Consider the following 72089-nt stretch of genomic DNA (forward strand, 5'->3'; position numbering starts at 1 on the left):
TTTTGGTCCAAGGTTCATTCAATTTTGTCAATGTGTTCAAGAGACATTAGGTTTTGAACATGAAATTGCAAAAATAACACACTGTGTGGCGCGGTACTGATATCAGTACAGCACCAATACTGCGCCAGTAGTCAATTTTTGATTAGGTAACAATTCTATAACTATAAATTCAGAAAATTAATTTATTTTAAACATAGTGAACATTATTCAAGGCCTTCACTATGTTTATTTAAAAAGAAATTTAATAACAAACAAAATTTTTGAAAATAGAAAACAAAGTTGTTAAACGAAAAACGTGATAAATATAAATTAAATAGAGGTTAGAATACTAGATTAAATACACAGAAAATTAAAAGGCATTAAAATAAGCTGCAACGCTTATTATTTTAATCCAATTTTGCTTATTTTAATACCAAAATGGATTAAAATAAGCAAAATTGGATTAAAATAATAAGCGTTGCAGCTTATTTTAATGCCTTTTAATTTTCTGTGTATTTAATCTAGTATTCTAACCTCTATTTAATTTATATTTATCACGTTTTTCGTTTAACAACTTAGTTAAATAACGGATTTATCACATTTAGACTGTAACAACTTCGAGGTTCGAGTCCTCACAGATGCACAGTGTACTCGAGCACGCAGCTTATTTTTTCAGATCAAAATTAATTCAAAATTGATAATTATTTGTCGACAAATCATATCGATATAATTATCACATGAAACACCTAACTCTGAACCAAGGAGTTTTAATGACATCTAATAGATGTCACTTTGCTGATAAAGTCGAATTCTTCAATTTCGTAATTTTCAAAATTCTTAATCAGCGATAAATATAGTATTTCTATATAAAATATATCTAACTGTAACAACTTATTGTTAAATAACGTCTTCATATATATATACATATATATATCTTCCTATATTACAAAAAGATATCGCCGCCACCTCCGCCGCCGCTGTTTCAAGAATTCTTGACCTAGGATGGGGGAGTTATGTTATGTTATGTTCGTTTCAAGGCTCTGAATTTAGCCGCAAGTCCCCCTCCCTCCTCTCATTTCCCCTCCTCCGTCAAAAATGACCTAAATTTTGAGGTTATGTTCGTTTCAAGACTCTGAATATAGCCGCAAGTCCCCTCCCCTCCCCCGCCAGAAATGACCTAAATTTTGAGGTTATGTTCGTTTCAAGGCTCTGAATATAGCCGCAAGTCTCCTACCCTCCCCCGACAGAAATGACCTAAATTTTGAGGTTATGTTCATTTCAAGGCTCCGAATATAGCCGCAAGTCCCCCCTCTTCCCCCTTCCCTCATCTCTCTCTGTATTTCCCGCCAAAAATAGGGGGGTTGGCGCGCGAAGAGCGCAGGGGGGCGTAGCCCTTCTAGTATATATATATATATATATATATATATTGTAAGAAAGAGTAAATTCATATAGACAGAATGAGTGGATTCTTAGGAATGAATCAATCGTTAATGATAACACAAGATTATAACGTAACATTGTAGTTATATAAGAAAATAAGGAAATTAATGAAATAATACCTACGGTTATGTACCTACTTATGTAAATGAAAAAATAGAAGAACATTTTTTTCACATTAATATGGATTTGTAAGGAAAAAATATTTACATCTGATTGTGTTATTATTAAAAAAATTTAAACTATTTAGTGCAAAAAATGACTACCAAAAGAAATATGCAAAAACTCAGAAAATGAAAAGTTTACACTGAGAAAAATTTTTAGTCACAGCAACCAAAATATGGTTGAGCCAACAAAAAAAATTTTGTTGGCATTTAAGCAATCAAACTATTTAGTAGAATCAAAATAAAAAATTTGGTTGAGTTTTTTTTTTTTGTTGGCATAACAAAAATGTTTGGTTAGCACAACCAAATTTTTTTATTAGGCCAACAAAAATGTTTAGTTTTGATCAAACCAACAGTTTTTTTTGTAAAATTAAAAATTTTATTCTACACGGAGAGAAATAGATGGTACGGGGTACTATCTAGATAGTACCAGGTACCATATATTTGATCTTACATATACGGACAGCTATCTAGATTCTATCTGTTACTATCCAGATCGTAGTGGGTAACCAAATAATTTTTTTGGCCTAACTAAATGTTTGGTTGAGATAACTCTACAACTTTGTTTCAGCCAATCAAAATTTTGGTTTCAAGAACCAATACTTCCTAACCAAACGATTTTGTTGCAAATAAAAAATCTTTTTTTTCAGTGTACATACTAATTTAGATTTAGTTGAGAATTAAAAAAAAATTACCTCTCACATGAGTTAAACACTTATTTTACTCAAGACACATGAACGAGAGTATACATGCAAGGTCATGCTTCCAATTTAACATCCCGACTCTTTTCCTGTAAGAGAAATAATAAGTATTCCGCGCCGCAATTGCCCCGAAGATATTTTGTGACTTCTTTGGCTTGCCGTGAGTATATATATATATATATACTTTGTGACCCTTATTACCCCTCTCACTCCCTATAGTAATTGGAAATGACTTTTTTTCCCCGGCATAGAATAATACACCGGCCAATCGCAATACAAAGAGTGTGTGGTATCGAGTGCGGCTACTCGCGGTTTTTAAAGTGCCAGACACACACACAGGGAGCTCTGAAAAATTGAGAAAGGTATATAAAGGGGGATGATTATAACGCTACCAAGAAACTGTCCCAAAGAAATGACGCTGCCGCCTTTGCTTTGAAAATCACATCTGGAATTCTCAGTGTTCGAGATGTATTATATATATATAGATACTCATGGGGCACATCTCACAGTGATGAGAAGTGGTTGCTAAAGAATATAACGCTTGCGAGAAGTAATATTGGGTCCTTGCTCCGTATTTCTGCGTGAAGTCCCCCTTTGGGTGGAGGCTAAGGGGCCCATTACGGGACCATAAAACTTGTGAGCTAGGTCTCATGCACTGTTATATACGCATCCATCCGGCCATACAGCCAGTACAAAAAACTCTCTCTTTCTCTCTCTTCTAGCAATTTAAACTTGCAACCCACGACATTTTCGCAAAATATCTGTATATATATATATATATATATATATATATATTTATATACTTTTCTTGTACCTTGAACTTATATTGTTGAGCTCTTGGAAACTTTTATACCTTACGAAGTATAATACAAATATGCCTTATAGCTTGAACCTTATATTATATATATATATATATATATTCCCCTCGAGCCTTATGCTCACCTTATGGCTTATTTCTCTCTTTCTCTCTTTAGGAAGAACCAAAAAGGATAACGAGCTTCTAGATTCTCTTGTTTAGAAACCCATTACTTTCGCTAGTTCGTACTTTGTAAGTCTGTAAAATCTCCAATAAAATCGTATCTATTACACATTATTTTCTCTTCTTATTTTTTACGGATAATAAATGCTATAGTTTTCATTTGGCATTTTTTATATAAAAAAAAATTTTTAAAAAAAACACTGTTTGGTTTGTCCGGTAAAAAAAGAATTTATATGTTCATAATCAAAAATTTAGATTATACCGTGTTGAAATTTCCCTAGATTTATTCTAGTTCAATTTTTTTTCTGTTATTGTAGGGAAATACGGGAAAAAAAATGAGTTTTTATGCTAAGTTATGTGAAAAAAATTTGACGGAATTTCTAACAGGAATTTCCTCAAGAATTTCCATTGGTCAATTCCAGGAAACTTTTTCATCTAACCTAACCTAACCTAACCTAACCTAACCTAACCTAACCTAACCTAACCTAACCTAACCTAACCTAACCTAACCTAACCTAACCTAACCTAACCTAACCTAACCTAACCTAACCTAACCTAACCTAACCTAACCTAACCTAACCTAACCTAACCTAACCTAACCTAACCTAACCTAACCTAACCTAACCTAACCTAACCTAACCTAACCTAACCTAACCTAACCTAACCTAACCTAACCTAACCTAACCTAATTTAACCTAACCTAATTTAACCCAACCTAACCTAACCTAATTTAACCTAACCTAATTTAACCCAACCCAACCTAACCTAATTGAACCTAACCTAACCTAATTTAACCCAACCTAACCTAATCTAAAAGTTCTGTTTACTTTCATAAATAGTAAAAATAAAACGACTTTAACTAATAGTTTTCTGAAATGCAATGTGTTTTTATGTTGGGTAAAATGGGGTAAAACCGGGTACCTTTTTGGAATTTACGGTTTGGGTAAGTATTATTTTAACAAATAAAATTTTTCTCAACAATTGTTATATATTATACAATCAGCTATATAAACTGATATGTTTTTTAAAATAATTAAAATTTAAAATATCATTTTGTACAAATGAAAATAACAAATTAATTTATTCTTAAAATTTAAAAATTTATAACAAAATATAAAATAACATTTTGTATTTTAATATTTATACAAAAACTAACATTATCACCGGTTGTACAATATAAAATACGAAAAAAAAAATTTAATGTTACACAATATTTATATCTAGATTTATATATATGGACAAAAAAAATATATATTTAAATTCTCAATTTGTAAATGAAATAAAAATTGAATTTCATACAGAAATGAAAGATTCAATCATCGGGCTTATAATATTTTCATTAGATTATTGAATCGTCGAGTGCATTAAAATTTTATTTAAACACATCTCCACAATCTTCAAGATTTAATAATTTACCAATGAAAATAAAATTGTCGATTCTTTCATATAACGTTCTTAAAAAATTCAATGTTCGTCTTTTTAGACATTCAAGATTTTATGTAATTTTATCCATTTTGCGCCATTCAGAAATATAAACTAAAAATATCTCAGCATTATATTATACATAAAAAAAAAATAATTATATTAGCCCATGCAAAAATTGCCTTAATTTTTCATAATATATTTAAAATAGGGCTATGGACAGTATAATTTAAATATGCATATCTAAATATATAATATATATATATATATATATATATATATTTAAATATAATTTAAATCGTAAAATATTTATATTTCACAAATGTTTCTTTGCAATTGACTAAATATTTATAAAATTATTTAATTAATTTATTAACAATTTAAAAAAAAAATTATTTTATAATTTTTTAAATAAATTTAAAGGGATTATAAACTATTATTAGATGTGAAAAATTTTTAAAAAAGGAAATTATTTTATCCTCTAATAGAAGGTAGTTAATATTAAGGAAGAAGTGTTATAGATAAAAAATCTGTAAGTCATTGTGGTTGTGTGATCAGAGTACACGGCTCGCGACGCAAGGGTCCTGGGTTCGATCCCCCATGCGTCCATGCCTAGTAGAAATTTGTCCCAGTAATTATCGTGGCACTGAACAGTTGCGCTAGAAGCTGTCAAGTAACTTAACACTGCAACTGGCTAATTACTCGAATGGAATGTCACGGTTTTTTCGTCTAGTTATTGTCTAGCCCAACTTGATAAATTCTGGTCAACCGTCCGTTAGAAAAACTAGACAAATTATTTCTTTTAAATATTCTCAAAATTTGTTTAATATTAAGATTTAATGTAAGAAACTAATTATACAATAATAAATTATATAATTACATTAATGTTTTTAAATTATAATCTAAATTATTTCAAGAAAATATAATGTATAGTAAATTGTTAAAAGCATAATATTTGTCAATACTGTTTAATTTTTAATTTTAAAAAAAAATTTTACTTGTGTAAAAGGATCACAAATATTTTCTGGTACACTGAAACATCCACTTTTTGATTGCACTGTAATGACGACTGAAACAATTATTTTTGTATTAGTAATTTATTATACAATTATTATTATCAACTTTTAAACACGAAGAGAACGCAATTTCAACGAAAAATCTCGGGGGTAACGGGGAGCGAACACGGGTCCGCTGGGCGCGAGGTACGCACGCTACGCAATCTGCTATACTAACGATATCCATCAAACGAAAAATATAGCAGATATATTTGCATGCTTTATATAAATATTTTTACTATTATCTGCCAAAATACATATTTTAGAATTTTAATTTTTTATAATTTACTGAAAAATAAATTTCATTAAACCATTATTGTATTAAACAATAGATATTTTAAATTTTCTAAAAATTTAATTTTTAATTTTTTACAACTTAATTTTAATATTTTATAATTTAAAAATTTTTTAAATTTAGCTATTAATCTACCTATTATTAAAATTATATATTTTATTTCAAAAGATTTTAAAAATTTAAGGCATAAAAACATTTTAATTTAAAAAAATAAAAAGAGAAATAAAATATAACCTATCTATGTAACAAGGCATATTTTTATTATTGCATTTTGACATTTTTTAAAAATAATTACTATTAAAATTATTATTTATTGTTTTCTAAGTGAAAAACTCAACGAAAACAGTAATTTTTATTGTTTTTTAATATCAAAGGATAGAATTTATAGGTTAGGTTTTCTAAATTACACATTTTTTTCAATATCAATTGAGAATAAACTTTCTTAATAAAAAAATATACGATATATAAATGGAACAATAAATAAAATGCCAATAATAGATAATAGAATAATTTAATTTATAAAAAAGAAAAACATACTAATATATTCAGAAAACATGTGAATATAGATTTTATTTATTTATTATATTAAAATAATAAATTATGTTAATTTATATTTACCTGAATTAATTAGAATTTTATTATTTAAGAAAATAATGAAATAATATAATAGTTACATGAACACAGATTTCTAGCACTTTTTTGTCTAGCTAGAGACACTAGACAGTGCCATTCAAGCAACTGGACAAAAGTTGAATCTAGCCAATTTCAAGTTCAACTTGAATGTTTTCTAAGACTGTTGGTCAAGTAACTTTACAGTAATTGTTGTTTGTCTAGAATCAGCGTCCACGAGAAAAACTGGCCAGTTACTAGAGTATTTCTAGTGCTTCCATGACAAATTTCTACTAGGGTATAAAACTGTTTCAAAATGACTTTAAAACTTATTCCAAATGATATTTGATATTATATCCACTAATGATGCATATTTCGACTATTATCAAATTATTTATTCAAGTTACAATTGAACATATCACAGTAATTAGAGCATGCGTATATTTTTCTCATGCTGCTATTACTGTGGTCTATCCAGTCAACCTAACCTCTAAATCAACACTTTTAGCATTGCAGTAATTGGTGCACACCATTCGCAGTAATTCAAGCAAACTTGCAGTAATACCAGCATATGCCATTTTTAAAAAAGTTAATATTTCTAATAATATATTTGTTATTTCTTCAATTTTAAAGTATCGTTTCTATTTTAATAGACACTAATAGTGATTTAATAAAAAGAATTAAATCATTATTTCATTTACACTTTTATTATTTTATCATTAAAGTCGGTCTTGGGTTGTACATCACAGTAATTGGGACACTTACTCTAGGTTAATTTAAAGGAAAACTGACAAGAGCCTGAGAAGTTTTTTCCCTACACAGTTTTCCTAAAAGTATCAAATAGAAACCAAAAATTGCTTCAAATCTTTGGAACGTTTTGATGCACATAAGTTATATAAAAAGAGATCGTTTTGTGTATCATTTTTAGAAATGATACACGAAACGGTCTCATTTTTTGATGCAAAAAATTTAATCAATTTATATCAATCATGGCCGAATTGAATCGACTCAAAATTAAACGAATTTTTTCAGATATTTTGGTAATAGTACAATTGCGGAGACCATTTCACTATTTAATTTGAAAATGAAAATAACAGAAAATCAAAGACAATGTGCAATTCGATAATTAAAAAGTGACAGCTTATAAACATAACCTAAAATGCATGAGAAAAAATTTGTCGATAAAATCAATATAGCCGAGCTTTTTAGAAGGTAGATGGCAGCACTCATCTATTTTCTTTCTTTAAATTTTTTCTGAATCGTTTTTATAAAAAGCAAAACTGCCATCTACCTTCTAAAAAGCTCGGCTATATTGATTTTATCGACAAATTTTTTCTCATGCATTTTAGGTTATGTTTATAAGCTGTCACTTTTTAATTATCGAATTGCACATTGTCTTTGATTTTCTGTTATTTTCATTTTCAAATTAAATAGTGAAATGGTCTCCGCAATTGTACTATTACCAAAATATCTGAAAAAATTCGTTTAATTTTGAGTCGATTCAATTCGGCCATGATTGATATAAATTGATTAAATTTTTTGCATCAAAAAATGAGACCGTTTCGTGTATCATTTCTAAATAATGATACACAAAACGATCTCTTTTTGATATACCTTATGTGCATCAAAACGTTGCAATAGAAAAAGATACAACCAAGTTTACTGTGTAAGTAGGATATTGGTCGAAAACAGTCTTGTAGGGCACTAGTCAGTTTACCTGAAAAGGATCATATCAGAAATAAGTAAACCTAGTCAATGCCTCATCAGACCCACATTTCAATTTCTCCACGATTCTAAGCAATTTAATATTGTTAGAACAAAAAAAAATAAGACGAAAAAATTTTTACCTCGATTTTTACCAAAACGATTTATCTGCACTGGTAAATTATATATATATGTATATTTAACATCAACATAGAAAAGAAGGTTCAATTTGATTTTATTTCTTTTGCAAAGTTCTCACATAAGTTATATTATTTGGAATCTTGATTAAAATGCTAACGTTAGAGCGGTTATATAGCTCAGGTAATGAGTTCCAAGAACAGAGAAGAGAAGATAAAAACCCTCACTCTAGATATCATAGTAAACGAGCTTGATGATTGTAACAAGTTTTATATCACCCTTTTGAATTACCAAAATGATTTCAAACGGCAGGTTTTACACGTTTTCACCGAAATAGCACTTACCTTCTCGGTTGCTACATTAGCAAGACATACACAAAAGGATCTACCTTAACATATAATTTCAGATTCCTGAAATATAACCCATCTTTATCATGTTTCACCAGCAAATATTCAAACTTCTCTTTTCACATTTTCGTTCTACATGAGGGAATATATTTTTTAATATCATTTCTTCGGTAGGAAAAAAAAAACAACTAAACTTTTAAAACATATGAAAAAAAAACTTATTTCTCAAGAATATATAATTTTCACAAATACCACGGGAAAAAATAATATATTTTCTTCAAAATATTCTCAAATTGAGATGAAATAATTGGCATTTAGTTTTGATTATACTATATTTTAATTCAATTTACACCCACATTATAGAGAAATCTTTTATTTATGTTTATTTAAGACAAATAAAATTTCTTTGCATTAAATAAAAATATATTATTTCTCTCAGAGCCTAAAATAACTTTTTATTTAATTTAAATAAAAAAAATTTATTTAAAATAAAATTATGTCTAACGGAAAAAAATTTTCTATTTAAAGCAAAAAAAAAATATATATATATTTAGCGAAAACAAAATTTTTATTTAAACCAAATAAAAATTTAAAAAAAATAACTCTGAGATAAAAAATATATCGTTTCTTATAATGTGTATTTAATTAAATTCAAAATAAAAATAAATTCCAAATATTTAAAAATATTTTTAAATTATATTCTTAAATTGAGAATATTTTATTTTTTTGCATTATCTCTCTTTTAAATCGAATACTATCTAAAAATTAATAACTAAAGTCATTCTATTTTATTCTAAAATTTGTATATTTAAAATATTATATAAATTTATATTTATATGGAAAAAATAAACTCGTATATGTATATATAGAGGAAAAAGTTAACATAATTTTGCAATTCACAGTTGTCCATGAAATTATTACATTGTTAACTATTAAACAAATATAGATTATGCACATGCATGGGATTTTTTTTTTCGTTAAAGATCTCGAAGGTTATATCCTACTATCGTTATATAGTTTTCAAGAAATAGTTTAATGAGCATATAATTATGTGTAGCGACCCATTTACGACATCTAACCGCAAATTTATGATCATATACAAAAAAAAAAACTTCATTTTTGATTAAAACTTCCATGCAAAGAATAAAAATTAACTCTTTGATTTTAACAAAATTTAATATTTATCAAAAACAATAAATTTTAGTTATAAACAAGTAACAATAAAACTATGATATTAATTAATTATTAATAATTATTAATTATAATAATAAAATACTATTTTTATTTATAATATTATAATTATTTAATATTACAATTATTAATAATAATTAATATTATAATTAATAATAATTATTGAATTCTAATTGAATTTGCTGTGAATAATCTTAAAATAAGAATATATTCTAATTTTAAGTGTAATTTTCTTAGAGCATTTAAAATAAGAGTAAAGTATATTGAGCCGGAGAATTAATTGCATTCAAATATTTTTAAATTGGTAACAGGAATTTATTTTTAATTTCAAAATATTTTTAACCCCTTGACAGTCGATGGTCCATATATATATGTCCAAAAAAAGTCGTGCCACCTTTGTGATTTTGGATATATATGTCCACATTAGAAAGAAAATAATAAACATAATTCGATGAGAGTGTCAATGGATATGCTAAGGTTTCGCGGTAGCTAAATCCAAATTTGAGGTCAGATTTAAAAAATTCATAATGGCGGACCCAATATGGCGTCTAAAAAATTTAAAAATTGACTAGATTTGCATAAAACTAGTTCCTTTACGGTTTTTTGGGTCGCTAAATCCAAATTTGAGGTCAGATTTAATTAATTTAAAATAGCGGACCCAATATGGTGGAAAAATTTAAAATTGATTTGATTCGTTCAAAATTTGGTACTCGGGGGTTTTTGGGGTCTCTGAATCCAAATTTGATCTCAAATTTAAATTCAGCGACCCAAAAAACCCCCGAGTACCAAATTTTGAACAAATCGAATCAACTTTAAATTTTCCGCCATATTGGGTCCGCCATTGTGAATTTTTAAAATCTGATATCAAATTTGGATTCAGCTACCCCAAAAATTCCCGAGTACCAAATTTTGAACGAATCGAATCAACTTTAAATTTTTCTGCCATCTTGGGTCCGCCATTTTAAATTTTTTAAATCTGACCTTAAATTTGGATTCAGCCACCCCAAAAACTTGTAATACGATGATATGATATTTTTTTGGAAACCTTTTTTTGGACCGTTTTGGGCCCACAAACGATTTTTCTTCTCTAGACTGCGAAGGGGTTAAATATAAAAAGATTTTTTTGTAAATACCTAATTATACACTGACATGCAATATTCTAAAATTTAGTATAAATACTTGGCACAATGTAAGAATGTAAGAATACACAAAAAACGATATTTTGAGTTTAGAAATATAATCTTTTTACTTCATTTTAAAAATTTAAATTCATATTTTATTTCCGCAAAGAAAGAATATAATATTTTTCAAATAAAATAAAATAATTCTTTAATTAAGAAATACTCTTATTTTAAGAATATTCTTGTTCTTTTAATCCATATACTCTATTCTTACAGTTAGAATATAATATATGTTTTGCAAATAAGAAAAAATTCTCGAAATTGAGAAATATTTTTATTTTAAAAAATACTCTTATTTTAAGAATATTCTAGTTCTTGTAATATATGTACTCTATTCTCATAGTTAGAATATAATATACCTTTCGAAAATAAAAAAAACAATTCTTGAAATTAATAAATATTTTGAATTTAAGAAATACTCTTATTTTAAGAATATTCTACTTCGTGTAATCTATGCACTTTATTCTCATAGTTATAATGAAATATATGTTGCGTAAATAAGAAACAATTCTCGAAATTAAGAAATAATTTCAATTTAAGAAATCCTCTTATTTTAAGAATATATCCTTCTTTCAAGAATAATTCTTGTCTAAAGAAACTTATTTTATATCATTTTTTTTCTCTGTATTTTCAATTTTACAATTATGATTCAAAATAAAAAAATAAAAAAATTCGTATCAAATTATTACGTGGAAAAAAAATTTAACTCTACAATATATTAAATATATCGTAAAAATGTATTTGGTACACCTTAGTTACGTATACGTATATATAAATTTTTTATATGTGTGTGAATATATATGTGTATATAGAAGGTATGAGTGCAAGAAGTATTGCAGTAAAAAGCCACATACTTCGGTACAAAGTGTTACATAATTGTGACCATAAAAACGTACTAACATGTCACTAACCGTGGAGTTTATTACACGTGCCGCATTTCACGGCGTTTCGTTTATCGTCATTATTTCAGCGAGTATCAATTGTTTCACCTTAAGGCAAAATTATCTTCCTATCTTATTTTTTTTTTCACCCAGCTCATTTCCCACGAAGACTGCGCGCTAGTCAAAACCATGTCTCGCGAAATATGATTTGCCATTTTTCAGAAAAACACACTTTTCATAATTCACACTTGCATTGTTTCTCTTCTAAATACATATACTTATTTATATTTACATTTTTGTTCCCCATGTGTGTTAGTCAGTTTCGCCACTTATCAATTATTACATAAAATAATATGCGTATCTACATTGAAAAAAAAGATTTTGTGTTTGCAACAAAATCGTTTGGTTAGGCAATTTTGGTTCTTGTAACGAAATTTTAGTTGGCTGAAACAAAGTCGTAGAGTTATCTCAACCAAAAATTTGGTTCAACATTTTTAAATTCTTTGACCTAATCTTTTGACCTAACAAAAAAATTTTGTTGAGCTAACCAAACATTTTTGTTGAGCTAACAAAAAACACTAAACAAAATTTTTTGGTTGACTCACACAGAAAAAAGCTGGTGTTATTTTTGTTGTGGGTAATTTTCTCCATTGCTAAAACCCATAAGATTTAACCCAGATTTAGAGTAAAATTTGTTGCGTGTTATTTTAACACCAATTCTGGTGTTAAAATAACACTTTGTTTTTCCTGTGCAAACAAGTAGTTTAGTTGGTTAAATACAAACCAAATTTCCTTGTTGGCCCAATCAAATTTTGGTTGCTCTGACTAAACATTTTTCTCAGTGTATCACAGAAATAATTTGAACTAAAAATAATGTCTAGGGGGTCGATTATGTAATTTTATTTCACAGCTACACAAAAAACAATTGTCTTGATCTGGGGTCGAGACTTATATATTCCTATGTATTTTGATGCACTGAATCCGAATCCGCCATCAAAATTTGGTCAATGGGTCTTGGTTTTGCCCTCACCTGTAAAAATACCTTAAAATACATTTAAGCTTCTAAATAAACAAATTATACCATACATAGCGCAAAAAATTAGGTAAGCTCATAAAAGTTATTACTTAGGCTGATTACGGATTGGATGTCAAGTTTCAAAAATTCAAAATGGCGCATCCAAAATGGCGGTTAAAATCCTACAATTGGACCCAAGATGGTAAAATTTGTTACTCGGGGGTTTTTTGGGGTCGCTAATTACGAATCTGACATTAAATTTTTAATTGGATACCCTTAAAAATTTCTAGTAATTAATTTTAAGCCGATTGTATTTATTGTGGTTCCAATACTTAACAACACTCAATCTTTAAATATAAGCTATTGCTAACTCGTGGTTGTTGTTTTAACCAAATTATTTTGTTGTCGTAACCAGATTTTGGTTGGAATTTAAAAATGTTCAACCAAATAATTTGGTTGGCCTATCCAAATTTTTGGTTGAGATAACTCTACGACTTTGTTTCAGCCAACCAAAATTTGGTTACAAGAACCAAAATTGCCTAACCAAACAATTTTGTTGCAAACACTAAATTTTTTTCCTCAGTGTATATCTACCATTTTTAATTTTAGCGATTTTAAGGTATTTTTTGAGGTTAGGGCAAAACCAGGACTTTCACTTTCACTTCCTCTGATTCTAATTTTCACTATCGTTTTCACTTTCATTTTCATTTCCACTCTTAATTTTTTATCACTTTTATTTTCACTAATTTTACGTGGAATTGTAAGTAAAAAAAATAAGTGTGAAAAATAGTTTAAATGGAAGTGGAAGTGAAATTATGAGTAAAAACTTGAATCAATGGAAGTGAAAATAAAAATAAATATGAAAATTAGAATCAGTGGAAGTCAAAGTGAAAATAAGTTAAAATCAATAAAAGTGACAGTAAAATTCTGAGTGAAAATTAGAAACAGAATAAGTGGAAGTAAAAATATAAGTAAAAATTAGAACTGTAAAAAATAAACTTATATTAAGAGAAACAATTTTCTTTTAATAATCAATCAATTTGTCCTCTAAAAGTAAGAATATGTCATCTAAAAAATAGAAGATTTTATTCTTTGTTCTATACTTTTCAGAAAAGAATGATAAAAAGAGTACTCCTTTTTAATTTTAAGAGATTTCGTTTACATTTGAGAGAATTGGAAAAGAGAAAAAAGGAAAAATACTCTAAAATTAAAAATTTTATAACTAATTTACAATATTTTAATGCAACTTATTCTCAAAGTTTTAAATATTATTTTGAAATAAGAAAATATGTTTTTAATTTAAAAACACACATTTCAGAACTACTAACAATATATTCTCAAATTAAAAATACATTCTCAAAATTAAAAATATATATTCTTATTTCAACAGAATAGTAGATATTATACTGAATTCAAAAATAAATTTTATTAATATATTCCAAAATACGTGCAAAAAATATAATATTCTCAATTTAAGAATAAAAAAATTTTTTTTTTTTATTCATTTTTCATTGTGAAAACAATCTTATTTATTATTGATACAAACTTTATAGATGTATAGAATAGAATTATAAACAAAAATGGGTGCGGAAACGATTTCTACGATTCTACACAACCGTATCGTTATTTCTTGCAGGGTATAATAACCTCTGCACGACAACGCTTTGTTCCGGTTCACCGTACGCATCCCAATAATAACGGGACTACGTCGACTTTATTGCCAAATCGTAAAAGAACGTTAGTCTTCTCAGGCGTTAATTGAGATCCCGTAGAGAAGATGTTATGGTCCATTCAATGAAAAAGCTATGGGGGAAGGGGGAGGTGGTGAAACGGAAAGGGGATTCAGTATTTTGTCCCGCGATTGAAATTCAAGCAACAAAGTCAAACAAAAGAAATCTCTTGATATTTATAATCAGCGAATAATACATTAAACAAAAAAATAATTCAATTTTGAATTTTTTTTAAAAAGAGCTACAGTCGGTAAGGTGAAATCCTACATTACCAACGGTCGGTAAAGTAGGGAACTATCAGAAGTTTCAACTCAGTTGATAAGGTAGGTAAAACAGTTTCCTACATTATCGAGTTGAAATTTCTTCCAGCTCCCTACTTTATCTACTGCTGATAACGTAGGACTCTATCATATCGACTGTAGATAACTTATCTGAGATAATATTTTTTTGACAAAAAATCACTTTTAAGTGATACCAACTCTTTTCTGTAATTAGATCTAATGATATTAAAATAAAAAAATCTTTCTTTCTCAATATAAGAATAATTTATTTTTGGAAAATAGAAAAAAGATTCTTCTCTTATTTGGCTTTTTTTTGTCTTTTCTAGGGCAACTTTTTTTAAAAGTAAAATTCAAGGCAAGTATTACGTGTGAAGAGGTTTAATATAATAATAATTTCTATCGTTTTGAAGGAATGTAAAAAGAAAATGTAATTTTTTAATGTACAAATATACACTTGAAACTTTTTACACTTATTCTTGGTGACATTTTGCGACCCGTTAAACAAACAAAAGTAAATAATATACCTGTGCCAGGGCGCATGCCGGAAGTCCCAGGGATCGACAACTCTCTTTTCTCTTGGCGCGCGAACAATTACCGGTATACTCTAAAAAAAACCATCTAGCAATAACAGTACCCCACGAACCGCGTCTCTCTTCTTATCCGAGTCGCGCACATGCGACCGCTTCGTAGAACAATAGTTATACCCATCGACATTGAGGCTCTCTGGGTTTGTATAGGAAACTATTACCGCTTCCTAAGTGACCTTTTACGAGCTCGCATGTCCCGGTTGCATCTCCGGTCCACCGGAGAAGAAAAAGAAATATCAAAAATAAAAGAAAAAGAAGGAATCAAAAAAAAAAAAAAAAAACAGAAAAGGAAAGAAACAGTTTTTCATTGATTCACACAGCCGCGTTCAAAGAGCCAACTAACTCTTTTAGACAATGCGATAAAATCTCGAGAAATTGAGAGGAAAAACGTTAACGCGTTAGACATAATGTTTTTATATATTTATTTTATTTCCCGTTTGTTACACTTATTTATTTCGAAAGTAAATTTTCTCAAACTTGACAACCAGACAATACAACTACCAAAAATACTATATATCAGATATTCCATATATGCCAAATTATAGACACCATTTTACATTTACATTGCCGATTTTTATTTAAAATTTTATTTTAGTACTAATTGAGACTAGCTTTTATAATTTTAAAATTTTTTTGAAAAATCCGAAAATATAAAAAAAATAGTTTGATCATATATATATATATTATACTTAACAGTTTTAAATAAAATTATTAACATATTATTCACTCATATTGTATAATAATAAATTAATATTTAATATATACTCAAAAAGCTGTTAGGTTAATAATTTTATATATAAACAAAAAAAATTACATAATTTTTATTAAACAGAAAGAGCGTTTTATTTCTTATTAATTTTACCTGGAACAAAATTTGCCACATCTGAATTAATAATATCTAAATATAATTGTCGGTTTAAGAATTGCGGGAAAAACCGCAAAATCTAATCTTACAAATGCTATGACAAATTTTCTTTCCTATTTCAAATATACTTCAAGCAAAACAATAATTTTCAACAAGATATATAATCATTCTCATAAGAATACATATTATTAATAATAATAATAATAATAAGAAGAAGAAGAAAAAGAAGAAGAAGAAGAAGACGTACAAGAAAAAGAAGAAAAAGGTGAAAAGAAACACAAGCAAATAAAGAGAAGAAACTAAATTATGAATAAATAACAATGGAAAAAGAACCTACATGAATATTTTGTCTGGGCGAAATGTATTTAGGTATCTACTGAAAAAAACTTTCGACTGATCAAAACGACTTCATCTACTAAATTGTAGGTATTGTCTGAACAAATTGAGTTTACCTACTAAAACTCAGTCGGAGAAGCATATGCACATTTAGACCTTCAAGACAGGGTTTCTTGCCCAAGTAAAAATTTACAACCGGCGCAGTCTTGCGCCAATACTGGCAAAGTACTGACCGACAATATTGAACCAATACTGGCATATGTTTGGGATGATAACGTTTATTAGTACTGGTCATTAGTAATGGCTTAGTACTGGCGTTCAGTACTGGTTCAATACTGGAATTTAGCAGTAATTCTGTATTTTGCCAGTACGGGTAAAATTATAGTAACCAGTACTAAGCCAGCACTGGTAGATATTGAAAATTCAGGGTTCTTTTTGCTTTTTACATTAATTGAGCAGCTGGATCGAAGAACCGACTCTTCGCTCGAACCGCACGCGCTCATACCATTAACTATTAATAATAATAAATTATTATAATAACTTTTAATTTGTTATTTTTTTATATTAACATTTTACTCTTTATTTTATTATTCAAATAATTTCTTTAATTATTATAAAATATATATTTATTTGTATTTGTTTATCCCCTTCGCTGTGTAGCAGAAATAAAGTTTCCGTGCCCCGTATGTGGTAAAAAAAATTTTTTAAAAAACAACTTGATGTTACCATACCTAAGAATACCCATTGACAAGTTTATCGTATTGTGTCTACTTATTTTTTTCTAGATGCTACTATAGCGGTCATACACATTGGTGGCACGATATTTTTATGCCTCTATAGAGGTCAATAACAGTGAAGGGGTTAAATTACCGAAATTTAATGAAACTATTGGTTAAAATAGAGTTTATTTGATTCAAATATATTTTTTCAGTGTAAGAAAAATAATTTGAGAAATTCATTAATTATGTATTTTTTTATTAAAAAGTTTTAATATTAAATTTAAATTTCATAATTCCGTTAACGAACACATTGCAGTAATCAAAAAGAAGTATTAAAATAATTTTAAAAAAATATGTATGTAAATTTAATTTCTAACCAACAAAAATACACAATTTTCACGTCTATGAAGTTGGCGTCGACGTTCAACGTCGAAAATTATTTTTCATGGGACCAAAAATAACAAATCATTTTTAAAAAAGTTTTGGGTTCACATAATACCTTAAAAAGTATTTCTTTAGGCATTGCATATTTAGACCGAAAATCTATAAAAAAAAATAATTTGACATTTTTTAGTCCTGTGAAAAATCACTGTAAACTTGATGGTATCATTTTGGAATGCAACGTTTTGATTCAATATAAGGTATCAAATAATTATCAATAATTTATTTATTATAAATGAACAAAATTTAAGCAAAGCACGCTTGATAAATATTTCTAATGCGTTGTCAATTAATGCAATCAATAATTTCCTATTACACAATATCATAATCGACATATATGACATTTGTAAAAAAACAGGGTTGGGAAACAAGAGCCCAAAATATGTTCGTCCAAAGCAGAGTTGGGTAGGATTGAAATTATGTCCAACAATAATTTTCAGAAAGTGTATGCATTTTCCAAATTCTCGCTGTGAAAGCTCAGTTATCACAAAAAGGTTCTCAACCTGTTTATAAAAGTATAGTTTAGTTTCATTCATTGAAACAGTAAATTTAAATTATCATTAAACATTTAATTTTAACATTAAATTGCAACATTTGAATTTTTTTCATTATTTTTACAGTTCATATTATTTTTAACAAAACTTCTAAAAAATAATTATTCAGTTTTCCCCTATTTCAAAATTACATGTGCGTTAACCTTAAACGTGAAACAGAATCCTACCCAACTCTGCTTTGGACGAACATATTTTGGGCTCTTGTTTCCCAACCCTGTTTGTTTACAAATGTCATATATGTCGATTATGATATTGTGTAATAGGAAATTATTAATTTCATTAATTGACAACGCATTAGAAATATTTATCAAGCGTGCTTTGCTTAAATTTTGTTCATTTATAATAAATAAATTATTGATAATTATTTGAACCATAAAAATAATTAAAAATTTTCAAGTGTTGTGATTGTGAACTTAACTTAAATCTTATGTGATAAACATAAATAAAGGTTAGTGTATTTCATTTTATTTCGAAATAAATTTTTTCTTATTTAATTGCTCGCAATTTATAGTTTTCGCTTCTCTCTTTCTTAAAATTCATAATAAAAGTATTTCTAATTTCTTAATATTCAGTGCAGTGAATAAATTAATTAAAAAACTTGTCAATAAGAGCATGCCAGCCATGACAGTTATACTTTGATACCAATTCTGGATCATTTCTTGAAAATGATCCAAATATTTGGATCAATTTGATACCTTATATTGATTCAAATCGTTGCATGAGTTGATCTTAATTTTTGTATCAATTTTATACACACAAGAAAACTGTGATATAATTTTCGGCGCTGAGCGTCAACGCCAACTTCATGGAGGTCAATTTTGATAATTTTTCTGGATACTGGCATTCGGTATTGAATTAATACTGACCGAGTACTGGTTTGCCAATACTGTCTCAATAATACTGGCACAGTATTGAAAAATACTGGCATGCCGACAGTTGATTTGCAGTATTGGCACAGTACAGAATTTAATCCATATCTGTACTGAACCAATACTGGTAAGCCAACTGTCGGTCAGCCAGTATTGGTGCATGATTGCGCCTGTTGTCAATATCGGCGTTTGACAGAAATTTTTGCTTGGGTGTGGTTGCAATTTTAATTGGGAATACACAACCTATTTTGACCTAAATGGACTCTATTTTGATCCTTCATTGAAATTACATTGAACGAACATTGAACTGATTCTAAATTGAACCTACATTTGACCTACTTTGAATATATACTTTACACCTACCTTGAACCTTATTTAAACACCGGAGAAAAATAAAAAAACGAATAAAGTAACTTTTACTACTTTAAAAGCGTAAAACCTCAACTTTCCGCAGTTTCTGACAATTTTTACTCCAGAAATAGTAAAATTTACTTCTGAAATAGTAAAAATTATTCCGGAATAAGTAAATTTTACTATTTTTGAAGTAAATATAATAATGGAACCGAAATTTTGAATTTTTTTAAATATGAAATCAAAATAACATTTAGCTACCTCAAAAAACCACCGAATAATAATAGTCATACAAATTTGATTAAATTTAAAAAATTTTTGGTCGCCATATTAGATCTACCATTTAAAATTTTTTTAAATCTGACATGAAATTCAGAATCAGTGATTGCGAAAGGGTTAAGAGAATGTTGTTTTTTGTCAATTCTAAACCAGAAAGTCTTCTATATATGCATCCTTAAAAATGAGATGCATGATTTTTCCCCAGATTCTAAAAAGTTGACACTTTAAATGATCGAAATTTATTAAGTCGGCGTACTAACACAGAAAAAACCTGAATTCAAATTGAGTATAGATTCTATACTCAATTTGATTCGCAACAAAAATGAAACTGGTTGTTTCATTTCGAGTTCTAAGGTAAAAGTATCAAAATGAAACAGGCAAGTTTCATTTTGAGAAAAAGAAAAATGGAAAAATATTGTGAAATAACGAATAATTTTGCACAAAAACATGAAATATAATAATTACAAAGAAGTAAATAACACGCTAGACTTAATATATTTGATTAAAAATTGCTTGTAATCGCGTAATAAAATAATAAAGGAAATATGTTTTTAGGTTAGAAAAATGAAAACATGTGTTTTGACAACAGGAACGGTACTGCCAACTTAAATAATAGCGGTAAATTTAAAAACTTATGAAATTAATTATTATCTACGTAAATAATAATAAATAATTTTTATTTAAAAACTTCTAAATATTCGTACTGGTCAAAATAATCTTTCTGGTGTTGTTGAAATATTAGAAACAATAATTGAAATACAAAATTACTCTGCTTATGATGCCAACTTAGAAATCTCAAATTCCAGCCAATATCATTTTGAATAACATGAAGTTTGTCCCATACTCATTTCGATACCCAAAAGAAAATGAGTTGCAACAAAAATGAGTCCAAGTTTTTTCTGTGAAATTATTGACATTTAAAATGCTCGAAACTGCAGATGGTCAATATAATCTAAATGTTTGAAATTTTAATCGGTAGAAACTCCAAATGATCGACATTTTATTGAAACGACAATCCAAAAAGTCGACATTTTATTTAAACAACAATCCAAAAAGTCGACATTTTAAATGATCAAAAATTCAAATGATATACTCTCTAAATCTGAATCAGTAGAAATTTTACTAATTCAATCAGTACTTTTCATTTTAACTGAAGTTTCAGTTATTTTTTGAAAGTTACTAATATAATTAGTGAATATGCATGCAATAGAAAATAATTTATGTAAATCAGTAATTTGTATATAACATAACCTTTAAAATTACCTATTAAATCAGTAGATTTTGTGGCCGCCGCCATATATTTATATTATTGATTCAATCAGTAATTGATATTTAACTAATTGAATCAGTAAATTTCTACTAATTGTCAGTTGCTCAATTCTCGCTATGGCAATTAGTAAATTTCTACTGCTAATCAGTAAAATATGACTGATTCAGATTTAGAGAGTAGAAACTTTAACTGGTAGAAATTTCTAATGGTTTAAATTTTAAATGATTGAAATTTTAAATGATCGAAATTCTAAATACTCGACATTTTTAATGAACGACATTCGATAAGGTAGAAACTATTTAGAATTTCGACCAAATAAAATTTCAACCATTAGAAAATTCTACCAGTTAAAGTTTCTACTATTTTAATTTTCAATCATTTAAGATAGCAACTTTTTGAAGTGTCGTTCAAATAAAATATCGATCATTTGGAATTTGTACCCGTTAAAATTTCGAAAATTTAGAGTATCGACCATCTGCAGCTTCGATCATTTATTATGTCGACTTAATAAATTACGATCATTTATGGAGTGACAACTTTTTAGAATTTAGGGGAAAAATCATGCACCTCGGTGAAATGAAAATTTTAATTTGTATATAAATACCTAATATAAAATATGGGACATTTTTCCCAGTGATTTCTCTTGTATATATTCAATCTGAATATACTCCCATAGACATTGCATATATATGATAGGGGCCGATCATTCGACTCGCCTCACTTGGTCAACAACCAAGAGAGAATAAGTAGCCTATGCTCTCTCGCATAGTCATGCCAAGCCTAACGTTCCCAGGCGAGGAACTCGAACTCTTGGAATGGGATACTTCGTACGAGCAAAGGAATACATATAGACTCTCAAGGAAGAAATAAGACAGACAATGGATAAGAATCAAGTGAGTATAAGAAGAGAGAGAGAGAGAGAGAGAGAAGGAAGTAAAAAAAACAAAGAGAACGCGAGAGAGAAGAAAAAAATTCATTTCAGCAAAAGAAGTATGTTTAGTGTGTACTCACCTCCTCCACTCCTCTAGTTTAGAAGAAGGGGGAAGAGAGAGACCGAGATTTAAAAGACTCGAGTATGTAGCGTCCAAGCGGTGGCAGTGACTGGGAAACATGAGTAAAAGTGGGGGGGGGAGAGATATACACTAAAGGTGAGTGGGTGGGAGGTAGCCTGCCGGAAGCGAGCAGGTGACTTGTAGTTCCGCTCCATTGAGCGCTGTTCCGCGTCATGGATCTCAAAGATATCAGTTGGTACTTTTGCGCGACTTTATATCATTATATATAGATGCACTGCGTGAGCGACCTGCTGCCATTTTTCGACGCTCACCGTCTTCATCTATATACACTCTTTTCGTCTCTGTATACAATATATATATATACACTGTATTTTTTTTCCTTCCTTTTTTTTCTCAACCTCCTATAATTTTTTTTCTCCCCTTTTTTTTACCTCTTGTCGCGTCTCTTTTAGATACCGAAGGTATAGAGTAGATCAAAAATTAGACACCGCCGTTATATACGCGCGACGCCTGAATATATATATATGTTTGCGATGAAAAGAGATCGCGACGTGAAATTTTTTAAAAGTAAATATAAAATTATAACAGAAAGAATTTTTTATTTCATGCAACTACTTACCAATTGGAAAATCAGCCAGAATTACGATTGAAATTCCACTGAAACAAACAAAATAAATTTTTTAAAAATTATTTCTATATTTTATAAGACCAGACGAAAATAAAATTTTGTTTATTTAAATATAAATATTATATATTTAAATATTTATTTTAAATTGATTTAAACAAATTTTAAATTTTGGCGCCGTTAACTATAGTTTTGTGTTACATGGTTGGCAGTACCTGTTCATGTCAATTCATAAGATTCCTAACCTAAAAATTCTATGCTTTTTAATTTTCGAAATTGTTGTAAATGAAACTTTAATTTCAAATTATAAAGAAACATATCGATCAATATCTTTTATTATACGTAAATTCTCTAACATAAAAAAATTAACATAACCTCAACGCCTATACACAGAAAAAAGCTGGTGTTATTTTTGTTGAGGGTAATTTTCTCCAATGCTAAAACCCATAAGATTTAACCCAGATTTAGGGTAAAATTTGTTGCGTGTTATTTTAACACCAATTCTGGTGTTAAAATAACATAGTTAACATAATAACATAATAACTATAGTTATGTCTTTTTTTTGTAAGCTCCACTCTCTAAATTTGAATTAGTAAAAATGTTTACTAATTTGAATTAGTGATTCACTTTTTGCTTCTAAATTAGTAAAATTTTACTAATTATTAGTAAATTTTACTAACAATTAGTAAAATTTAACTAGTTCTAAAGCAAAAAGTGAGTCACTAATATAATTAGTAAACATTTTTACTAATTCAGATTTAGAGAGCAGTTTTAATCTTAAAAATATTGACCGCATTTATGAAAAGTTACACATGCATTTGATGTGCATTTCGTATTAAGTTTCTTATCATTATATTAGTTATGCTAGAAGGCACACCTGTGCGGCTTTTGTATTATATACATCGATATTACACTAAGTAAAGGCCTAAGCAGAATAGATTCTTGAACGGGAACGCAATCGTAAACGGAAACGTAAGAATGTGTAAGAGAAGGATAGCAAATATCTTTATTCTTCTCTCACCCATTCTTACGTTTCCGTTCACGATTGCGTTCCCGTTCAAGAATCTATTCTGCTTAGGCCTTAATAGATGTCAGATATATAACTCCGCCCATACTATATATGCAATGATGGTTTTCTTTTCCTTCACTCTATATTCCATTGGCCTTCACCATCCTTCTCAATAAATGTATATGAGTTTCGAAACAACGCGATAAGCCAACATGAAATTGTCTATATATATGTATATATATATATGAGAACTTCGTTATTTCATTGAAAAAAAATTGATTATCATGATTTAAAACTTAATCGGGTATATATGATTCAATATATTATATTCCAAAGACCAAATGATATATAGCTATGTAGGTTATTCTTACTATCAAATTAATTATTATTTTTCGTCCTTTTGTCTTTCTATGGGTTAAAAATAATTTTGAAAAATCTCCCACGCATGGGGAATCGAACCCAGGACCTTTGGGATGCGAACCGTGTACTCTGACCACGCAGCCACATTGACATTCTTTTACCTAACACTTCTTCTTAAATATTAATACTACCTTCTGTTTTTAATAAAGAAATAACATTATTTTGAAACTTTTACATCTAATAATAGTTTACAATCATTTAATTAATTTAAATTAATTAATTTAAATTTAAAAAACGAAAACTTAAGTTTTTTCAAATTTTGAGATTTTGCTTGGGAATTTTGGCCAATTTCCTATAATAAAAAAATTATTAAAACTCTGATTATATATTATAAAAATTCTCTTTAATTGTTAATTTAATTTTTCGCAATAAGTAATTTTAAAAACTTAGTTTATTTACATTTTTTTAAATAGGGAAAACTGTTGAAGCCCTGATCGTAGCCTTATTTCAAAATGTGTCAATATGTCTGGTTGATTTAATGATAAACATTATATGTGACGCTCCGCGACAAAAGGTAGCTAAGCTCCAAAAAAAAAATTTAGGTTATGTTTGTGATTTTTGAAATAAAAAAATACACAAAGAGGATTAACTGTTTATATAAATCATTGATGCTTAAAGTTTATTGCATCCAAAATATTCAATAAAATTTATTTTTGATTTTGCCTAATTAAAAAAGAATTTTTTATTGAAATAAAACTATCACTAAACATAACCTAAAAATTTTGTCGGGGAGCGTTACATATAAGTTTGAAGAATTATATCTCTGCAGCAATAAAATTTTTCAAAGATCGGACGCACAGTAAACTTGGTTGTATCTTTTTCTATTGCAACGTTTTGATGCACATAAGTTATATCAAAAAGAGATCGTTTTGTGTATCATTTTTAGAAATGATACACGAAACGGTCTCATTTTTTGATGCAAAAAATTTAATCAATTTATATCAATCATGGCCGAATTGAATCGACTCAAAATTAAACGAATTTTTTTCAGATATTTTGGTAATAGTACAATTGCGGAGACCATTTCACTATTTAATTTGAAAATGAAAATAACAGAAAATCAAAGACAATGTGCAATTCGATAATTAAAAAGTGACAGCTTATAAACATAACCTAAAATGCATGAGAAAAAATTTGTCGATAAAATCAATATAGCCGAGCTTTTTAGAAGGTAGATGGCAGCACTCAGACACAAAATTTTGATTTTCTAGTTTTCTCAACCAAACATTTGGTTAGGCTAACAGAATTATTTGATTGAACATTTTTAAATTCCAACCAAAATTTGATTACGGCAACAAAATAATTTGGTTAACACAACAAAATAGTTTATTCTAAAAAATCAAATGATAGTTTGATGTCCTAACCAACACAAAGATGGGTAGTCCAGTGGTCAGAGCTTTTGACTCGCAGTTTAAAAACAGAGGTTCGATCCCAGGTGGAGATGAGATTTTTTAAAGTCCACAAATATTTCAATTAGATGAATATAAATTAAACGTTAAATTGATAATAAATAATAAAAAAATAAAAAAGATAAAATGAAAAGAAATAAGGTAGAATCAAATTGTTAATTGTACAAAAAAAACTGTTAGTTTGATCGACCAAACATCGACCAAACAAAAAAATAGGTTAATTATAGGTTATGTTTGATCGACCTAAAAAAAAATTTGGTTGAGCTAACCAAACATTTTTGTAATGCCAACAAAAAACACTCAACCAAATTTTTTGTTTGACTCAACTAAATATAGTTTGATTACTTAAATACGAAAAAAATTCTTTATGTTGGCCCAACCAAATTTTGGTTGCGCTGACTAAAAATTTTTCTCAGTGTAGGAAAAACAAAATTCGAAGTCTAAAAAATGTTATTTTGACCAAAACATTATATGATCTTTGAGAGCAAAGAATTCATAAATGGATTGGAGAAACCGCTCCCACATCAATCATCTTTCACAGATTCGTGGTAGAAAGGTTCGTGTGGATCAGAGCAAATTGTTGGATTGCGGGGGTCACTCTCGGTTATGCAACGAGTCAACGCGAGGTCTATTGTGAGTTAGTGAGTGAGAGAGAGAGAGAGAGAGAGAGAGAGACTAGTTCTGAATTGGACTTTTGACAAAGAGAAAGACAGAGAGAGAGAGAGAATGAGAGAGATAATCGGAAGGGAGAGGACAAAAGGAGAAGAGGTAACTGGTTTTGTTGACTTAACGGATCAATTTAATGCAAATCACTTGTTTGCGATATACTGCGCGACTAATGCCACGATTGTCATGTTTGTATAAACTCCCTTCGCGATTTGGAAATTAGCGAATGGGGCAATTATCGAAAATATTCTATTCGCGATATTGCGAATGAATCTCGTTATTTGTGACCAGGTGACTGTGGGAAATCTTTCGTCAAATGCGTTCATCTTGTCCTGTCTCTCCTCTTACATCACTCAATCATCAATATTGTAATTTTAATAAATGCTTTTTCTATTTTTTTTTTTTTACTGTACCCAAACAGAATCACTTTCACGTATATATTATCGAATTTCACGAATATCTTTAAATTTTGTTTTTTTAAATGTTTATTGTTTAATATTTTCAATAGTTTTATTATTTTATTATATATTTTACTTTTCATTTTAAATAAAGTTTTACCTGCAGGTAAAAAAATTTACCTTGAGTAAAAGTAAAACTGTTCGGAATTTCTATGCTTCTCTGTTAGCTTTAGCTCAGGAAATAGAAAAAAAAAATCCTATTTAAGGATTAAAGTTTATACTATTTTAGAAGTAATTTTTTCTATTTGGGAAGGATAGAAGTTGCTAAAAATGCGCATAAATTTTTAACTAAGTTTTAGGTTATTACGCGGTCTAAAGAAAGAGCCCAAGAAGGAAAAAAATTATAGGTTATGTTTTAAAATTTTGAAGTAAAATCAAAAAGAGGATAAACTTTCAATGTTTTATTTTTATTGCATTGAAAATATTCAATAAAACTTATACCTAATTTTGATTTTGAATAAATAGAAAGGAACTTTTTTAATTAAGGTATAAGACTATCGTAAACATAACCTATAATTATTTATTCCTTAAATCCGTTTCTTCAGAACACATCATATATTATATTTCATCTATTATTATTATATTTTTATCTTTCTATTTATTTATTTTAATATTAACATCCGCGATCCAATTTGGACCGGAAAATTTTTATAATAAAAGAGTAAAATAATTTAATTAGTACAATTTTTTCTCTCAAAGTAAAACCTGTTTTTTTTTTAAAGAATCGCACCTGCATATATTAAAAGAATAAAAAGTACACTGCGTCGCAATTGTGTACGAATTTTATGCAACGATCGGGTTTATTGCCTGTTATTTGGAAAGTCCCTTCGATCTCGAGATCGACTCACGAAGAAACAAGATCGTGTGGCATGACGAATAAATGGCGATGTGGATTCGAGTTTAACCGCGGCTTCCGCTTAAATGGCAAATAAGTTTAAAGGTCATCATCTCTCTGTTCATAAGGTACTCTATGCTGATTAACTTTTTTTTCACTATATACATGACTGCATCATCATCATTATTCAAAAAATTGTTCCCACACATGCAACCATAAACAGATAAATAGAAAAAGAAAATAATAAAAATAGAAAGAAATTATTTTACTTCTATTTTTAAGATTTTATTCTTACAAAGGGATTTTAGAGATAACAAATTTTAGGTTATGTTTGTAATTTTTCGATTCACAATATACACAAAGAGGATCAACTCTTAATACACAAGTCACTGATGTTTAGAAACAAAATACACTTAGAAAAAAAATTTAGTGTTTGCCACAAAATTGTTTGATTAGGCAATTTTGGTTCTTGTAACCAAATTTTGGTTGGCTGAAACAAAGTCGTAGAGTTATCTCAACCAAACATTTGGTTAGGCCAACAAAATTATTTGGTTCAACATTTTTAAATTCCAATCAAAATTCGGTTACGACAACAAAATAATTTGGTTAACACAACAAAATAGCTTGGTCTAAAAAACCAAATGATGGTTTGTTGTCCTAACCAAAATTTGATTGCGACAACCAAATAATTTAATTCGCTCTCAGTTCATAGCTTAAGAGAACAGTTAGTTTAAATCTATCATAAGGATGGGTAGTCCAGTGGTCAGAGCTTCCGATCTTCAGTTTTAAAATAGAGGTTCGATCCCAGGCGGAGATGAGATTTTTCAAAGTTCACAAATATTTTAATTGGATAAATAAATTCAATGTTAAATTGATAATAAATAAATAATGAAATAAATAAAAAAGATAAAAAGAAAAAAAATGAGGTAGAATAAAATTTTTAATTTTACAAAAAAAAAATTGTTTTTTTGATCAACCAAACATTTTTGTTGACCTAACAAAAAAAATTTGGTTGAGCTAACCAAACATTTTTGTTATGCCAACAAAAAACACTCAACAAAATTTTTTTGTTGGCCCAACCAAATTTTGGTTGCTCTGACTAAACATTTTTCTCAATGTATCTTATAGAAACTGATTTTGATTTTACATAATTAAAAATGAATGTGTAATCAAACTAAAACTGTCAATATACATAACCTAAAACTTTTTACCTTTAAGGTACCTTTTCTCTTAGAGTGTCACATGATTATTTAGATACAACAAGAAAAGTAAGCAGCGTCTTTCCTTGAAGATAAATACATTTTTTGCTACATTACACCCAAAAAAAGTAATCTTAAATTTAGAGGAAAATTCCTCTTCTAAAATCCTCTGAATATTTCCTCTTAAAATACGAATATTCCATTTGACTGTAGAATATTTTTATTCTTTGTTGTAATGGAACAATGACAAAAGGAGTACTTTTGCATTTTCCTCTTCAATTTCGATTTTCCTGTTTAAATTTAGTATATTTGAAAAAAGGAAAAGTAAATACATGATATCGATTACATTTTTTTCCTGTTTGACATTTGCGCTTTTGTTTTTCGAAACTGTCAATTTTGTCATAATAATGTTGGGTTATAAATCGAAAGACCAAAATGGAAAAGAGACTCGAAGATTTACTAAATGATTTAAATCTTGGTGGATATATTGAATGGAGATATAAATACAGAAAATATAACCTCTCGATGAATCTTCATTTCTTACTAATTTTCTTAAATATTTGCAACTGGCTATAGCCTTTTTTTTATTATTGTAATTAAATCTAATGTATTGATGCTCAGCAAAAAGCAAGAAATTTTTTTCAGAAATGTTTAATTAAAAACCAATATTTCATTCTTTATTCCAGGAATCTATTATAATTTACCTTTTTTGAATGTAAATAATTAAATCTTATTAAATATTTATTATATTATTCAAATTTAAAAAAATTATTGGTTCTCTTGACATTAATAACACTAGGAATTTTTTTTGTTGAGGTTTTGATATCAACATTTAATTCAATGTGTCAAAACTGTACTTTATTATCAATACATAACAATTATTGTCTAATAATTTATTCAAAACCTGTGTATTACGGATATTTTCAACTTGTCAAAATATATTAGAATATTATTCTTCCTTTAAGAGGATTTTTTCGAGAGGAAAATCCTTCTAAATTAATATTATTACTTTTGATGAAAATTACTTTTTTTTAAGGTGTATTTAAACAATATTATAAATATAATAAATTATTATTAAGAAAAGGGAAACCCTCGTACTTTAAAAAGTATTAACAAAAAAAAAAAAAAAAAAAAAAAAAAACTTTCTTCTTAGCTCTCTCCCCACTCATTTTCTACATGACCTCTCCTGTTTCTTTAAATATATTACGAAATGTGGCTATAATCCGCGCAAAAGAAAATATTTCTTCGCATCGTAAATTTTTTCTGAAAATTGTGGGACGATGAAGGCTAAACACACCTGATTTCAAGATATTCCATAAGCTTTATTCTTGAACCCATATTCCTAACGTTCGCGAGATCTATATATACATATATCCCAAAAAACCCATCTTGGAATCATAATTCAATGTCTTCTTCGTTATCCAGCAAAACGCGATTTTCCACTCACATCTATCTCCCTCTTTCTCTCTCTCTTTTTTTTTGCCTCTCCATAAACATGAGTGTGAGTGAAAGATTTACCAAATATGATTCCATGTATATATACCTATATATATATATATATATACTATATACGCGAGTGGAGTCAGCGAACCAGTGCTGCCGCGCGCAAAAGTGGAAAAAAAAGGCCGCGAGAAAACGGTAAAATGAAAATTCCTACAGGTGAGCTGTGCAAGATCATGGTAGATGAATCATACTCTATGTAAAACGAGCGTAGAGTGTTTTTCAAATGTCGAGTTCGACGACTCCTTCGAAATCTCTCAAGTCGAAGTATATTACCTATTTATATATAGAAAAGAGAGGATCTTTTTTCTCTTCGACTGTTTATACACGTGGTTTGTACGATGATACCAATACACTAGTGTATATATATATATATATGTATATATGGAAAAAGATTGAGAGTAACTTCCGAGAGGCGTGGAGGATACCGATTTGCCGCGGATTAGGACCGTTTATGCGTACGCGGCCGTAAGAAAGAGCGCCGGATACCCTGACGTTGGTTTATGGATGAACGGCCATGTAGAATGAATAAATCACGAGTACCTGGTAACGCAGCTTCCGCGCTATACGTGTAAGTCAATGTATTCTTATCTTCACACATAGCTCCACCTCTATTCAGAAAGGAAAAAAAATGAAGGAAACAATTGAGTTGGGAAATGTTTTATACCAAAGTATTTTGTTGTGTTAATCAAATTATTTTCTTGTCGTTACCAAATTTTGGTTGGAATTTAAAAAATGTTGAATCAAATAATTTTGTTGGCCTAACAGAAAATTTTGTTAAAAAAAAAAAATTTTTTTGAAAATTTTTAATTTTGTTACAGTCAAACAAAATTTGGTTACCAGAATCAAAATTGCCTAACCAAACGATTTTGTTGCAAACGCAAAATTTTTTTTTCCAGTGTTGGGAGAAAAATTTTAAGGTGTTTTTCTAAATAAAACGCGACAATAAATAATTTGTTATGATCTGTAACATAATTCTACTTAACAAAATTATCCATTAATTTCTTCCCAAAATCCACATAATATAAAATTTTTTAAAATAAATTTTGACATATAATATCACAGCCCCCCTCCCCCACAAAAGAAGTATCCTGTGTGGCTGACTCGAGTAACCTACCCCCATGTATTTTAGTTCGCTGAACACGAATCTGTGAGATCAGATTTACTCCATCACGTCAGGATTGTTTTCTAACTTCAAAAAACATGTCAGATTTTATGTAACATACACATTTTTTAAAAATTTCTTACTCACAGGAAAACCAAAATGGCGGATCCAATATGGCGGACGAATTAAATTTTTTTTTTTTTTTTTGAATTTTCATGTAACTGAGTGTCTAGAAATTTTTGGAGACACTGATTACATATCTGAAACAGATTTTGAAATTCCAAAACGACGGAATTGAACTCCAAAAATTATTAAACATCAAGATTCATAAAATTCTAAAAAAATATTGGAATCATATTGCACGGAGAAAAATGTTTAGTCAGAACAATTAAAATTTGGTTGGGCCAACAAAAAAAATTTTGTTGGTATTTAAGCAACCAAACTATTTGTTTGAGTCAATCATAAAATTTGTTTGAGTGTTTTTTGTTGGCATAACAAAAATTTTTGGTTAGCTCAACCAAATTTTTTTTTGTTAGGTCAATAAAAATGTTTGGTTGATCAACCAAAACAGTTTTTTTTTTTGTAAAATTAAAAATTTTTTTCTACCTTATTTCTTTTCTTTTTATCTTTTTTATTTATTTCATTATTTATTTATTATCAATTTAACATTGAATTTATATTTATCCAATTGAAATATTTGAGGACTTTGAAAAATCTCACCTCCGCCTGGGATCGAACCTCTGTTTTAAAACTGAAGATCGGGAGCTCTGACCACTGGACTACCCATTCTTGTGAGAGATTTAAACTAACTGTTCTCTTAAGCTATGACCTGAGAGCGAATGAAATTATTTGGTTGTCGCAACCAAATTTTGGTTAGGACAACAAACGATCATTTGGTTTTTTAGACCAAATTATTTTGTTGTGTTAACCAAATTATTTTGTTGTCAAAACCAAATTTTGGTTGGAATTTAAAAATGTTCAACCAAATAATTTTGTTGGCCTAACCAAATGTTTGGTTGAGATAACTCTACGACATTGTTTAAGCCAACTAAAATTTGTCTAGAAGAACCAAAATTGCTTAACCAAACAATTTCGTTACAAACACTAAATTTTTTTCTCAGTGTAGATATCAAGTTACATGCACTGAAAGAAATTTTTCGTAATTACTGCCATAATTCTTGCTGTTTCTGTCATATCGTATAACTGAATTAACATGGCACTGTTACTGTCATACAGTTTGGGTAATCCAACCAAACGAATAGTACTTCCAAAGAGCAAGATGTCTAAATCAGACTTCACATATGGCTAATAGAATCTAACTTACCTGACAATTTGACAGACTGTATAACCAATTCAACCAGAAATCTCAACCATAAGTTTATGGCTAAAATTTCGATAGCATTTCTTTCCGTGTGAAAAATCAAAAAAAAATTTTAATTTGTCCGCTAAATTTGATCCACCATTTTGGATTTTGAAAATTTGACTTTATATTCGTAATATTATTTTAATTATTTGAATGTTAATTTATTATTGTTTTTTCGAGCTCTGCATTTCCATCGATAAAACGTTCATAAATATTAGTAAAATTCTTCACTGATTGAAATAATCAAATAACTAAAAAGTTACTACCAAAACATCTTAAAAATGACTACCAAAACATCTTATATTAAATTACATACTTCTTTTTGCAGTGTGTACCTTAAATTTCGCAACACAGAAAAAGCCTAGTCTCATTTTTGTAGCATCTCAAAATGAGCCAATGCTAACCCAGTGGGAAAAGCACGATTGGCTGAATATTGGTCCAATATTGGAAGCACTTTTGCCAATCTTGGTCCATTATTTCAGCCAATATTGGACTAAGTCTGGGAGTGTATAGAGACCAATGCCAAGGCTCGAATTTCAATATTGGCCCAGCAATATTCAACCAATATTCAAAAATACGAAAAATAAATCTTCAGCCAAGATTAAAAAAATTAATTATTAGAACTAAAATATAATAAAATTTTTTGTTATATTTATTTATTATATTTTATTAAATATAATAACATTATTATTTCCCTTCGGATCAAAATAAATGAGATATTGTAAAGATATTCTGTACATATCGCGCATACTTATACTCTAACCGATTGATGTTGTTTATGAGAGAGAAAAACACTGCCATCTGGCGGATAGTTGGAAAATTAACGTTGCGCGAAATTCAAACTGCATGATGGAAAAACTGTAAGTATAAAGAATTAAAATTAAAAAAATTATTTGTGACCATTATTACATTAATTAAGTTTTGTTTAATGCAATAGTATGCATTCTTAAATAAATACATTTTCAAGTAAATGTTTATACTTACAGTTTTTCTTTCACTCAATTTGAATTTCGCGCTACGTTAACTTTCCAACTATCCGCCAGATGGCAGTGTTTTCTCTCTCACAAACAACATCAATCGGTTAGGGTATAAGTATCCGCGATATGTACAGAATCTTTACAATATCTCTTTTATTTAGCTGATATTTATTGATGTCTAGCATGACGTTAGAAAAATTTTTTTTCTCCGTTTATTGCAGATGATTTTATATGTAACCCTTTATCCGAAGGGAAATAATAATGTTATTATATATAATAAAATATAATACATAAATATAACAAAAAATTTTATTATATTTCAGTTTTAATAATTAATTTTTTTAATCTTGGCTGAAGTCTGATTTTTTGTATTTTTGAATATTGGGCCAATATTGAAATTCAAGCTTTGGCATTGGTCTCTACACTCCCAGACTTTGTCCAATATTGGCTAAAATAACTGGTCCAATATTTAGCTAATATTCAGTCTTGGCAATTTCCCACTGGGGTAAACGACATAGACAGTGGTGCCACCAACCTGGCTCATTTTGAGAACAGTTTTTTTTTTGGTTAACCAGAACAAATTCATGATTGATTTTTGGTTGAGTAATAAGAAGAGAATTCTTTAAATTTTATTTTTAAAAAAATCCCAATTTCAACCTGTACAGTCCTGAATAAATTCCACAAACAAATTAAATTAAAGATTAAATTTGGGCAATAGTTGCAAAAGAAAAAAGGTCAATCAACTTATTGTGTACTCGAAGGAGTGAAAATCTGTTCAATTAAATCAACAAACATATAAACTAATCTCTCAAATGGTATAAATATATATATATACCCCTGAATAAAAAGTAACTAAATTAAAATCGCCACTTAGATTCAGGTGCACGTAATCCTAAAGGGTTAAATTCGTTTCTCACACCCTTAATTGCTCTCTCTCTCTCTCTCTGGTTCCCGTTCTTTGGAACTCTTCTTCACAAGGAGTGATTCGAAATTGGACTTCGTTTTCACGCGGTGGATAACGAAGAAATCAGGACGACGAGCACGAAATGAAGCCGAGTTTTAAGTGCAGCCATTCTACGGGTGATCTCCCCGGTGGGGAAACAACCCCTCTACTACAACAGTGTGTGTGTGTGTACACATCGCGCACAATTCTCTTCTATTCTATGTTGGTATTTACCCAACGAGTGGAATATTTACTAATTCTCGTTGCGTAGCGAGATAACGTCGACGCGCGGTCGTACGACCAGAAGGAAGATGAAAAGGACAGAGTTAAAGTGAACGAGTTCGAAGAAGCCAAGAAAATACAACTGTAGAAGAGGTTAGCAAACCTTTTTCTCTTTTCCACCCACCACCATCGCTGCACAACCAACAATCAAGTCTACATGTATATACAGGAATTCCCTTAAAACCCCAAAGCAATGCCAGCCTCAAGGAAAAAAGTATTTAAAATGCGACTTCATTCCTACAACAACAACAACAACAAAACTATATATATACGAGACAGAGAAGGCTGAAAGAATAATCCATAAAATTCATGTATGTCAAACTCGTATACGGCGTTACCGTTGGGAATTAATATACCAAACAATTTTTTGTGTTGGAAAGCAAAACTTGAAACGTGAAAAGACGTAAAAACTAAAAATTTTTTGCTGTTTTAAGTTTTGTGCTTTTATTTAGCCTCTGAATTTGAATCAGTGAAAAAGTCGCTGATTTCGAATCAAATTTAGGTAAATTTCAGCTATTTAAATTTTAGTGAAAACCCGAAAACCAATTTATCATTTCCACTTTTGTTCCACTTCCATTAACATCCACTTTTTCTAATTTTCATTTCCACTTGCACCATTTCCAATTTCCATTCCACTTTCATTTACACTTCCATTTCCAGTTCTACTTTTATAATTTCCATTCCATTTTTTTTATTTTCTCTCCCACTTCCAATTACACCTTTTACAATTTTCATTCTCACTTTCATTCTTACTTTTATTTCTTTTCCACTTTTCTAATTTCCATTTCTACTTCCATTTCCACCTCCACTTTTTTTAATTTCCACTGTCACAATTTTGTTGATAATTTCTGATTCGTTAACTTTAAAATTCGCGTGGAAGTGGAAATTCGAAAAAATGGAGGTGGAAATAGAATTGGAAATGGAAATTAGAAAAGTGGAACAGAAAATGAAAGTAATAATGAAGTGAAAATCGAATTTGGAAAAGGTGGAAATGGAAGTGGAAGAAGAAATTTGAAAAAGTAATAATGGAAATTAGAAAAAGGGAATACAAATTGAAAATTTGGAAATGTAAGTTTTAGTGGAAATGGAAATGAAATTATGAGTGGAAATTAGAAAAAGGAGAAATGTAATTGAAAATTGGTAAAAGTGGAAATGAAAGTCGAAATGAAAATTAGAAAAGTGGAAAAGAAATGGAAGTGAGAATGAAAATGAGAATGCATATTGGAAAAGGTGGAAATGAAAGTGGGATTTAAAGTAAGAAAAAGTCGAATTAGGAGTGGAAATTAAAAAGAGTAAATTGTAAAAAGTGGAAGTAGGAATGAAAATGGGAGTGGAAATTAGAAAAAGAACAACTGGTAATGATAATTGGTAAAAGTGGAAATGAAAGTCGAAATGGAAATTAGAAAAGTGGAAAAGAAATGAAAGTGAGAATTAAAGTGAAAATGGAAATTGGAGATGGTGAAAATGGAAGAGTAGGTGGAAATTAAAAAAGTGAGAATGGAAATTGAAAAAGTAAACTAGAAAGTGGGAATGGAAATTGGAAAGTTGGAAATATAAGTGTAAGAGGAAATTAGAAAAAGTAGAATTGGAAATTGAAAAAGTGTAAATTAAAAAAAATTTAATTAGGAATGAAAATTGGAAGAAGTGAAATGAATGTGGAATTTAAAATTAAAAAAAGTGGAAGTAGGAATGGAAATTAGAAAAAATGGAAGTGGAAATAGAAATGGAAGTGAGAATGAAAGTGGAAATGGTTGTAAGAATGGAAATTGGAAAAGGGAGATGAAATTAGAAATAGTGGAACTGGAAGTGGGATTGGCAATTAGAAATAATGGAAGTGGCCCACTTGGAAAGATTCCCCGGAAAGTGCCTCCTAAAGGTTCTATCAGAATTCCGCCGGAACTTCCAACGTAATTCCGTCGGAATTCCATCGGAGTTCCAAAGAATTTCCTATGGGATTCCGACGGAATTAGGACTCTAAAAATTTTGAAAAAATTAATCGGAATTCCGTCGGAACTCCGTCAGAATCCCATCGGAAATTCTTTTGAACTCCGATGGAATTCCGACAGAATTACGTTGGAAGTTTCCGGAAATGCCAGTCAATGTACTCGAGTTAGGTTTGATTTATGTGCCAAGTTTTTTTTTTAAAAAAAGTTCTCCATTCGTGCACAGTAGAATTAGTAAAAACGGTTACTAATATTCATTTAATGAACGAATCAGCGTAGTTGAATTAGTCAAAAGTGACTAATTCAAATTTATAGACACAGTATCTTTCAAAATTGATTGAAATTAAGATATAATATATTTAAATATCTGTTAAAAACATAATTAAAAAATCATTCCTAAATTTGAGGTTTTATTATAGTCACCATTCTCGTTAAGCCTAAATAAATTGTTCATTTTTAGTCAAAAAAAAAAAAAAAAAAAAGAAAAGGCACAGTGAAACGAATGAAAAAACAGGATAAGAGAAATAGATAGGTGAATACACAAAAGAATGTTCGAAATGCAATGAAAAGAAAAAAAAGGGTTTAGCAGAGAAAAACAGAAATAGTGAAGGAGAGGGAGTGAAACAGAGAGAGAGAGGAAAAAAAAGAAAGAGACGAAATAGAGGGTGAACGAAATGGGAAGAGATGCTTTAAGACGCTCAATATAAATACTAGAGACGAGCTCACCTAGAGGGGGTTGAGAAAAAGGGTTGCTACCCTTCGCACCGACAAGGAGGCTGTACCGTAGAAAGAAAGAGAGAGAGAGGGAAATCAGAAGAAGGAGTGAAAGAAGAACCATACATATATATATATATAGAGGCAAAGGTAGAGAAGAAGAAGAAGAAGAAGAAGAGTTTAGGACTGAGTGGGAGAACTTTATGAGAATAGGAAGAAGAGAAAAAGAGACGGAAGACTTTAAGAGTAAGAGATGGTATGAGTTGGTAAGGGTGGCGAGGAGCCTGGAAAACTCACCCCTTTTCTTGCTTACCCTCGCTCGCTGTTTAATTGCATCTTACTTTCGAATTTTCCGCGTGGTGCTATCGATCGAGACACGAGGCGCAAAGAGGATGGGGAGTTTCGTTTGCGTCTTATCTCCGACGGCACCGGTCTTCACCCTCCTCTTTCTCCCTTTTTCCACCTCATACTCCCCCCCCCAGCCAATCCCCCTTCATCAAAAGGGAGGCCCACTCTTGCCCTGGCGTCGAACCCCCTCACCCCCCCTTCTACTTCCAACGTACTGCCCTACCGGCGAACACGCTCTCACCCTTAGAGACCATTTAAAACTACGCACGGCGTATTTCTATATATATATATATATATATATATATATGCATACTTCAAGAAAAGTGGAATGAGGCTGGACCAGAAAAAGAGAAGAAAAATAATGAGAAGGAACCAGGGCCGACTTAACCAATTTTTTTAGTTATATATATATATATATATATTTAAATGTATTATAGTAAAAACGGAAAATTTTAAGACGAAAGTGAGAGAGAGAGAGCCATGAGTGAATTGTGAACAAGGAAAAGTCACTCTCTTTTCTAACTGCAGTTTTAGTCGCTTCAAAGCGGCTCAAGTGCACGTGAGTTGGAAATTAGAGAGGGAGGGAGGGCATTAAGTTAATAATTCATATCAGATAAAGCTCCGTTTATTTCATGTTGGATCAAAATTACTAAATGTGAATTAATTTTGATTAATTTGATTGTTGAGAATATTTTTTTTTATATTTATATTACTCTCTAAATTTTAATTAATCAGAATTCTTTCACTAATTTGAAATTATAAATTTTCACTAATTTAAATTTAGAGAATAGACATCTTTTGACAATTACAGACGTATATCGGATGGCAAGAGACCGGAAAAAATCCGATGTAAGCGGAAATGCAAATTATGCGGGTCCGATATACGTGGGTTTTATTGTATTAAATTGACTTTAATCCCTAAAACAGCAATTTTTTACCAAGTAATAAAAAAACTCTCTCTTATAATTGTATCAATATAATAATAAATAAATATTTTTCTTTGTAATGCGCGTTGTTAAAATCAAATTTCAATTTGAGAGCGCTACGTCATCATATTAGGGTTATTTCACATTTGGGTGAAATTTTTTTGAAAACTGAAAATATAAAAATACCGACGCAGAAATCTACCCTACCGACTGTTGGTGAAACAGGTTTGTGAAAAAGCGACAATATAAATAATTACCGACATAGAAATCTACCTTACCGACTGATAGTAAAACAGTTTTTTCTAAAATGAAAATATAAAAATTACTAACACCATCAGTCAGTAAGATAGATTTCTATTTCGTTAATTATTTATATTGTCGTTTTTCCAAAAACCTGTTTTACCATCATTTGGTAAGGTAGATTTCTATGTCGATAATTTTTTATATTTTCATTTTTCAAAATTGGCGCATACTGGATAATAAATTTGCTAAAACTTTATTATATAAATTTGAACAAATAATCCAATATATAGGAGAAAAATACTTATTATAAATAAGTAAACATAAATATTATTTTTTTAGAAAACAAAATTTTTTACAAAAAAAAAATCAAAAAAATGTAATGTGTTAAAGAAAAAAAAAAATTTTTTTTTTTTTCTTCTTCTTCAACGACCTACATTCACTCCATTATATACACGCGTTTAAATCGTAGAAAAGAACACATTGTGTGTATTAAAATGTAAGCTCTGCACTCACCCTCACTGAAAGCCACAATCTTCCTATATATCCACCCTTTTCAACCTGTGAATAAAATAAAAAAGAAACTTTTTTATATTCACCTTTATAATACATGATTCGTATAAATAGCATTACAATATATCTACATACGATTTATGTATCAATTTAAACTTTCAAATATATATATTAATATTAATACGTCAAATTAATTATACAACTAAAAAATTTTGTCATATTTTTTACAACTTTTTTGTTCATTTATATTAATAGTAATAATAATATTAAATCTAATAAAATGTACATAATTGCAAATGAAGTTATTATTTCATTTTATTTAGTTTTAATTTTATTATCTTCAATGATAATAACAATAATATAAATAATAATTATAATGATAAAAATAATAACATTCATACTGATGTCAATGATTAATTGTTTATTATAGTTAAATATTATTTTTTCATTAATACTGTTTAGAAATAGTTATTAACAGTGTCATATTACTTATTGTCAATAATAATAATAATAAAATATTATTATTATTATTAACAAATAAAATAATATAAATAAAAATAATTAGAAACTTTAATAGTATATAAGACAATAAAATTATAAATTGCAATTGCTCACACAGAAAAAACATTATTAAATAATTAAAAATAAATAAAAATTGGTCATTAAAAATAGAAAAAAAATTGAATTTCTGGGATGTAAATTTATATGTATAGGTATAAATATATTCTATTGTCATTTCTAGAATTGAGACAAAATATTCTAAAGCTAATAAAAATATGAAAAGTCAATTCATAATACAATAAATAAAATAGTATAAGTTACTTATAACTGAAATAATTTCTTTTAAACCAATCAGTGGAGTTGCTCTCTTTATATATTTTGATACAGGGTGATTTTGATTTTTTTTTTATTTATTTTTATTTATTTATTTTTATTTATTTTTTTTATTTATTTATTTTTATTTATTTTTTTATTCACTAAAATCTTTTTTTTTTGTTTATAAAACGAAAAAAATAAGATTAAAAAAAATTTAACCCTTAACTGGCACCATGGGTCCAGTAGACCTGTGCATTTTTTCGAGCTCTATTTAATTGAATGTGTGTAGCTTTTGAATATTTTTTATATTTTAATATATTACTTTGACATAGGTATTCTTAGTAATTGTTTTAAAAACATTTTCACACCATTCAAATGAGCAAAAAAAAACCTTACGAAAGAATTCACTGTTCACAATTTTTATGTTGGATCACTTAAGAAATTTCGCCCCTTATAAACTATCAATTTTTAACAATATAAAGATGATAATTTGACAGTTCAGAAAACAATAAACATTATACCTTTATCCCTTCATAATATTTCAATTTATTTTCCGCTGTATTTATATATTTTTACAGTGAAATAAAACGAACACATGAAAGAAATAATAAAAAACAGTTGGCTTTTATTTGTCCTATACACAAAGTATTCACTTGTATATTATCACTTATTTATATGTACTCGACGTCAAATGGTTAGTTCATTTTTTCACATTTTGTATTTTTTTGTTTTAAACGCCTCGATTAACTATAACTACAATTTTTAAGAAAAAAAAAAAAAAAAAAAAAATTTTTTCCAAACAAATATTTTTTTTGTCAAAAATTCTCAAATATTTTTTTTTTTTAGACTCTCGTTTCAACCAAATACAAAACAATTGCCCAGTGTGTAAAATGACTTCTGTGCAAAATGTTGTTTTTTTATAGATATAAATGTGAAGAGAGTCGCGAGGTTATAAACTTTTAGGATAAAAGAAAGACGACAAAATGCAGTGAGGCTGAAAAAAAAGTCGTGTCTGGCGATGCACAACTGTCACCACTAAAATATAATAGTATAACAGATGAATGAACTGCTGCTAGAAAACTATTTTGTTTCCGGGATATTATTATTATTATTTTTTATTTTAATGAATAAATTCGTATTTATATATAAATATATATATATATATATATATATATATATATATATATATATATCTTTCTATATTATAAAAAGATTTCGCCGCAGCCGCCGTTTCGGAAATTTTGACAAGGATGGTACATGTCAAGTGTACAATAGTTACACTTGATATGGAATGACCCATATGAATATAGCTGCAAGTCCCCCCATTCTCCCTCTCCCTCGCAAAAAATGACCTAAATTTTAAGGTTATGTTCGTTTCAAGACTATGAATAGGGCCGCAAGTCCTCCCCCCTCCTTTACCCTCTCTCATCCATATTTCCCACCAAAAATGACATAAATTTTGAGGTTATGTTCATTTCAAGACTTTCAATATAGCCGCAAGTCCTCCGTCTCCCGCAAAAAATGACATAAATTTTGAGGTTATGTTCGTTTCAAAACTGAATAGGGCCGAAAGTCCTCCCCCCCTCCCCGTATTTTCCGCCAAAAATGCCCTAAATTCTGAGGTTATGTTTGTTTCAAGACTCTGAATAGAGCAGCAAGTCGTTCCCCCTTCCCTCATCTCTCTTCGTATTTCCCGACAAAAGTGACATAAATTATGAGGTTATGTTCATTTCAAGACTTTCAATATAGCCGCAAGTGGAGGTAGATTTCCTGCCAAAAATAACCTGAATTCAAAGGTTATGTTCGTTTCAAGACTGCAAGCCCCCCCCCTCCTTCCTTACGTTGAAGGAGAGGTGGATTTTCCGACGAAATTGAACTAAATTTTAAGGTTGTTATTTTGTAGGGAAACGACCAAGAAACAAATATAACCTCAAAATTTAGGCCAAAATTTGTCACAAAAAGACAAAGAAACAAACATAACCTCAAAATTTAGGTCAAACTTTGAAGGAAAATGACCAAAAAACAAACCTAACCTTAAATGTAGGTCAAATTTTAGGTGGAAAATTTAAAAAATTAGATAAATTTTGTTTTAAAAATTGAAAATAATAAAAATTATTGTTAATAAAAATCGTAAATAACATTTAAAGAAATAAATAATAAAATATTAATAATAGTTTTAAATTCCAGAAATTGTCTAAACATTAACTCAAACATCTACAAAACCAATAAAAAATAGGGGGTTATAGGTTATAGGTTAGAGAGAGAGAGAGAGAGAGAGAGAGGGGGGGGGAGGGGGGGCATTCCTCATATATATATTTTTTTTTCTAAAAAAAAGATTCTTTGTTTGAGAGGAAAATTACTATTTTTAAATTATTTATAATTCTTTAAAATTATTTATTTATTCTTGAAACTAGAATATTAATTTTTAATTGATAGTATTTTTCTCTCAATTTAAGAGGATAAAAAAATTATCCTAGGATGTCTCTCGCACTTTTTTTTTAAATAGTTATATTCTTAAATTAAGAATATTTTCTTTCTTAATTTGTATAGTGTATACTAAATTCAAAAATAAAGTATTCTAAAAAAATCCTTAGTATTCTACAATATTTTAATGTAATTTTATTTTTTTAAATAATTTAAATGTCAAATTTAGTATATATATTCTTCAAATAAGAATATTTTGTAATCTAAAAATTATTTCCGATTGAATATTATACTCTAAATGTAATATAGTTAATTGTAGGAATTATAATTAATTAATGGTATAAGAATTATAAATTATATTCTCAAATAGGAGCTGAGATTATATTCTTAAAATTAGAATATCTTTTTTTTAAATAATTTTGGCAATATTATTTGTTAATGATAATAAAGCATTATGTTTTTGTTTTCAATTCAGAAAACGTGTATTTTAGACAGACTTTTACTTATACAATGATAAAGAAAAGTTTTTTATTTTCATTTTACATACAGAAACATTTTGCTTTGTAATTCTGTTATTTCAATATTTATAGCAATACTGAAATTGACAAGTTGAGAAATTTAGAATTATCTGCTTATTGAAATGAAGTTTTAAGATTAATTTATTCAACAAAAGACGAATTATCATCGGTTTACTAAACATCATCATTAAGAATCTTCGTCTTCGATTATTATATATTTTCTCTACTATTATTAGTTGAACTTAAAATACAGTTAATTGTTATTGCGCACAACATAAAGTGGCTTTAAATTTAAAAATTATAATAATTAAATAACTTTTAATTATTATAATAACAATAATAATAAATTTAAAAAGATGATTTAAAAATTAATTAATATAAATATTTTAAATTTAATTGTAAAAGAATTTGATAAATATATTATAATTAAATAGAAATAATTGATTCAATATTATTGAAAATTAGTAATTTGGGGTAAAATTTTTGATAATTTTAAAAATAATTGAGTTTTGGAATGAGTTACAATAAATTAAGTCAAAAAAAAAGTCGGAAAAATTCGTAAAATACAGAATATTATCAAATAAAATTAATTTCAAATCAATAATAATGATTGATATAAATCAAATAAATATTTATTCACTAAAAAGCAATTTACTCAAACACATAAAATTATATATCGAATGTATAAAATTTCTTCAGCCGTGAATCACAAAAGCTTTTATCCCCCTTTTTTTAAAACACTCTCTTAAACACTTTCTTGCCGTATATATATATAAAACCATTTTATTTATATACGCCTTTAACAGTTATTATTATTAACAGAATTATTATTCGGCACTTGGAGTTCTTTTTTTTCTACTTAACTTTCCCTTTATATATACCTACTTTCATTCCAAAACATCGTCTGAAATTAATGACAAAGTCTATTTTCCTTCAGTCATAATTATAACAAAAAAAAAAACACCCCTTGATGTGCGGTAATACATAGGAAAAATGAATTCGCGCGCGCAAACGCAAAAAAAAAAAAACAGAGAAGAAGTTTTGAAATCACCCTCTGAAAAGAAAAATTTCGTAAACATTTCCATTATTCGAAAAAGAAACGTAATCTTTCTTTGAAAGGACACACAATGCGAAGGTACTTTCGTTTCGCAGTTGTAATCCACCCCCCCCCCTCTCACGATGTAACAATAAAAAAAAAAGAAAGAAGAGTGCGAGAAAGACTAGTTAGAGACACAGTGAAATTCTTATGTAAGGGCGCGCGAGGAACCCGATGTTATTTTCGCCCCTTATATTTTTAATCAATCCGTCACTGGTTGGGGTAGATAGGAAGGGTGGTAAAAAGGGTGGTTTTCTTCCTTAGTTCCCTTCCTCGCCTCGTATTTAAAACCTCGGGGCTGATGAACGCTCCCATGCCAAGCAGCCTACCCTCTCGCCAACGTCTCCTCAAACCAAACTCACCCCCTCCTCACCACCTTTACCCAAACACCCATCTCCAATCCCCAGCAGACACACACACACACACATACACATGTGCTCTCATATATTTATACACACTGATAAAAAAAACACTTTTTCGCATAAATATAGAGAAGTACGCGCGCACCCGTTGAAACACAGACGCCTTAAAGCAGGGAAAGATATATATATATATATATATAAAAGAGAGAGAGAGAGAGAGAGAGTAGTTAAAAATGTGTGGGTTGAGTATCACATTGAAAAAGCAACCGCTGCTGCTCCACCGTCTTGTCGCGACAGCCTTAAGAATGTGGAAGAGAGAATCGCCTGTGTGGAGACATATGTCAGGATTATCTGTCACTCTCTATTCGAAAACGACCGTGTCTCTTCAAATCAAGAGTTGCCTCGAAAGCACGTCGATACCACCATTCCCTGGATTAAAATGAATTCAAATCCCAATTCGCCGAGTGCAAAGGATATCATACTCTAAGTATTCTTTACATAATACACATGTCTGCGAGCAAAATGCAACTAATGGTCTTAAAATTCACTTCAGATGGGCTTTTTTCTAGATTACAGGGAAATTTTTTTTTTTAGTTTTACTCTTTTTTTGGCTGGGAGTCAATTTGCAATCTTTTCCAATCGTACATGAACCAATGGTAGAGGACCTATTTAGTTTTTACTCTTCCTGCATGAAGCAGAATTCGAGACTTAAATTATCCTTAACAATATTAGATATCATCTTGAAACTAATCGCAATTTCAACCAAACCTACAACTACAAATCCGCCAAGGCTTTCGTTTCCGCAGTTCTTTTATAGCCTGTACTGGCTTCGTCCCTATTAACGCCCACCCTTTTAGTTTTATAAAACTGCAACTCTCAATCATTTTATTGCCACTCATTTCTTTGACCGCATTTACATCATTATATTCACTCATAACAGTAAACATATTCGCCAATATAGTAGAGAACCTATTTTTGAAAAAGACAGAAAAATACTACACAATGTTTGAGACCTACATTGATGGACTCTACAAACTACAATTCTACATAAAAATAAAAATCTTGATAACTGAATGATCAAATCTAGAAATTTTGACTGTAAAATTATATAAAAATTGAAGAAACAGATGCAATAATGACCGACTCTACAAATTGCGATGGTGCATTAGAAAAAAAATACCAATACAATGAGCGATTCTACATTTTGCTACCGTGCATCAGAATAAAAATTGAAAAAAAAACACCAATCCTACAATTAGCGATTCTACAAATTGCTACTTAGCATCGAAATAAAGATTTAAATACCGATCCTATTAATGACTGACTCTACAAATAGCGCACGGTGTGCCTAAAAAAAAATTAACCCGAAACTCAAAGCACTTAAAATTTATTTTTGATTTTAAAAATGTTATGTTTGTAAAATAGAAAAAAATCGCAGAAACAAAATCTTCCATCGAAAGCTTTTTGAGAAAAACGATTTGAATTAAACAAAAATTAAAAATTAATATGGAGAATATAATTGACAATTATGTTGACGAAGATAATTTACCAGTAGCTTTTGTGTGATACTTGTAGAAGATATTTATATCACGCAAAAGTTAAAAAAGAAAAGCTAAATTTCTAGGTCAAGGAATCAGTGCATTTTGATTTGAAATCTTTTTGGGAGATAAATAAAGTTGCACATAATCATCCGGACTTTGGTAAAATGTTATTGAGAGCAGTATGTCAGTAGAAATACTCTAGTAACTGGCCAGTTTTTCTCGTGGACGCTGATTCTAGACAAACTAGACAATTACTGTAAATTTACTTGACCAACAGTCTTAGAAAACATTCAAGTTGAACTTGAAATTGGCTAGATTCAACTTTTGTCCAGTTGCTTGAATGGCACTGTCTAGTGTCTCTAGAAATTATACTTTCGTCTTCTTTCGTGGCAGCAGCGCTGCAGTACATGTCTAATAACTAGACAAAAAAGTGCTAGAAATCTGTGTTCATATAACTATTATATTATTTCATTATTTTCTTAAATAATAAAATTCTAATTAATTCAGGTAAATATAAATTAACATAATTTATTATTTTAATGTAATAAATAAATAAAATCTATATTCACATGTTTTCTGAATATATTAGTATGTTTTTCTTTTTTATAAATTAAATTATTCTATTATCTATTATTGGCATTTTATTTATTCTTCCATTTATATAACATATATTTTTTTATTAAGAAAGTTTATTCTCAATTGATATTAAAAAAAATGTGTAATTTAGAAAACCTAACCTATAAATTCTATCCTTTGATATTAAAAAACAATAAAAATTACTGTTTTCGTTGAGTTTTTCACTAAGAAAACAATAAATAATAATTTTAATAGTAATTATTTTTAAAAAATGTCAAAATGCAATAATAAAAATATGCCTTGTTACATAAATAGGTTATATTTTATTTCTGTTTTTATTTTTTTAAATTAAAATGTATTTATGCCTTAAATTTTTAAAATCTTTTTAAATAAAATATATAATTTTAATAATAGGTGGATTAATAGCTAAATTAAAAAAAATTTTAAATTATAAAATATTAAAATTAAGTTGTAAAAAATTAAATTTAAATTTTTAGAAAATTTAAAATATCTATTGTTTAATACTATAATGGTTTAATGAAATTTGTGCTGATTAAAATTGTTATTTCAAGTGTAAATTTATTTTTCAGTAAATTATAAAAAATTAAAATTCTAAAATATGTATTTTGGTAGATAATAGTAAAAATATTAATATAAAGCATGCAATTTCTAGCTACAGCACTGAACTAAAATATATCTGCTATATTTTTCGTTTGATGGATACCGTTAGTATAGCAGATTGCGTAGCGTGCGTACCTCGCGCCCAGCGGACCCGTGTTCGCTCCCCGTTACCCCCGAGATTTTTCGTTGAAATTGCGTTCACTTCGTGTTTAAAAGTTGATAATAATAATTGTATAATAAATTACTAATACAAAAATATTTGTTTCAGTCGTCATTACAGTGCAATCAAAAAGTGGATGTTTCAGTGTACCAGAAAATATTTGTGATCCTTTTACGCAAGTAAAATTTTTTTTTAAAATTAAAAATTAAACAGTATTGACAAATATTATGCTTTTAACAATTTACTATACATTATATTTTCTTGAAATAATTTAGATTATAATTTAAAAAAATTAATGTAATTATATAATTTATTATTGTATAATTAGTTTCTTACATTAAATCTTAATATTAGACAAATTTTGAGAATATTTAAAAGAAATAATTTGTCTAGTTTTTCTAACGGACCGTTGATCAGAATTTATCAAGTTGGGCTAGACAATAACTAGACGAAAAAAGCGTGACATTCTATTCGAGTAATTAGCCAGTTGCAGTGTTAAGTTACTAGACAGCTTCTAGCGCAACTGTCCAGTGCCACGATAATTACTAGGACAAATTTCTACTAGGGCAGTATTTTCCAATACCGTGACAGTATTATTAAGACAGTACCAGCAAACCAGTACTCGGTCAGTATTAATTCAATACTGAATGCCAGTATCCCAAAAAATGATCAAAATTGACATCCATAAAGTTGGCGTTGACGCTCAGCGCCGAAAATTATTTTTCACAGGACCAAAAATGTCAAATTATTTTTTTTTGAAGATTTTCGGTCCAAATATGTAATGCATAAAGAAATACTTTTTAAGGTATTATGTGAACCCAAAAATTTTTTAAAAATGATTTGTTATTTTTGGTCCCGTGAAAAATAATTTTCGACATTGAGCGTCGACATATTCATGAAAAATATATGGGTCAGTTTTTGATAGGACAATTATCTCCTGACCTACAATCAATCAAAATGGACAAAAATTTTCGAAATGCAAATATTTTTATTTTGAGAGAACAACTTAATAGACTTAGAAGAAAATTTTTCCACTAAATATAAAATAGTTTTTTTTTCTGTGATACTATTTTTATATGCTAATCAGAAAAGGAAGAAAAAAAAGAAAATGCTGAATATAATAAGGAGTTGTAAAAAATATACAAAAGGAAGTGAATGTTGGTAAAAATCTGAATGATTATAACTATATATATATACATTTAAATATATTTGTTGAGTGTGTGTAAATTGTTAGCAAGGGCTAAAATACTAAAAACACACATAAAGTACAAACTATGTACAATAGCCACTATATACGGTCAAGAATATAAAGGGTGTGGGAATGAAGTTAAAGTTCTTTACATCCAGAAAAGCAGGAGGGATGAAGAGAAGAAAATACACACGCGAGCTCAAGTCACGCACGTGGTAACACCGCACAAAAGACATGCACGCATTAAACCGTAACGAATTAAGAATATAGGACTTGAGCTTTTATGCTTACGTCGTACCGATTATTATACACCGCGTGAGCTTTAATTTTAATCAGTGTGTGTCATTTGTAATCTCAAACGACGTCGTAACACATATCGATCGAATTGTGAATGTTGATTAGAAAATTTCATAAGGTGTGTCAGCAGTTTTTTTTCTTTTTTTTTTTTTTTAATACACTGTTTCTGACAAATTAATTTTCTGTCATTGTTCAAAGAGGGTTAAGCATTTGAAGTTCAGTGGATTTTTCAATAATGAATAAATTTTTCCTTCGAAGTTATGTATTTTTAAAAGTTTTTGAGTTTAAAAAAAAATCTCAAAGTTTCTTCTGCAATTTTCAATTTGTTGAGAAAAATATTTTGTCTCAACAACCAAAATTTGGGTGGACCAACAAAAAAATTTTCTTGATATTTAAGCAATCGAACTATTTAGTTGAGCCAAACAAAAAATTTGGTTCAGTGTATTTTGTTGGCATAACAAAAATGTTTGGTTAGCTCAACCAAATTTTTTTGTTAGGTCGACAAAAATGTTTGGTTGATCAAACCAACAGTATTTTTTTTTGTAAAATTAAAAATTTGATTCTAACTTATTTCTTTTCATTTTATCTTTTTTATTTATTTTATTATTTATTTATTATCAATTTAACGTTTAATTTATATTTATCCAATTGAAATATTTGTGGTCTTTGAAAAATTTTATCTCCGTACCTGGGATTGAACCACTGTTTTTAAACTGCGAGTCGGGAGCTCTGACCACTGGACTACCCATCTTTGTGAGAGATTTAAACCAACCCAAGCAAAAATGTACAACCGGCGCAGTGTTGCGCCCACATAAAAAAACTGAGTTCAAAATGAGTCGGTGGACAGACTCATTTTGAACTGCAACAAAAATGAACCTCGAGAAACTCATTTTGAACTTCAGGCAAAAAGCATCAAAATGAGCTAGATCCGATTCATTTTGAGTTCAAGTTAAAATGACAATTATAGTCAATTAAGAAGCAGTTTATCATAAAACCATTAATCAAAATCATTGTTTTCAATGAACAAACATATTACACTTGAAAAAACTTTGTTTCTTAAATCCGATTCATTGAATTTATAGAAAACAAAATACATTATTTTTAGGTTAGAAACTTCTGAATTGACAGAAATAAATACCAACCATGCAAGACAAAACATAAAATTTAACGGCGCCACTGTCTAAAAACCAAAGATAATGGCGCCAAATTTAAACTTGAAACTATAACTAAAAATGATTGTAATGATTGTTATAACATATATTAATAATATATATTTATAATTATATAATGTATTATACTTATATAATTGTAAAATATTATTATCTCTCATATAAGATTAATATTATTAATATTAAATAAATATTAATATAATTAATGTAATATATATAATATAAATTTTTATTTAAACTTATTTTAATAAATTTATCCCAGACAATTTTTTTAATTGTAATTCTTGTATATTTTACAATTATTATATATTATCTATTATTATATTTATATTATACTATTTTAAAATATAATACATATAATAGTTTGTAAATGAATATTATAAATATAATATATAATAATAATTTATATTATACATTAACTATAATTATTCAAATTTATTGTTAAATTAAAGTAAAAAATATTTCTACTATTTCAATTTGAATATTGCGCCAGTGTGGCGCTACATACATAATTTGCAGTTGTTGCCAACATAATAATCTTAAAATCTTGAATTTCAACAGAAACTAACATAACCTGACATTTGATCCGGGTCCGGTTCATTTTGAGTAACTTGAAGTTAGTTGTTGTTCATTATGATACCGAATTCAGAATGAACTGCAACAAAAATGAACTCAGTTTTTTTCTGTGCCAGTACTGGCAATTACTGGCAAAATACTAACCGCCAATATTGAACCAATACTGGCATATGTTTGGGATGATAACGTTTATTAGTACTGGTCATTAGTAATGGTTTAGTACGTCGAAAATTATTTTTCACGGGACCAAAAATAACAAATCATTTTTAAAAAAGTTTTGGGTTCACATAATACCTTAAAAAGTATTTCTTAAGGCATTACATATTTGGACCGAAAATCTTAAAAAAAAAAATAATTTGCCATTTTTGGTTCTGTGAAAAATAATTTTCGGCGCTGAGCGTCGACGCCAACTTCATGGAGGTAAATTTTGATAATTTTTCTGGATACTGGCATTCGGTATTGAATTAATACTGACCGAGTACTGGTTTGCCATTACTGTCTCAATAGTACTGTCACAGTATTGGAAAATACTGGCATGCCGGTATTGGCTTTTGCAGTATTGGCACAGTACAGAATTTAATCCATATCAGTACTGAACTAATACTGGTAAGCCAACTGTCGGCCAGCCTGTATTGGTGCATGATTGCGCCTGTTGTCAATATCGGCGTTTGACAAAAATTTTTCCTTGGGTAATTGTTCTCTTAAGGTACGAGCTGAGAGTGAATTAAATTACATATTTGGTTGTCGTAACCAAAATTTGGTTAGGACAGCAAACAATCATTCGGTTTATTAGACCAAACTATTTTGTTGTGTTAACCAAATTATTTTATTGTCGTAACCAAATTTTGGTTGGAATTTAAAAATGTTTAACCAAATAATTTTGTTGACCTAACCAAATGTTTGGTTGAGATAACTCTACGACTTTGTTTCAGCTAACCAAAATTTGGTTACAAAAACCAAAATTTCCTAACCAAACGATTTTGTTGCAAAATCATTTTATTCAGTGCATACATCTTATTAAAATTTATTTTTTACGAAATTTTTATTAATTATAAAATAAAATTTTTTACCTTGAACTCCATTCACCTATGCCCGATCTCCACTCCTCGAACTATTTCCAAATTCAAAAAAAACACACGCGATTTTAAGAATTTCGATCACTCCCGAAAAAAAATGACAAAATTATATTAAACTATTATCGAACGAGAACGCGGTTTTAAGAAAATTCGAGCACTCCCGAAAACACGTGGAGGTTAAAATTGAAAAGAAATGAATAAAATTTTGAAAATTATAAAATATATTTAAACAATAGCGATTAATAAATTCCAAACACTCCTGAAATAAATAATTTTTTTTTTAATTTTAAAAAATTATTTTCTTTTTAATTTTGGGGAAAATATATTTTAAATAGAAACACCCTAAAATCGTTCGCGATTTTAAAATGGACGCACACTCTCGAAGCTAAAACACTGTCGTCGTTAAATTTGAATTTGTTCTCAATGAGAATTTATTATACTTGTTAAAAGGACAATTTGCAAATGTAAACTGAATTTAAAATGTATTTGTGAATTTTAATTATCATCAGTTATGACCTGCTATTTGAATCGAGCCTTTAGTTCCCAAGCGTAATGTCAACACACTGCCTCGAGATGTAAGCAGAAGTCCTTGAGAGTCACTTGTATTGTTTTGTTGCATTTCCTGGAAAACCTATATACCCAAATCAATTATTTTGTATTTATATTTTCAAGTAAATAAAAATTTTTCTCTTATTCGATAAGCACACGACAAAATCAAAAATCTAGTTTATTAATTTAATTAATTATATTTATTAATAATAATTGTAAAATAATTTTGACAGCATATTATGGGTAAACAATTTTACTTGATGTAAAAAACTACAAGTATATTAATAATAAATTAATTTTTTATTTTATTGTTATAAGTAAATTAAAATTATTTATTATTTCTCCTTCCAGTTGACAATTAATTAATAAAATTAATTATATAACAAAAAAAAGTCTTAAAAATTAGTGAACAATTGCAAATAAAATTTTTTTATTAATATTAGTTTTTAAAAGAAAAGTAAATAAATTTACCACAAGATCCTCTTAAATCGAGAGTAAAACTTATTTCGTACATACATAGAAAAAAATAAATAAGTTTTTATTGGTATAGAAAAAATTCGTATTTTTTCAAATCTTTTTTAAATACGTAACAAAAATTCTTAATCCAAGAGGAAAATGATAAAAACTTTATTTTTTGCCATTATTTCTTTCAGGCTAATAAAAAAATATGAATACCTATTCCAAATTCTTCAAAATCCTTTTTAATTTTATATATAAAATAAGTACTACTCTTTAACTAATACTAATTTCCTCTCTCTTTAAGAGGATAGAAATGATAATACGACTCGACTACTTTCAGCTGATATTAAAAATAATATTCTCGATTGAAAAATATTCCTCTTCTTTTAAGTATATAAATTGTTCTTTGAGAGGATAATCCTCTTTAATTGAGAGGATATTATTTTTATATCGTATTGTAGAACAAAAGTAACTTTCAAAAATAAGAAGAATCCTCTCAAAGAAAGAATATATGTATTTTTGAGTATTCTAAAATTCTCTACGATTTGATACTTAAAATGAGAGTATTACTCTTAAATTAATACTACTTTACTCTTCCTTTAAAAGGATATAAATAATATTAGAACAATTATACTAATTTCCGCTTACATTAAAAATAATATAGGTACTCGATTGAAGAATATTCCTCTTCTTTTAACACTTGTATGTAAATTGTTCTTTGGGAGGATAGTTCTCTTATATTGAGAGGACATAATTTTTAAATCATATTATAAAGGAAAAGTTACTTAAAAGAAGGAGAGGAATCATCTTAAACAAAGAATATATCTCAATATACGAATATATACGTAAATGAGGAAAAAGGTTTTTCATTTCTAAAATCCTCAAAAATTTTATACTCAAAATAACAGTATTATTCTTCAACTAATACCAACTAATTTCCTCTCCCTTTAAGAGGATAGAAATGAAAAGACGACTCTACTTCTTTCCGCTGACATTAAAAATAATATTTTTGAGAGGATAATCCTCTTAAATTGAGAGGATATTATTTTTATAACATATTGTAAAAGATAGGTTACTTCTTAAAATAAGAGGAATCTTTTGAAATGAAGAATATATGTATTATTAAGTTCTCTAAAATCCTCTAAAATTTTATACTAAAATTAAGAGTATTACTCTTTAACTAATACTAATTTCCTCTTACTTTAAGAAGATAGAAATGATTAGACGACTCTACTATTTTCTGCTAACATTAAAAAATAATATTCTCAATTGAACAATATTTTTCTTTAACACTTGTATGTAAATTGTTCTTTGAGAGGATAGTCCTCTTTAATTGAGAGGATATTATTTTTTTATCGTATTGTAGAAGAAAAATTACTTCTAAAAATAAAAGGAATCCTCTCAAAGAAAGAATATATGTATTTTTAAGTATTCTAAAATCCTCTACAATTTGATACTCAAAATGAGAGTATTACTCTTAAATTAATACTACTTTACTCTTCCTTTAAAAGGATATAAATAATGTTAGAACAACTATACTAATTTCCGCTTACATTAAAAATAATATACTCGAGTGAAGAATATTCCTCTTCTTTTAACACTTGTATGTAAATTGTTCTTTGGGAGGATAGTCCTCTTATATTGAGAGGATATAATATTTAAATCATATTATAAAGGAAAAGTTACATATAAAAATGAGAGGAATCCTCTCAAACAAAGAATATATCTCAATATACGAATATATATACGTAAATAAGGAAAAAGGTTTTTCTTTTTTAAAATCCTCTAAAATTTTATACTCAAAATAACAGTATTACTCTTCAACTAATACCCACTAATTTCCTCTCCCTTTAAGAGGATTGAAATGAAAAGATGACTCTACTTCTTTCCGCTGACATTAAAAATAATATTCTCAATTGAAGAATATTTTTCTTTAACACTTGTATGTAAATTGTTCTTTAAGAGGATAATCCTCTTAAATTGAGAGGACAACATTTTGATACCATATTGTAAAAGATAAGTTACTTCTTAAAATAAGAGGAATATTTTGAAATGAAGAATATATGTATTATTGAGTTCTCAAAAATCCTCTAAAATTTTATACTGAAATTAAGAGTATTATTCTTTAACTAATACTAATTTCCTCTTCCTTTAAGAAGATAGAAATGATTAGACGACTCTACTACTTTCTGCTAACATTAAAAAATAATATTCTCAATTGAAGAATATTTTTCTTTAACACTTGTATGTAAATTGTTCTTTGAGAGGATAATTCTCTTAAATTGAGAGGATATTATTTTTTTATCATATTGTAGAAGAAAAATTACTTCTAAAAATAAAAGGAATCCTCTGAAATGAATATATACTTTTGAGTATTCTAAAATCTTCTACATTTTTATATACATAAAATAATAATACTAATACTACATTCCTTTTCTTTTAAGAGGATAAAAATAATAAGACGACTAATATTTTCTGCTGACATTAAAAATAATATTCTCAATTAAAGAATATTCTTTTAATACGTGTATGTACATTATAGTTGAGGAGGAAAATCCTCTTAAATTAAGAGGACATCATTTTGATACCATACAAGAATAGTTAAATCTCAAAATGATATAGGAATCCTTTCAAACTAAGAATATTTCTTTTTCCATAGAAACATTTATGCCGTTAGTTTTAAAAAAAATATATATATGTTTAAAAAATAAAAATATGAATGAAGAGGGAAAAAAGTGAGAATTGTGAAAAAGATGCATCATGTCATTTACTGTGAAATTGAAACACTTTAAGTTGAAGTCTATTATCAGACTGACAATTTAACATACCTTTAAAGGTTTGAAGATTATGGTGAAGAAAAGCCGCTGAGGATAAAGGAATGTCATAGTCGGAAGACCGGAAAGTGACTTTGTCGGTAAGAGGGAATAATTTCAGAACAAAGATGTCCTTCATTTGCTTAAAAGTGGACGGGAAATGATCCAACGACGATGACGACGCGACAGTGATGAGAGCGCGCAGCATCCCATACAGAATGAGACAAGGATAACGATATTGTCCAAAGCGACGCGATATACCGGATGTGGACTGCGGTCTCTGACATGCATCAGCAAGTTCGTGTCTTATAACTTGTTGTTCATTTACTTCGGAAGTCATTTTTTTTTCACCCTCAACTCACAAAATAATACACCAGTGGGAAAATAAGTGCTACAAGCTTGATAACAAATTTTCTCATTTTCAAAAACATATATAATATAGGTATATACAATGTTCAATGGTGGTTTTTTTTTAGCAAAATTATTAATATCTATTGTTCAATGTTTTATCACTTTCTTCTATTTATGTATAATCATGATAATAATAATAATAGTAATAATGTTAATACAAAAAATAATCTATCCATTTCCTTTTTATACAGTTATTAAAATAAAATATTATTAATATAAAAAGTAATTATTGAACTGAAAAAATATTCTCCTTTTGAGAATATAATTCTTCTCTTGAGAATAATTTAGTCAAAGGATTATACTCTCATATTGAGAATAGTATATTTAATTTTATACAATTATTCTTATTTGGAGAATAATATACATTCTAACAATAAGAATAAAGTGAATGAATCATATTTTTATTTAAAGAATAATATTCTTATTCTGAGAATAATTTACTCTTAATATACTAATAAAATGAAAGGATTATATTTTTATTTGCAGAATATAATATTCTTCTTTTGAGAATAGTATATTTTAACTATTAAAAAAATTGATGTATTTTATTTCAATTTTGAGAATAATATTCTTCTCTTAAGAATAATATATATCAACGATAAGAATGAAATATATTATACTCTCATATTGAGAATAATATATTAATTTTGTGACAATTATTTTTATTTCGAGAATTTTATATAATCTTACAATAAGAATCAAGTGAATGAATTATATTTTTATTTTAAGAATAATATTCTTATTCTGAGAATAATATTCTTCTTTTGAGAATAATATTCTTATTTTGAGAATAATATATTAATTTTTAGACAATTATTCTTATTACGAGAATAATGTATTATCTAACAACAAGAATAAAGTTAATGAATTATACTTTTATTTTAAAGATATATTATTCTTATTCTGAGAATATAATATTCTTCTTTTGAGAATAATATATTCTAACTGTAAAAATAAAATAAATAGATAATACTCTCATATTGAGAATAATCTATTCATTTTAAGACAATTATTCTTATTTTAAGAATAATTTATTCTTAATATAAATAATATAATGGATGACTTTAATTTTAAATTTGGAGAATAATATTCCTCTTTTAAGAATAACTTATTCTAAATATATAATAATAATATAAATATAGATTATATGCCTATTTAAAAGTTATTCTTATATTAAGAATAAAGAAGGCAAAAATATTTTCTATATGTCCGTTTGTACACAGAAAAAACCGTAAACTAAAATTAAGAATATATTCGTGGCGCATATTTAAGAATATTTTATACTTAAACTTAGTGTAATTATTATTCTTAAAATAAAAATATATACTTCATTTAAGTATAAAATATTCTTAAATATATTATTCTTAAAATAAGAATATATACTGATTTTAAGTATAAAATATTCTTAAATATGCGCCACAAATATATTCTTAATTTCAGTTTACGGTTTTTTCTGTGATATAGATAACGCCAGTGATTGCAATAAATTCCACAACAAATTTTGTTTCTTTTTTATTCTAAATATAAGAATCAATAATGGATGATTATTTGTATTTTTTGAATATAATATTCTAATATTAAGAATAATTCATTTAAACTATAAGAATAAAATGGATAAAATATATTCTTATTAGAAGAGTAATTTATTCTACCTATGATAGTAAAATGAATACAATATATTCTTACATTGTTAATAGTATTCTTATTTTAAGAATAATATATTCTATCTATAAGAATAATAAAATGTATAAAGTATTCTTTTATCTCGAAAATAATATTCTAATTTTGAGAATAATTCATTTATACTCAAATAATAAAATGAATAAATTTTAAATTATATTCTTATTTTGAGATTGAAATATACTAACTGTAAGAGTAAAATAAATGAATTATATTTTTACAGTGAAAATAATATTTTTATTCCAAGAGTTATTTATCCTTACTATGATAGTAAAATGAACAGATTATATTTTTATCTATAAGAATAGTATTCTTATTTTTAGAATAATATATTTTAACTATAAGAGTAAAATAAATGAATATTATTACAGTGAGATTAATATTCTTAGTCCGAGAATAATCTATTTTAAAAGTAAGAATAAAATAAATGGTTTATTATATTTCGTTTAAATATACAGCAAAATAATATTCTTAAATTTAGAATATAGTTTTTTTTGCGCTGCAAATAAAGACAGACAGCTAGGGAAAAAAAGGGGAAAAAAGAAAGAATAGACGAGTCCAAAAGAAGAGGCGAAAAATGCGGAAAGTTTTAATCCAATTTAAAATAAAACTGGACATGGAGGTAGTATCCCTTTGTAGATAATCAACTTGTTTTCATTTTGATGATTGTGAGTAGAAATCTAGATTGGTTTGATTTCAAAGGCACTGTCGTGGCTGGCGAGGCGACGGGTCGTCGAATCTGTTGGTCCAATCTTGAATGTTCGGTGGGTATATATCTCACTCTCTCTCTCTATATATATATATATATATATACGTCGCCTTCTTGGACTCTCTCAATGCTAAATTCAAGTCTACCAACATTACAGTACAATCAGCGGCTAAGCTGGCATTGATTTTGCGTATACAGTTTCTTGCGTCATTTGTGTGAGACATACTAGCTGAGCTAGAAGCTTCATGAACAAATACGGATTTCCTTGAGAATACTAGGTGGTCTTCTATAGTCTAATTCTCATGTCTAGCGTTTATATATATATATATATATATATATATATTGAGGCGAAACACACAACCAACACTGGACAATCTCCGCATATATATATATATAGTTTTGATTATTATTCACCACTTTCTATATACTATACCTATATTATAGTATATCAAATCAGTTAAAATTTTAGCAAATAAAACAACAAATGTTACACTTGAATTAAAAATATTCTCAATATTAGAGGAATCATTTTTTGTGTATGGAATTTTCCACCTTTTCTATTATATGGTAATTCAAGAGTTCCTCTCAGAATGAGAATATTTTCTTCTAACTTGTAATTTAAATAAAACAACTGTTAAAAAGTAATCTTACATTAAGAGGAATATTGATCTCCTTTTATATAGAATTTGAGGTAATGTATAGACAATCTGCAGAGAAATTTATTTCTTCTTTTATGACATTATTTAGTTTTTTTTTTTTGCGAAAATATCACATATGATTTAAAAATATTCTCATTATTAGAGGAATCGGATTATTTTTGTGGAATTTTCCACCTTTCATATGCAATATATGATCAATTAAGAAGTTCCTCTCAAAATAATAAGATTTTCGTGTTAATTGTAATTTCAATAAAACAATTGCTAAAAAGGAATCTTACATTAAGAGGAAAATTTGTTCTCCTTATATACAGACTTTGAGCTAATGTAGAAATTATCATAATAGAAATTTTTCTCTCGACGTTATTTATTATAATGACGAAAATATCACATGCGACATAAAAATACTCTCATTATTAGAGGAATACAAATATTTATGGAATTTTTCTCATTACCACTAAATAATTTTTGTTAAATTACGACAAATTTTCATTATAAACGCAATTATAATTTTGAAACAACTCCTAAAAATTAATCTTAAATTGAGAGGATAATTTATCACCTTATACAGTATCATGTGTTATCGTATGTCATGAAGAAGATTTTAATTTTAAATATTCTAAATACCTATCTATAAATTACTAAAAAAAAAAAAAAATTATTCCTCTTCTGAAATCCTTTAAATAGTAAACTACGAAGAGTACCTACATACTTCTTCTTTGATGGTAAATTTGTTTTTTGATTTGGTAAGATAAAAAACGAAGACTATTATCAGAAAGGGGAATTTTCCTCTTAAAATGAAATTATTCTTTTTTGAGCATGGTTAACGATATAGTGAATATTTGTTAAATCTGGATATTATTAGAATATTGAGATACATCGATACGAATGTGATGGTTTAAGATCATAACCTAAAAATGTTTCCTGTCCGTAAATCCTCTTGATAATTAAACAAATACTCTGAATCAAAAAGTTTAACGAAAAACTGCTATTTTTATCATTTGTTTTTTCAAATTTCGAATAAATTATTGGAGAGAATATAGAAATTATTGAGAATTATTTTTTTGAAATAGCTAGAGAAGAGACTATCAAAGGGTGAGATTTTTTCTAAATAAGAAGAAATTCCTCTAAATAAGAAATTATTTTTCCTAAATGAGTATAGTAAATGAAATATAGTGACTATTTTTCAAAAGTGGGGTATATTAATAAGAAATATATTAGTTTGAATGTATACAAAAAATCCATTTTTTTTAACGTAACCTAAAAATGTTTCAATTCGTCAAATCCTCTCAATACTAAAGGAAGACTCTAAACGAAAAAGGATTTTAGCTCTTATTCCCTTTAAAATACAAATAAATTCTTCTACTTTACTCTCTAAATTTGAATTTGTAAAAAATTGTAACTAATTTGAATTAGTGACTCACTTCTTGCTTTTTAGTTATAAATTATAAGGGGAGGCAACACCCTCAATTTTGACCTACTTAAATTTAAATTATATATATTAAACGAGGTTATATTTTTTTTCTTGTATCATTTGGGTCCTAAAAACATATAAGGTGATCAAAAAAAAGAAAATTTAAATTTTTTACCTTAAATTAAATATATTCTGAATTTATAAAATTTAACTAATTAATAGTAAACAAAAAAAAAATAAAGCAGGGGTCTGTATTTATTACATGGACGGAGAATTTTGATGGTGACAACGTCTGTTTTAATTAATTAAAATATATTTTATGAGATTATTATTTAGTATTTATTTTGTACATAAACACACTGAAAAAAATTTATTTGATTCTAATAATCGGTTGCTTGACTAAATTATCAAATAAATATTTACTTGAACCAAATAATTTTTATTTCAATTAAATACATTGTACTTGAACCAATAATTTTTGTATTTGAAACAAATACCATTTCATTGACTCAAATAATAATTATTTGATACAAATAAATATTTATTCCATAATGATCAAGTAATCGATTATTTGAATCAAATAAATTTTTTTTCACTGCATAAAATTAGAATAAATTGACAATAATTTCCAAACAATTAAATTTAAAAATATTCAATATGAATCCCTCTTGGAAAGATTCCCCGGAAAGTGCCTCCGGGAGGTTCTATCAGAATTCCGCCGGAACTTCCGACGGAATTAGGACTAAAAATTTTGAAAAAAATTAATCGGAATTCCGTCGGAATCCCATCGGAAATTCTTTGGAACTCCGATGGAATTCCGACGGAATTACGTTGGAAGTTCCGGCGGAATTCTGCTGGAATCTCCAGGGGGCACTTTCCGGGGAATCTTTCCAAGTGGGAAATGACACATTATTGCCAATTGCTGAAATTTTGCAACGGAATAATATCAAAACATAACCTCAATTATGGATCTACTCTGTTCAAGAATTATGGTGGACCAGTTAATTATAACAATTCTTGAACAGAATACATCCATGATTGAGGTTATGTTTTGATATTATTCCGGTGAAAAATTTCAGCAATTGGCAATACTGTGACTATACTATGTACACAGGCCAACACCACACTACGCGATCGCGCGGATCGCTTCACATTTTTTTCCTCGAATAACGATACGAAAACAAAACAAAGTGACAGCTTTGGCAGCCATGTTTATTTTGACTATTATACATATATAGGTATAGTGGATAATGTCAGCAGTGGCGCTGTATACTAACATGTTAAATCTTTAACCGGTCGGTAACATAGAAAACTATAAAAAATTTCATTTCCAAATTTGAAAAAAATAAGTTTGGCATCGAGATTAGATCGAAAGTAATCGAATAACACAAAAATCTTGAAAATATGTCTTATAGTTTTCGAATTCTAGCCGGCGATATGAACACGCCAATTTTTCTGACTGGCTCCCTAGACCACGGAGTAAGACGTTGTCACGTGAAAAAAATTCCACTATCGAATTAGTGAAATTTAACTAATTCAGAAGCAAAAAGTGAAATTAGTTAAAATATTTACTAAATCTTAAGAGACTAGAAAATAATATTCTTACTCTTTAAATTTGAATCAGCGGAATCTCGCTGATTCTCAGCTATAAGTATACCACTGATTTCAATCAGCTTATATGCACTGATGAATTAGTGGAATTTCACTGATTTTTCAGCGTATATCCGCTGATTGGTACCAGTGGTATACTTATCGCTTTAGAGAGTATTTTGAGATTATAATATATGAGCGTCTATATAGAAATAGATTGAAAATCCATAATTAATAAACATATTATAATCATTATATATTATCTTGAAATTTCATATTAAATGGAACATTTGGCGAAATATGAGAAAGCCTAAATTCTATGTATATGTGTGTGTGTGTATGCAATGAAAATACACATCGCCTTTGAATATGATGTAAGATACAATATTCCCGTGTAAAGTTCCTCTGTGTTCTTATTGTTAATACCCCAAGACTATGGGTAATATTCGGAATTCTGATTAGTACCCTAACCACTAATCTATATACATCCTCCAAAGTCCAGTAAAGACTTTTCGACTATCAGTGAGTGATAGGTGCGGAGAGGATTGTCGGATTGAATATATATCTGTAATTCCTCGAGCATGATCCTTCCTCACCTCCTCCCTTCATATCAACTAAACCACCTCTTGTATATAAGTCTAAGCAACCACCTTATGGGCAATACTATGAAGGCACCACAGACGAAGATCTGTTACTGTCAAACAGTGGCCGTCTTGGCTGCGTCTTCGTTCTGTATATATATGTATATTTATATATATATATACATGTATATAGTCGAGAGCCTTGTGCACGTGAATCAATAGCATTAACCCATTCCACCCCATCAAAGGAGGAAAGGGGGGGGGTTGCAAAGGCGAAGGAGAGGAGAAAGGGTGGCAATAGTAACAATCCTGAGGTATTTAGCCGTTCGTCCCCCTCTACCTCTTACACCCCTTTGTCCCACCTTTCTCCCTCTGTTTCCCTCTGGACCCAGAGTTTCTCCGGACAGCGCAAGGGAGAGCCAAGATACCGCTAAGACTATTCGCGTATGTATATATATATATGGCATCTATCCACTTACACACCAGTGCCATTCCCTATCACCACTACCATAGAGATTTTCTCCCTCCACTTCCGCGAATCCCTCAGACTAACTATATCACACTCGACGATACAGGCTAAGATCTTCTATAGGGGTATATATATATACATTTACGTATGTAGGTTGAAGTTAAGTCCTGCTGACTGTGAGGACCATTTATATATATATATATATATATATATATATATATTTAATGCAACGGGTGATCGATTTTTATACTTGAACCCAGAAAAAATATTTCTTTGAAACAAAGAAATCGTTTTTTTAACCCTTAACTGTACTGAGAGAAAAGATTGGTTGGGGTTACCATTTTTAGTTAGTAAACTATACTTCTGCTAATTTATTAGTTGTGGTTAATATTTTTATTGGTTGGGATAACTATAGGTATTATTAGTTGGTTATTAACTAATTAGTTTGTTGGAATAACTATTTAATTAATTACCTTACTAACACAGAAAATTATAAGGTATTAAAATAAGCTGCAACGCTTATTTTAATTCCTTTTAATTTTCTGTGAACAAAATGTATAGGCTGACTAACTAAATGGTAACAGTAACTAATATAAATTAGCAAAAATACTCTTACTAACGAAATGGTAATTCCAACCAATCGTTTTTCTCAGTGTGTCACAATTCCACATTCGAACGTAAAAGGCACAACGGGTCTGCTGGACACGACTTATTCAAATGAATATTTTTCAGCCGGTATTGAATACACAGAAAATTAAAAGGCATTAAAATAAGCTGCAACGCTTATTATTTTAATCCAATTTTGTTTTATTTTAATCCATTTTGGTATTAAAATAAGCAAAATTGGATTAAAATAATAAGCGTTGCAGCTTATTTTAATGCCTTTTAATTTTCTGTGTATTTTTGTACAAAAATTTAATCTGAGATAGCTTATGATATGTTTTTTAAAATGTAATTAGTTTTACAGGGATTAATTTATTTTAAGTTAGTTAAAAAAATTGTGAAAAATAAAAACGAAAAATTGCGTGAAAAATTCATGAGTTATTTAAATTTTAATATTATGACTTAAAAGTTTAATGATATACTCTTGATGTATTATTCTTTAAGGAAAAAATTATCACAACAGCAGGACTTGCAAAAAAGGTATTTATTTTACAGAATAAAATGTGATTTTTTAGGTTAGAATTAAAAATTTATAATTATTAATCTTTAAAGCTAATTTATTCTTTTGTATCGAATTAGTTGTATCAAAAAACCGACAAAATTACTAAGAATATGTCAAACTAATATATTAAAATATAAAAAATATTCAAAAGTTCAAATAATTTAAACTCTAAAAAATGCTCGGGTGTACTGGACCCATGGTGCCAGTTAAGGGTTAAAATCACTTTTTGAATGAAAATTAAAATTTGTTTGAATTAAAAAAATAAAATAATAATAAAAACCCGCAAGAAACAATTTTTAAGCTAATTTTGTTAATTTAAAAAAATTTTTAGGCCGTCATATTGGATCCGCCATTTACAATTTTTTTTTAAATCTCCTTATCAAAACAAATTTTTTGTAATAAAATGTATTAATTAAATTGTTATTTCATTCACTTTTATTATTTTATATATTATTTAATATTAATTACTCAAATTGTTATTATTATTGTTTGGCCTAAATTTTCATATAAAATATTAAAAAAATCTTTATTTAAATTATTAATTTAATTATATACATCAAATTCGTAATCATTGACCGCCAAGAAGGTGTGAGTATAAAGTTAAAAAAAATTAATTTCTTTATTAAAAATTGTTTTTTTTTAATATAAAAATTCAAAAATTAGATGTCATTGAAATTAGGTCTAGTGTCAGTAGTAAAACTAAATTTTAGTCAGACAAAATTCTTGAAGTTCTTGTAGTTTTAGTATACCTAAAAGTGCATTTATGTAATATTTGAGTCAAACTTTTCTATTTCATGAATTTTTAAAAAATTTAACTTCAAATTCCTAGTGTTTCATTGGTAAAGGAAATGTAGATGGCACTACTCACCACTTTTTAACATCTAAAAAAAATTGCGCGCGAAAATTTAAATTACCTACAAAAAAAATTTTGGAAAATTCTTTTCCACATAGCATAAGAAATTTTTCTAACAATAATTTTAACATTATTTATCTTTTTTTTCATAACTTTTGTTAATATATAAAATTTAAAATAAAATTATTTAAATAATCTTTTATTTTTGTATAATTAAATAATTATTAATTATTTAACTTGTTTCTTTAGAGAAACATGAGTAATTGTCAAAAAAGGAAGATTCCTTTCAATAGAAGATTAATTTTCTTCTTGTAAGTATAAGTATTTAATTGTAATTACATTTTGATTAGAATTCAGAAAAAAATCCTCCTAGTTTTATAGAAAAACATTCATTGACCGCAATATATTAAATAAAAAATGTTACATAAATTTAAAAATTCCTCTTATATTCAGCATATTTTTTTCTCCGAACACAAGTAAAAAAATTTTATAAAAAAAAGGAATCATAGACCATATTTTTTTCTATCAAATTTTACGGTTTTAGTACACTAGATTCTTTTTCTCACGATATCTTTTTTACACCCCAAGGTTCTTTAATTTGCTATTCTGAAAGTATATATATATATATATATATATATCTCTAGGATTTGGCGAAACAAAATCGACAGAGAATTAGAATAAAGAATGGAAGGGATTTTATTTCAATTAAACCCACCTTGGCGAAGAATTTTCATTTTATTTACCAATTGGACAAACCAATTGACTAATGGAAATAAAATGCAGCGAATACTGCTGGAATTTGGCCGCATGCAGATATATCGTAAAAAGGTATAGTATAGAGTACTATATATATTAAAAAAAAAAAAAAAAAAAAATCTTTTGCTTAAATTTAGATATATTTTGCGCGGCGAGACATCACACAGGACCTAAAGACAAGTCTGACCCTTGAAACAAACCCCCCTCGCGCATTATTAATGCCACTAATTAATCTTGCGAATCCGCTAATAACGCAAAGGGACGAACTAAACGAGCCTGGGGAGAAACTTCCCTTTATCTCTCCTTCTTCGAAGGAAGCTTTAAACTTTTCAAAATGTTAATCTCTTTGCAAAAAAAAAGAAGAGAAAAGAATTGAAATAAAATTGAAAATTAAAATAATACCAAAAATTAATTATTTCTATTAATTAAAATAGTTTAAATTTATTTTTGTTGTATAAATCAAATTTTGAGAAGTGAAAGTTAATTTTTAATTCAAAATTAAACTTTTTTCCTTTATAATATTATATTTTATATATAATAATTATTTGCTTTTTGTTTACTTTTTATTTCCAGGCATTTTTTTTTTTAATATTTCATTTTTTTTCCTCCTTTTGAATTGATCGTAAAATTATTACAGATTAATGTTTAATTTAAGTAACGTGACCCTGAATGAGGTATATCATGTCATTATTCGAAATAAAAGAACTTCCTTTCATTGTAAAAGCGATGGCCTGCGTAATTTGATATATAACTCAAGTATGTCATGGATCAATTTGAAAATCGAACGTTTCTAATTGTTACAGTGAAACACTCGCCTTGAGCATCGGTCGAGGGTGGAAAAAAATATTGCTTATCCTTCCTCTCTCAAAGAAATAATATCCAATTATCACGGTCAGTAACAAATAAACTTACACCTTCTTTTTTTTTCTTTTCACACATTTTTTACATACAAAACTTGCGCCTTATATGCTTATATAATACAATATATTATATAATATAATATAATCTCTAGATTATAAAAAGATTTCGCCGCTCTCTCCATATGGGTCAAGAGTAACCAACCTAAGACCTATGTTTTTGACATGGTAAGTATAAATATAGGTCTTAGGTTGGTTGCTCTTTAGATGGACTGACCCATACATATACACAGAAAAAACCTGGTCTCAATATGAGTAGCGTACGCTACTCATTCACGCTACTCATTTTGAAATGCAACAAAAATGAGCCAGATTGGTGGCGCCACTGACCATGTCGTTTAGCATTGACTTATTTTGAGATGCAACAAAAATGAGACTAGGTTTTTTCTGTGGTACCAATATTAGTTTTTTTAGAAGTGATTTTAATGTCAAACTCATATATCTACCTACATTAGTATTAAAACGAACATAACCTCGAAATTCAAACTCCTAGGCATGAAGTAGTATCACAGTAAAAACCTGGGATCAAAATGATCTGGCTACTGCACTGCACGGAAAAAAATTTTTCTGTAGAATTTACAGAAACTCCTGCGCCATCTACTGATGTTTCTCCAAATAGAGAAATATGTAGAATCATTGGCATTAAAATCTGTTAATTCTACAAGTTTGAGCTACAGTTCTTAAAAACTGTTGAGTGACCAAATTATGTATAGTATATGGGGATAATATATATTTGGTGGAGTATTTCTTATAGGTTATATTCTCCTCCGAATACATTAAATTCGCGGAACATTATTGTATAAATTAGTATAACTTCTATGTAAATAAATTCATCCTTCAATAATTTTCTAACAAAAAAAATGATGAGCAAGTTTTCAAAACTTATGATAAATCCACTTTTTCTTATGTCGAGAAATTGAAACAAACGACTTTTCTCACTTAATCACTACAGTTAATTTTAAAATAAAAAATTTGTAATAATTTATTTCTATAATAATGTTTATATACTTAAGACGTTTCCTTTTTAATTAAACTTTCTTGCCGACACTATGATAATAATAAAAACACTAAATTCGCCTTAACCTCTCGCACTCAATCGTACTCAGCCTTAGTCGAATCACTGCATTGTTTTCGCGCATGCGTTAAATCCTTACAGAAAATATCTGTAGAATTAACAGATTTAGGAACATGTAAAATCTCTAAATCGACGTTAAAGAATTACCAGAAAATTTTTTTCCGTGTGGGATCATTTTGATACGCAGCAAAAATGAACCGAATCAGGATCATTTTGATTCAAAGACAAAATTACAATTATATTATCGAATAACAAGTAATTATTCAAAAAAATGTGAATTAAAATGATTGTTTCTAATAAGCAAACACACTGCACTTGGAAAAACTTTAATATTTATTGCCGAGTTTGTTATATTTATTAAATTAAGTAAACTAGATTTTTAGGTTAGGAACTGTCATGAGTGACAACATTCACACCGTTTACAAATAACGTAAACAAAATATTAACGGCGCTACTGTCTAAAAACCAAAGATAATGGCGCGAAATTCAAAAGGTGAAAAAAATATAAATATTTTATAAAATTAGTTAAAAATATCTTACAAAAAAGAAAAAGACAAACTAATTTCAAAATTAAATTTTTTTTTTTACTTTAATCGTAATAATCACTTTTTTGAATCATTATTAATTTTTATAAAATTTTGAAAATAATTGAGTTTTACAAAGAGTCACAATTGAAGTTATTTACAAATAAACAAATATTACATTTTTTCTGTGTTATCTTCTTCATTTTAGCTTGAATCGAAATATTAATTGTTTTAAAAGTATATTTAAAATCTTAAAACCGTTATGTAAAGGCGATACATTTTTTTAAAGCAGCTGAACACACTAAACATTTTAATTTGACTTTTTACATTAAAAATATTCTTTTTTTAACACCCCTTCAAGTTGTTTCATCGACATCAGAGAAAAAGCCAAAATTCTGTTTGGAAATCAGGGAAAAGTTAGCGAAAAATAAAATATTGTGTCAGAGCTGATTAAATTATATTAAGATTTAATATGATTTTATTTTATTGAAATAAATTAAATGAACAAGTATATAATTAATTAATTAATTTAATTAAAAATAAATAATTGTTAAAATTTAAAATAATTTAATAAACAAAATTATTTTTAAATCAATGAAATTAAGGAACAATAAAAATCTAAAAAATTCTTATTCTTAAATATTTTTAATTGTTATATAACAAAAGTAGTAATAATGATAAATTACCTTCATTTAATTTTTTAATTAATTTTTATTGTTTATTTTTAATTTACCAAAAAAAATGATAACTATTATCTTTAATTTTTTGACAAATATGATAAATTTAAAAATTTTAATATTATTTAATATTATTGTTTAATAATTATTAAAATTAAATTATCATTTAATATTATTATTTTAATATTTTAATTTTAGTTTGAATCGAAATATTAATTCTTTAAAATGTAATAATAGTAGTAATTGACAAACCAGTTCACTTAATTTTTAAACTTAAATTTTCATCGGAATAAATATCTTTAATAATAACATAATGTTTATTGACTTTCATTATTATACACTTTATTTTTCATTGTTTCAATTTTCATTTATAAATAAATTGTCAATGCTGTTAAATTAAATTCTGATATTAAATTTGAATTGCTTTGTTTCTTAATCTCCAGATGGCGCCCTATTACTTAGACCAACTTAATAATCATAATCATGGCGAGGATCATTTTGATTCACTTAAAGTTTGCCAATGAATCATTTTGATCCGGAACTCAGAATGATACGCAGTAAAAATGAACCCAGGTTTTTACTGTGATAAGGAGACCGAACGACCATGTTAAATCTGCGTTAAAAGTGGACCAAATTTTGTAGTGTTATGAAAATACGTAATGGAACACTAGCGCCACTGATTGTGTTAAACTCAGCTGGACAGTCAGCCATTGTAAAAGTTTTAAAAATAAGGAGCAATGTATTTTTGTATTTTTGTATTTTTGTGGCGCTTGTGTTCCATTACGTATTTTCATGACGATAAGCAGTTACCAAAATTTGGTCCACTTTCAATGTACGTCGTTCGGTCTCCTTATACTACTCCATGCTTCTAGGTCTCCAAGATTCAAGCTCATAGATCAAACATAACCTCAAAATTCAAGGGCATAGGTTTCTAGGATTCAAGGCCTTAGTTAAAACATAACCTAAAAATTCAAGAACATAGATCAAGGGACCGTTGCATTCAAGACAATGTCCGATAAACATAACCTTAAATTCCCTGAACCAAGAAACGAACATAACCTCAAAATTTAGGTAAAATTTTAACGATTTTAATATTTGCAAACCTTTAAAAATTAACACATAAATTGGAAAATTTAAGTGCGCGTAACTTATATAAAAAAAAAACATTTTTTAATTAATTATCCAAAATGCTTGAATGATGCGATTACATAAGATATTCTCTGAATGTATAAATATTGTACCACATCTGTTTTAAATTTTAAAGTGCAACATTATCGATTATCATCAGTAACACCTCTGTTGTTCGTTCACCTCATTCTCAGTTAATGAATCTTTCATTAATATATAGATTAACACAGTGCACGAAATATAATAATATAGTTTATGTATAAACAATTACAGTAAATTTTCATCTACTGATTTATAATTTAAATGAATTAAAAACTAACTAACTTATATACTGAACAAAAGTTTATTTTAAATAATCGAATAATTAATAATTATTATAATTGGAAATTTTTTTTTAATTCTAAATTTTAATGACGTGTTAAGTACAAAAAATAGCGTTCTTGTAATTATCTAAGTTGACGATATATTTAATAGAATAATAAAAAATAATAACGAATAATACACTCTATTATATATTTAATATACGTAAAATCACATAAGTGCTATAAGGTAAATAAAATCACCTTGATTTAGATCAGGATATCAACTAAAATTAGTTTCCTGTGCTTTCTTCTCATCGACATAATGAAGTTGTGCTTAGCGACCAAACATTATATAACATGCAAAGCATGCAAGTATGCAATTCATCATTCCCACAACTTTCGCAAATGGATCGATGGCAATTCTCCTTTTACTGCCCAGATATAAAGTCTAATTTACGATTGTCAATAATTACTCGAGAAAAACAAGACTATACATTCAAAATGTGCAATCTCATTGTTCTAATTTTTACAACATTTTTTTTTCAAAATCTGTAAATTTGATTGTTAAACATTTTTTTAAAAAAGTTTTTATGAAATTTTGAAACTTTTATATGCAGTAATTTAAGACCTAAATATTTGCGAATGTGGCCCTGACCTGGGTAAAATAGGGAACCCGACCGGGGTCAGACTAGGCTCTGATAGGGCAGAGGTTTTAATTGGATTGAAATAGAGTTTCTTTTGTGGCCCCGACCAGATTTAGTGTTTCGTGCACAATTATGGCTGCCCGGCCTGAGCCCTTTCATAGCCAGGTTAGACTTTATCCGTCAATTTCCTATTCCTTGTCAGGACCTTATCAGTTTTCATATATTATTATCCTCTTGTGTGAGATAATTTTTTTGATTATTTAAATTTTTTTTTAACTAGGCAAACTAGCGAGGCCCTTACTAAAACCCTATTTTAAATCTAGTGAATATCATATATTTGAAGTTTAATCTAAAAATTCTAATCAAAACCCTATAATCAAAAACGAATAAATTAAAACACTACTCTCTAAATTTTTTCTAATTGAGAT

Source organism: Leptopilina boulardi, unplaced genomic scaffold (genome assembly GCF_019393585.1).
Source record: "Leptopilina boulardi isolate dan_hultmark-lab unplaced genomic scaffold, ZJU_Lbou_2.1 LbouV2_103, whole genome shotgun sequence".
In the NCBI taxonomy this organism is placed as follows: domain Eukaryota; kingdom Metazoa; phylum Arthropoda; class Insecta; order Hymenoptera; family Figitidae; genus Leptopilina; species Leptopilina boulardi.